Source organism: Silene latifolia, chromosome Y (genome assembly GCF_048544455.1).
Source record: "Silene latifolia isolate original U9 population chromosome Y, ASM4854445v1, whole genome shotgun sequence".
In the NCBI taxonomy this organism is placed as follows: domain Eukaryota; kingdom Viridiplantae; phylum Streptophyta; class Magnoliopsida; order Caryophyllales; family Caryophyllaceae; genus Silene; species Silene latifolia.
The window spans coordinates 10,252,966-10,325,054 of NC_133538.1; the positions used below are offsets into that span (position 1 = coordinate 10,252,966).

The 72,089-nt window shown below is 36.6% G+C and overlaps 4 protein-coding genes and 2 long non-coding RNA genes across 6 annotated transcripts; 5 read left to right on the forward strand and 1 right to left on the reverse strand.

Annotated features, from left to right (window-relative positions):
- Nucleotides 1–1,100: 1,100 nt before the first annotated feature.
- On the forward strand, nt 1,101–4,737 carry LOC141628125 (uncharacterized). Its single transcript, XM_074441305.1, has 3 exons — nt 1,101–1,255; nt 1,549–3,346; nt 3,439–4,737. The coding sequence occupies exon 2, from the start codon at nt 1,550–1,552 to the stop codon at nt 2,852–2,854; it is 1,305 nt and encodes a 434-aa protein (XP_074297406.1). The 5' UTR covers nt 1,101–1,255; nt 1,549; the 3' UTR covers nt 2,855–3,346; nt 3,439–4,737.
- On the forward strand, nt 3,607–4,170 carry LOC141627579 (uncharacterized). Its single transcript, XM_074440816.1, has one exon. The coding sequence runs from the start codon at nt 3,607–3,609 to the stop codon at nt 4,168–4,170; it is 564 nt and encodes a 187-aa protein (XP_074296917.1).
- On the forward strand, nt 4,216–20,905 carry LOC141627580 (protein FAR1-RELATED SEQUENCE 5-like). Its single transcript, XM_074440817.1, has 10 exons — nt 4,216–4,468; nt 7,663–8,135; nt 8,276–8,351; nt 8,549–8,582; nt 8,677–8,979; nt 9,148–9,276; nt 9,385–9,592; nt 18,755–18,785; nt 18,869–19,345; nt 20,865–20,905. Exons 1-10 carry the CDS (start codon nt 4,216–4,218, stop codon nt 20,903–20,905), a joined length of 2,025 nt encoding a protein of 674 aa, XP_074296918.1.
- Nucleotides 20,906–56,415: 35,510 nt separating this feature from the next.
- On the forward strand, nt 56,416–56,829 carry LOC141633667 (uncharacterized). The gene is made up of 3 exons (XR_012538436.1): nt 56,416–56,543; nt 56,632–56,670; nt 56,749–56,829. It is a non-coding gene; the product is annotated as an uncharacterized LOC141633667 (long non-coding RNA).
- Nucleotides 56,830–58,025: 1,196 nt separating this feature from the next.
- On the forward strand, nt 58,026–58,509 carry LOC141633885 (uncharacterized). Its single transcript, XR_012538640.1, has 3 exons — nt 58,026–58,071; nt 58,256–58,390; nt 58,494–58,509. It is a non-coding gene; the product is annotated as an uncharacterized LOC141633885 (long non-coding RNA).
- Nucleotides 58,510–60,688: 2,179 nt separating this feature from the next.
- Nucleotides 60,689–62,473, reverse strand: LOC141627581 (protein FAR1-RELATED SEQUENCE 5-like). The gene is made up of 2 exons (XM_074440818.1): nt 61,684–62,473; nt 60,689–61,344 (listed from the first exon to the last, which is right to left on the reverse strand). The coding sequence occupies exons 1-2, from the start codon at nt 62,471–62,473 to the stop codon at nt 60,689–60,691; spliced, it is 1,446 nt and encodes a 481-aa protein (XP_074296919.1).
- Nucleotides 62,474–72,089: the final 9,616 nt, after the last annotated feature.

Consider the following 72,089-nt stretch of genomic DNA (forward strand, 5'->3'; position numbering starts at 1 on the left):
CCAAGTAAATTGAAGGGCACATATTAAAGCAATTACAAAAGCGAGATCGAAGGGACGAATTACAGGAGCGACATCGAAGGGACGAAGAGAAATCATTAGAGGTTGCATACGTAATTTATAATTTCGATTATCAATTCAGGAATCAATTTTTGATTTCCAAAATGGTAAGAGAATCGATTTAGGGATATTTCTAAGACTTAGCTTGATCCATAATTGTTCTGTGTTGTTTAATTTGCAGAATTGTTAAAATTTTTGACTTGCAAATTTGGGGATTACTAGTTGAGGAGTGCGAGATTGAAAGTTAGAGAGAGAGAGTGTCTTGTGTTTATCTCGGGAGTGAAGTTATATAATACCGTGTTTAATATCGCAGGGAAGGTGAGATAAATCATTGATTTTGGTTTAATCTAATGGTTTAGATTTGTTATTCCGATGGTAGGTCTGCTTTTTTTCCTTTATTTTCAAATTGGGTTTTAGTTATTTCTATTTCGATTAAATTTCAATTAAGTTGATTCATTTCAATTCCATTCAATTTCAAATTTCTATTATTCAGATTCAATTTCATTAAGTTAAATTTCATTTCAAATTTTACTCATCTTAAATTTAATAGTTATTATTAATTTTGTTATCAATAATACTATTTTTTAATACTATTATTATTCTTTATTATTATTATTATTATTATTATTATTATTATTATTATTATTATTATTATATTGTTAATAATAATGTTAATAATAATTTATTTATTATAATTACTATTATTATTATGAATATTATTATTAAAATGAATAATAATGTTATTAATGTTATTAATGTTAATGTTGTTGTTGTTGTTGTTGTTGTTGTGAATAATAATGTTATTAATGTTAATATTATTATTAGTGTTTTTTGTCAGATAGCACCTAACATTTACACTTTCTGTAAAAATGGTACCTAAACTTTTTTTTTTGGTCCAATAACACCTAACATTATATTTTTTTTGTCTAATAACACCAAACTGGCTTTTCCGTCAAAAAAAAGTCAAGAAACCGTCTTGACTAACGGAGGAAAGCTATGTTGATTTTAACCCCTTATTTCTTTATGTTCTTCATTCATAGCATAGTTGCTGCTTTAACTTCACTTAAATATTTCTCTTTCTCACTCAAAATCTCACAACAATGTTCATCTTCAACAATTTCCATTATCATCTCATCAATTTGTAGAAAAAAGGAAGCAATAATTATTCACAAGGCACCAATTTAACTCAATAGAAAAGGTATGTGATTCTTTACTCCTTCTAACCCTAATTTTTTTGGTTGATTATCCATTATAATAATCAAATTAGTAGTCTTTACATTGATTCTTTCAAATCTTAATACTTTAATAATTGATGATTAATTTAATCATAACCCTAATTTTTAATTAATCTTCCCCTAATGCGGCTGTATTTCCTGAATAAATTGATTTATTTTAACCCTAATTTTATTGGATTACTCAATTTAAGCCTAGTTTGTTACTGTTTTATAATTTATTTTATTTGATGTTATTATTATTGATAATTTCATATAGGATGAGTACTCTCAACAGTAATCAAGGTATTGATCATAATTTTGGGGCAAATTTGAGAATTTACCATGGTGGGCATTTTGTGACAAAAAGATACAAAACTGAATATGTTAAGGGTAATTTGATGTTGAAATTTGATGAAAGTGAGATATGTTATTTTGATTTGATGCATATAGTGAAGAATGAATTAAAAATTGAGGATGGTGAGATATGGTTTGTGAGACAAGGACTTAGTTTATTTGCTGGTAGGAAGAAATCGAATGATGACAAGGATATCGAGTCATTGATGGCCACAAAGGATAAAGAAGGATTTATTGAGTTATATGTGGTCCATGGTCAAAAAGAAAAAGAAAAAGAGAAAGAGAGGCAGGAGGTAGTAAATGATGTTGGAAGGAATCAAATTATTGAGCCCACCCATTCTTTGACAATAAAAGAGCCTACTTTCACACCACAACCCAACATCCCTCTTAATAAATCCTTGAGATCTAAAATACCATTTGTGAGACCACATAAAACTTTACATCAAACCAAAACAAGACAAAAAGAAAAAGAAATAGTTGAGAGTGTGGGCAATCAAGTTGGAGAAGAAGATACTGAGGATGAGTCAGATGAGGATGTTGTGTTGAGTGAGGCTGATTTTGATGATGCAGAGGATGATGATCTTTTCTTTGAGAATGTGGATGAAGATGTTTTAGATGAGGGAAATTTGAATGGTAGGTTTAATTTAGAAGAAGATGAAGATGGTGGTAGGGAGAATAAAGATGATGGTATAGAAGATGAAGATGATGGTATTGAGTTTGGAGATAGTGGTAGTGAAGAAGCAGAGTTATTGTCTGATGAAGATGAGCTTGGAAGTGACAATGGATCTGATGGAGAGGTAGAGGTAAAATTTCAATATCCAACTTTTAATCCCCTAACTGATTTTCAAAGACCAATTCAGTTAACATTAGGTCTCAAGTTTCCCTCAAACACTGTCTTTAGAAAAGCTGTCAGACACCATGCCATTGAGAATGGCTATGACTACTTTTTTTGCCACAACAATAGGAAGAGAGTTTGTATTTATTGTAGGTATAGATGTAAGTGTCCGTGGTTGAAAGGAAGGGCAAGGTTGGGTAAGTGCAAGTGTGATAAGTCAGTGAAGAAGTGTAGGTACAGATTGAATGCCACAAAAGTTCCTGGTGAAGAGACTTTTCAAATAATGGGGCTAAGGTTGGACCATATATGTGGATGGAATGATATAAACCCTAAGTTGTCTGCTGAGTACTTAGCTGAAAGGTACTTAGACTATTTTAGAATTGATCCTGAGTGAAAGATTGATATTTTCCAAAAGAGGGTGTTGCAAGATATTGGGGTGGAGATTGGGTACTACAAAGCATATTATGCAAAACAGAGGGCCTTACATATGATATTTGGTGTTGACTCTGATGAGTATAAAAGAGTTTGGGACTATGCTGCCATAGTGATGAAGTATATAAGAGGTAGTTCAGTTTATGTAAGGTTAGGCAATATTGAGAGAACACCACCTGTGTTTGAGAGGATATACATGTGTTTGGACGCATGCAAAAAGGGTTTTGTTGAAGGTTGCAGGCCACTAATAGGGATTGATGGGTGTCATCTTAAAGGAAATCACCCAGGTCAGCTATTGACAGCAGTGGGAAAGGATGGTAACTGTAATATATTTCTTGTGGCTTGGGCTGTGGTTGAAGTAGAAAACACAGAAACTTGGGTATGGTTTCTAGAACTTCTGATGAAACACATAGACACAGGGGGTAATATGACTTTCATGTCAGATAGACAAAAGGTAACCCACCTTTTTATACATCAATATCTCTTTTAACTTTATTCCAAGTGTAATATGTTAGACTAATTCTTATTGTTAATTGACATTGGCAGGGACTATTGGAGGCACTGAATAGGGTGGTTCCTAATGCCGAGTCAAGATATTGTTGTAGACATATATGGGCCAATTTCAAGAAGTCATGGCCAGGTCAAGCATTCAAGCAATGTTTTTGGAGTGCTGCAAGAGCATATACCAAGGTATAGGAGGAACATGAGGTGCAAATGGGGATTATGAAGATCATGTTTGTTGAAGCTCATGCCTACCTCACCTCAATCCCTTCTGCCAGTTGGTGTAGGCATGCTTTTACAACAAACTATACCTCAGGTATGTTATTGAACAACTGTTGTGAAAGCTTCAATAATGTACTAAGAAAGTGTAAGGATAAACCAATATTAAGCCTAATGGAGTGGATGAAGAGATATTGTATGAAAAGGATATTCCAAAAGAAAGAGGGGGCTGATAAGCATAATAGAAATGTGATGCCTGCTATAAGGAAGCAATTAGATGTAACTAAAAAGCTTAGTCAACAGTGTACGCTTTATCAATCTATGCCCCATTACTTTGAGGTTGAGTACCATCAAGAAAGATATGTGGTTGATCTGGATGCTAAGACATGTGGTTGTAAGAAGTGGGACATAGCAGGTATCCCTTGTCCACATGTCTATGCATGTCTCACTAAGAAGAGACTTGAGCCAGAGGACTATTGTCACCAAGCATACACCAAGGAAACGTATTTGAAGGCATATGGCAATATGTTCAAGGCTCTCCCTGGACCAAAGCAATGAGAACACACTGAACATCCTCAGCCAGCACCCCCAGCATATAGAAAGATGCCAGGCAGACCCAGCAGCAAGAAAAGGAGGAAGGAAGTGGGAGAGCATGAGGAGAGGCAACTTGTCAAAAAAAGGAACACAAGGAAGAAATGTGGCAATTGTGGCCAATTAGGTCACAACAAAAAGAGTTGTAAGAACCCTACAGTTGCTCAACCTACAAAAAGGACACAACAAAGGAGGAATGTGGCAAGTTCAGTTGAAGAGGTGCATCTAACACAAGACCGTCCTCTTACAAGTCAATCTGAAATTGGTTCTTCATCAATGCCTTTGTAATCAAAAAGTTGACAAGGATTAGTAGCTTAGTAGTTGTTGTGATCAACTTTTGTTGTATTTAGTTTGTACTTTTCCTGATCAGTAGCTTAGTGCTATTATGATCAATAACTTAGTTGTTTGTGATCAGTGCATCGCTTTCTTTTTGTTGGAAATTTGAAGTGAAAACAATGGTTGATGGAGTTGGAACTTTGGATGTACTTTTGTAACCATGAATGAATGAAAATGAAACTTTTAATATTGAAAACAGATTTGATATTTCATACACACTTCGCTTCTTCCAGTTAACACAAGTCTCATTAAGCAACTACAATTAGAATACATCTCCTTACATATAACATAAGAATTACAACATAACTCCAAACAAATATTAACTAAATTAATCTACTATATAACATAAAGATTACAACAAATGCTAACCCTAGCATAACTTTGGTCTTCTTTGCCTCCTTCTTCACCAACTTCAACTCAGCCTCCATTTTACCAATCTTATTTTACGTCTCCTTTGTGTACTCAAACTCAGTCTCCATCTCACCAATCTTATTCTTAAGTGACTTATTTTCATTCAACAAGCTATTTATAACACTTCTTTGCCAATAAGTCATATCCTCATCAATCCACTTGAAGAAACAACACCCACGCAACCCCGTCTCTGCATTGTAGAACTTGCAGGCCATGAATCTCCTACCCGGATTTTGGTGTGTCCATGATGTTTTCTCAGCCGCTGGAATGCCACAATTGCATCTCATCCGCTTTGTTGAGTTTGAGGATGAACTTGAATAAGACATATTGGGTTAAAAGGATGATGAGAAAAAAGAAGAAAATTGATCAATAAAGCTAAAATTGGGATTTTAATTTGAGGATGGAGAAATAAAATTGGAGAGGTGGGTTAAATAAGGGTTTTAATTGGAGGGAATTTAGGTTTAATTGGAGGGAAAATTAGAATATGGGAAAAGGAAGCTGAAATTGGAGGGAAAACATAAGAAATAAGGTGTTAAAGCTAACATATCCTTTCCTCCGTTAGTCAAGACGGTTTCTTGACTTTTTTTGACGGAAAAGCCAGTTTGGTGTTATTAGACAAAAAAAAAATAATGTTAGGTGTTATTGGACAAAAAAAAAAAGTTTAGGTACCATTTTTACATAAAGTGTAAATGTTAGGTGCTATCTGACAAAAAACACTTATTATTATTATTAGGGTGTTGATTTTCGCAGTACATTTTTTACTCAACATAGTACACTTTTTTCCATTTTATCCCTCTCATTTCTTCTCTCTTTATTTTCCCTTTGTGTACTGCATCATAGCGAAAAAAAGAATAAGAAGAATGTTGTACTGCATTCACGTTTAACCACCATGGACAATCCCCATCAACACAACAATAGTCACAAATCTGGAAATCACAAACAATTATTATTCCTTTGCGATTGTACAACCATACAAGTTTTGTGAGTTTTCTAACAATGGTGGAAAACAAAAATTGTAAAGCCTTCAATTGCCCAACCACCCTCCTCCGCCACCCGCCCCCACCCCTTTACCGTCGCCGATCACCACCAGGCCAGCCAGTCGGTCGTCCTCTAAGCACACCGCCAACCCACCACCACACAACAACCAATCTCCCAAATCGATAATTTATGACTAACCACAAACCATAATCTAAATCTAAAAAATTCTAAAAAAAACATAAAGAACATTAATTTGATTCATAATCATATATCAATCAAGTTAAATACATGTTTTATATTCAAATTATCATCCATAATTGAAAAAATGTGATTAATTTAAGATGTATTATTATTACTAATTGAAAGAGTTAGGTTTAGAGAGATTTTGAAGAAGTGATGAAAAGGGTAGCAAATGGAAAATATTGTGCAAAAAGTACTGAAATGAGTAAAAAGCGTACTGTGAAAATAAATTACGTATTATTATTATTATTATTATTATTATTATTATTATTATTATTATTATTATTATTATTATTATTATTATTATTATTATTATTATTATTATTGTTGTTGTTGTTGTTGTTATTATAATTATTATTGGTATTATTATTAAAATTAATATTTATTATTAATATTATTGATGGGGCACGCTCAACCGACTTGACCCACTAGCCAATACGGGGTCATACAAGTCAACACGCTTGCAAACATGGTTACGGATTCGCTTGATACCCTACGAATCACGAATCGTTAAAAGCGAATTCTATCAAATTGATTACTAAAAATACATATAACACATTTTCTATAAGCGAATCGCGAATCGGTATGGCGTATTCATAGCGAATATGGTAACCATGCTTTCCAAGCCATCATTTGAGGTACACATAGAAACCTATAAATACCTCATTATTGACCAATCAATGGTAAAATACTTATTACCAACAACTTCCTATCTCTAGAAATAAGACTACTCGAGCTACTATGAGAGGGCACGGAAACCTTAGCTTCAAGCAAGGTCTCGACTATCCACCAGTACCGTAAGGCATCAGAGAAGGACCTATTGCGAACACTTCAAGGCCCTATTTGTTACGCGTAAAAGATCCATCCGGAGAGAACAAGCATAGGTTCGAGGTGCCATCGTCTGAGAGGAGCGCGTTGACCCGACCCTGATTCGAGCAACTCTTACTTGAGTGTTTTTATTCGAAACAACTATTTTTACTAATATCATTATTAATATTGACATTATTATTTATTATTGTTATTAAAAATATTATTAGTAAAAAATTACTATTTTTTCATTATTATAATTTATGATTATTCATATATAATATTATAATTTTTTTCTTAAAAATTTTAGTATTAGTATAAATAGTATTATACTATGAATATTAGTATTATTATAGTTGATAATAACAATAATATTAAATATTATTATTATTAATATTAATATTATTAATATTAATATGATTATTTGATTCGATTCACTTCAATTGACTTTATTCATTCGATTCAGATTCAAATTGAGCTCTATTCATTCATTGATCCAAATCAGCTCCATTCATTGATTGACTTCATTCGATTCATTCATTCGATTCACTCACTCCATTGATTCGATTCGATTCGGCTCTAAAAAGCCAGAAAGAACAGGGCCTACTCTTGTTTAGATTTGGAACTTTAAGCAATGAGTTTAACATGTTAATTAGTAATTTTATACTTGGTTTTGTTTTGTTAAAGGTGATGATTTACCAACAGCCCCAGTAACTGAGGAGGAATTGTGTCGTCAAGTGGAAGATATTTTTACACAGTATGTCGGTATGCAATTCAGGGACATGGAGGAGGCTATCACTTTTTATACGGTTTACGCGCTTGGTATTGGGTTTGATGTGCATATGTACACAACCAAGAAGTGGCGTGATGGCACTATAAAATTGAAGCTTTTGGTGTGTAACCGTGAAGGTTTTACTAAGACAAATAAGGAGAGCATGTGTATAGAGGATGATGGAGAAAAGCAGGAAAGAAAAGATGAGTTAAAGAGGGTGGGGTGCAAGGCTAGGATTAGGTTATTTTTGAAGAACGGCCTCTTAGTAGTAGATAGGTTTGACGCGGATCATAATCATGAGCTTGTATCTGTGAAAGATAGAGAATTTCAGAAGTTATCAAGAAATATTTCGAAGTATCATATGGGATTGATCGTCGCAAATTCAAGGGTGAGTGAACTGAAATTATTAAGTCGTGATAATTATTTGAGTTTGGAGCTTTTCTTTTTTCTAGATAAAGGTTTAGAATTCCTAGTTAAAGTGTTGTAACTTTTGAATTAAAGTTTGTAACTGTGGTGTGTAAGTTACAGGAAGTTACCAGTGAAAAGAAGTTTCAGAATATATGGTTAAGTTACTTAATTTATGTAAAAAGTGTGGCTATTAATGGTATAAGATAGAAAACTGAATATAAGAATTTTGTCTGGTGTCAAAGTGTTGAAACTAGTGAATTAAAGTTTCAGACAGAATGCTTGAAGTTATCAATTTGGAATAGGGCATAACAGAGTAAAGAATTGATCAGTTGTAGACTTGTAGTAACAGTTTTTTTTTTTTTTTGTTTTTTTTTTTGTTTTTTTTTGTGGCAGCTGAATATAAGACCAACGAGGACTTACGGAATGTGTAAGGAACTTGTTAAGGGGTTCTAGAATATTGGAGCTAGTTTGAACAACTTCAAGAATTTTAAGAGAGACATTAAGTGTTTTATTCATGAAAGGGACGGACAGTTTTTCAATGATCGTTTCAAGAGCTCGGCAGAAACTCAACCAGGTTTCTACTTCGACTATGATGTTGACGAAGACGACAGTCTGCGGAGGGCAATTTGGGTATATGGTATTGCTAGGAGGAAGTATGTTGCCTTTGGTGAAGCCGTTTCTTATGACCCGACTTACTCTACCAACAAGTACTCGATGGTTTTCACCCCATTCACTGGGGTTGACAACCGCAAACGATCAGTAGCCTTTTGTTGTGCAATTATTGCTAAGGAAAATCATGAATCATTTAAGTGGGTTTTTGAAAGGTTTCTCATTGCAATGGGGGGGGGGGGGGGGAGTAAGGAACCAGAATATATAATAACAAATCAGGACCCGAGAATTATTAAATCTTTCCCCCTTGTTTTTAAGACCGCGAGACATATGTTTTGTATGTGGCATATTATGAATAAGGTGCCTATTAAGTATGGAAGCAGGAGGAACGATTACCAAGATTTCTTGAAGAAATTAAATGCTATTATATGGGACGAGGATCTTGAACCGGATGAGTTTGATGGTAAATGGTTGGAAATAATGGCTCAACACGACGTTGGTGACGTTGAGTGGTTTACTGAATGCTACTCTAAAAGGAGGCAGTGGGTGATGGCCCATTTTAAAGACTTGAAAATGGGCGCTATAATGAGGACTACTTAGAGGTCGGAGAGTGAGAACAGGTTTTTTAAGAGGTTTGAGCACAAATCTGGTACTTTGGTTGAGTTTCTGATGCGCTTTGAAAGTGCTATGGAACAACAGAGGCACAATCAGAAGAGACTTGACAATGAAAACCGGCATTCAAACCCTAAGTTGTCTAGTAAGATGGCATTAGAGAGTGATGCAGCTAGGGTTTACACACACAACATGTTTGAGGAGTTTCAACAGGAGGTAAAGTGTTGGGGTTGGTGTCCTTAACAGTTAGTGCAAGGACTTATAAACCTCTAAAAGGATCAAAGGGCATACTTTTGGTATTATTATCAGTTGATCCACGTTTATCAATAACGGTTGGCTTGCTAGATAAGTTTGACGTTATTGTCATACAGATGGCGGTGATCAACTGGTCCCTAAAAGTCACACCTATAGGATACGTTTGAGAGACGTGACGGTATGAAAATACAGTCATGTAGATGCCAAATCTGACTAACCAGTTAGTCCGAGTTATTTGACTAGTAATTAGTCAAAATGTGATGTTGAGATATTATATTTAATACGGATTAGATATCATGGGCTAAGGCGAATTAACCAGTTAATTCGTAAAATTAAATATAAGCGTTTTATATTTAATTAATGTATATTGAATTAATTATACAATATCGTCTTTGTCGGACATGTATTAATACTTCAACTAACCCGTGTTATTAGTTGATGTTTTAATAGCCGATAACCGATGACGATTTATAATAAACCGCGTCATATACATTTAGCAATTTATGAGCCGGTCCACGAGGTAAAATTAAGAGGAAGTGGAAGCCCACTTCCCCATGCAAACCCACGGCTGGCCGAGGTTAACAAAAGGAGAGACTCCTCTCCTTTTGACCTAGAGAATTCCATTTTACGTAAAAACTAGGGTTTTGGAGACATTTTCTCTACGAAACATAGATCTCACATCTCGAAAACCTCACAACAAGTTCTCTCAATATTGCAAGGCAATCAGAGAACAACTTCTAGCACAAGGGCATATCTCGGACAAATCTTGGGTGCAACAATTAGGAGGAAATCGCTGTTGATTTCTGTTCTTTACGCCGCACTATAAAGGACCCGAGGTTAATTCTTGTTCCTTATCGTTTCTCTATTGTATTTATGTTTTATGACGATAATCGCATGTTAAATTTACGTTATAGTCCTTAATTTAAAGGGTCTTATACGGATATTACCCCTCAAGTGGTATCAGAGCGAGGCCACGTAAATTTTTCCATGTGTTTTTCATAAAACCGATTTTGAAACGTTTGTTTTGTCTCAAATCCGTGCCATGTATACACGGTTGATTCGGTTTTTGTTCTTGTTGAAACCGTGACATGTTTTACACGGTTTTATCATCTTGTTTTCGATTTGTTTTTATGCATATTGTTGTTTTATACGGAGATTACAAAGAACATGTCAAGTTTTGTCAATTGTTAAATTGTTTTTGATGCGTTTTTGATCAAAATTACAATTGATTTTGTTTTGTCAAACTGTTTTCACGAGGGTTTTATGTTTTCCGTGAAACTTTTTCCCTCGATCGAGCATGTTTTTAGTCGATCGAATGGTTTTTCTCGACATGTTTTTACTCGATCGAGTCCTTCAGACTCGATCGACCGCTTTTAAAACCCCACCGCTCGATCGAGAAGTCCTCGTACTTGATCGAAAGCAAGATTGTCGATATAAGTCCTCGATCGACTACCGTTTTGTCGATCGAGTACTTCCCGATTAGCACACCTCTCGATCGACTTGCGATTCGATCGATCGAGCCCTTTCGTTCCTCGATCGAGCACTGTGTCCCTGGATCGAGGGATTTCTTTTGATGACTTTGAAAATTTATTCTTTTTGCTTTAAATTTTCTTTTGGCTACAAAATGTACATTATACGGATATTGTACACTCGCTATGATTGTGAAACGGTTCACACACGTACCATAAAGTTATTTTAAAGCGTATTTAAAGTAATCGGATCGTATTAGATTAAAATTGAATTGATAGAAGCGGTTTTATCACATGAATTTTAATCATTAAAAGGTGGTTTGGATAAATTTCACATAATTACGGAATTATGTCACGAATGAATTTGTTTTAGTTGATGCATTTTCATTTATCGTTTTGTTGAATGCCTTGAATGCTTTTAATTACGTATTTATTTATTTTGCAAACAACAGTAACTTAGTGTGGCCTTAGTAGAACGTGTTACCGTAATGATGGAACACGGTCTTGGTTGTATTTTGAGATCTCGTATCTCCGTTTTGGATTTTTCACTTGTAATTACAGTTTTAATTAGAATGTAAATAGGTTTATATTTTGTAATTTTAATTGTAATTTTTGAGAAGACCAAAGACGGAGACCAGCTGCTCACTCCCGCTACCTGGATCAAGATGGAACAACAAGACAAGCTTCTTGGGTCCAACGGTGGATTCCAAAGTTGTATTTTGTTCTTTTTATTAGGATAGGCCACACTAGGAAATTTTATTTATGTATTGCGTTCAATTATTTATTTTATCGTAACGATAGTATGCATCATTTTCCGCCTAAAACCAAACCACCTAATAATTGCATGAAAACTGACACATATAGAGGTCACGAGTTAGTTTTCTTTGACATTCGTATGTCACACGTTTTTTAAGCCATCACCCAAATTAATTCATTCACGCAGACGCTAGTTATTCGTTCACTTAATATGAATTATAATTTAGTTGATGGGATCTTCCTCGTATAAACAAAAATTGAGAACGGTCTTTATAGGTCAAACTCCAATGAGTCCCTTCTTCGTCGGTAGGCATAATATGACCCCTTCTACGTCGGGTAAGTTGGAACCGATTGACCTATTTTATCTCAACACTATGGTCACTCGTACGATCCTGTGACTGTGGTGGACTATAGATAGGATTTACGGAAATCTATCGACCAAGAGTTCTTCCGGAAGAATTAGCTAAACAGTTGGCTTATCAATTTACAGAAATTGAGTCTTGGGATCACTTGTATCATTCTTGAGGGAGATCAATTATGCAAGTGCGAGAGTCTACATGTTTAAAATGAATTTTAAAATAGACTTAAATCACCTCGATGAGTTGCTTATTTCGTTTTGTTTTTCTTTCTTTTTTCAAGTAGATCACGTTTATTAAACTGCAAATAACAAATGGTGGTTCTCACCGATAACCCAATGCCAAGTGCCACATTGGACCGTGAGTCCTGGCTTCGGATCTTCATGAATCGGATGAATCACAACTCGATCAAGAATGATGGATCAAACTTCGCGACCGGGAGGCGATTACGGAATGTTGCAGCTGGCCGACGGGAAGCTCGGTTTCTGCTTGAGCCCATGCCGTCACACCCAGGCCCCACGGGCCGAGTTAACGAGATCGACAAGTATAACGATTTCGCCTTGGAAGCGGGTGCGATTAAAAACGTACTCATTTTTGCAATGGAACCCAATTTGCCGAAACGCTTCATAGCCCAAGGTGCAAACAAGATTTTCACCACGCTCACTAAGGAATTCTCGAAAGCACCGAGAATCGTGACCTATGAGCATACCACTCGCTTCTTTGATGCGAGACTCGAAAGGGCCAACCGGTTAGCCCACACATTCTCAGCATGATTGAGAATGTCGAGAAGTTGGAGACCTTTGATTGTAAGATCAGCGAGAACATTGTGATCGACCGCATACTTCACTCACTCCACGATGGTTATTCGCAATTTAGAGCGAATTACTATATGAATGATTTGAAGAAAACTCCCCATGAATCGCACTCCTCCTCGTACAGACCGAGAAGGACATGAAGTTCAGTGGGAGCATGAAACAAGATGTTCTCGTTGTGACAAACAAGGGAAAGGGTAAGGGCAAAGCTCAGGCAAACCTAGCGGTAGGTAAGGCGAAGTTCAAGAAGTCGGGTTCGGGTAAGAGTGGGCCTGGTGAGTCGAGCACCTCATCAAGCACGACAAAGAGCAAGAATGAAAACATGGAATGCCATCACCGCCACAAGATCGGGCATTGGAGACGCACATGTCCTGTTTATCATGAGGACATAAAAGCGGTCGCGTTAAACCCGTTGGTATGTCTTCTTCTTCTACTTTTATTCATATGATTGAGATTAACCACGCAAGTTACGGAACTTGGGTACTTGATACTGGTTGTGGTTCTCATCTGTGTAATCATGTGCGGGGCCTCCGAAATCTCGAACCTCTCGTAAAGGGTGAGGTTGACTGCGTGTCGGGAATGGAGCAAGAGTGGTCGCCGTCTCGGGGAACATATGTGATCCAGCTTCCTAGCGGATTTGAGTTATCATTATATGATTGCTATTATGTACCCGTCTTTTCGAAAAACATTATTTCAGTTTATGCACTTGATAAACTTGGTTTTTCATTTGTAATAGAGAATAATACTTGCATTTTCTCTTTACACGATATGATTTATGGCAAGGCAGTCTCCATGAATGGAATTTATGTTTTAGATCAGACCACCGAAATATTACACGTAATGAATAAAAAGTTAAAGGTTGGTGACAAAGATCAAACGTATCTATGGCACTGCCGTATGGGACACATTAATGAGAAACGCGTAAAAACAAACTCATCAAACATGGAGCTATCTCGGCCTTTGATTTTCAATCATTTGGCACGTGTGAATCATGTCTCATCGGTAAGATGACTCGTATTTCCTTCAAAGGTGTTGGAATGCGCTGCTGACCTATTAGGACTCATACACACGGATGTATGTGGACCTATGTCAATCACCGCACGAGAAGGCTATAGGTATTTCATCACTTTCACGGACGATTTAAGTAGATATGGCTATGTCTACTTAATGAAGCACAAAAGTGAATCCTTTGAGAAATTCAAAGAATACCAGAATAGGGTGCAGAACCTATTGGGTAGAAAGATTAAAACACTACGTTCAGATCGTGGTGGCGAGTATCTTTCTCACGAGTTTGATCAACACCTAAAGGACTCGTGGATTGCCCTACGCTTAACTCCACCTGGAACACCTCAATTGAATGGAGTGTCCGAACGGAGAAATCGAACACTACTTGATATGGTTCGATCCATGATGAGTCACACCGTGTTGCCGACTCATTATGGGGTTATGCTCTTATGTCGGCCGCTCTAATACTTAAATCAAGTCCGTCTAAAGATGTTGACAAGACTCCATATGAACTATGGAAGGGAACGGTCCCTAACTTGTCCTTTATACGGGTTTGGGGCTGCGAGGCTTATGTCAAGTGGAGACACGAGGATAAGCTCGGCCCGCGATCGATCAAGACATACTTTATAGGTTATCCTAAAGGAACACTTGGTCATTACTTCTATTCGCCAACCGAACAACGTGTTTTTTGTTGCGGCTAGTGCGACATTCTTAGAGAAGGATTTTCTTGAGAATGCAAAGAGTGATAGAACCTTCGACCTGTCGGAGATTCCAAACCAAACACCGAGCAACCATTGGAGGAACTGTTCCTTCAATCCCTACTGCGTGAATATTCCCGAGGAACCTAGGAGGTCGGGAAGAGTCTCTATTCCTCCACACAGATACATTGGTATGGTCGAGGAACATGACATAGATGACGTTCTACTCTTAACGAGTAGTGAACCCGCAACCTATAAAGGTGCCATGACTAGTTCTGACTCAAAGCTATGGCTTGAGGCCATGCAATCCGAGATGGACTCTATGTATGAGAACAACGTATGGGATCTTGTTGACTTACCTGCTAAGGTTCGTCCCCTTCAATGCAAATGGCTTTACAAGATAAAGCATTCTGTGGAAGGTCAACAAGATATCTATAAAGCACGACTAGTTGCTAAAGGTTTCACCCAAGTGCCAGGTTTGCACTACGATGAAATTTTCGCACCGTAGTCATGCTTTGCGTTCCATTCGGATTATCTTAGCGATCGCCGCTTTTCATGACTATGAAATTTGGCAAATGGACGTGAAAACCGCCTTCTTAAACGGCTTTTTGGAGGAAGAGTTGTACATGGTGCAACCCGAAGGTTTCATCGATCCACAACATCCTAAGAAAATATGCAAACTTAAGCGTTCCATTTATGGACTTAAGCAAGCATCTCGGAGTTGGAATCATCGCTTCGACCAAGTGATTAAAGAAAATGGATTTACTCGATCGGTCGAGGAACCATGTCTATATATCAAGTCGAGTGGGAGCAAGATTGTTTTCCTAATATTGTATGTTGACGACATACTCCTGATTGGGAATGACATACCTCTCTTAACTTCGGTGAAAGTATGGTTGAAAAACCATTTCCAGATGAAAGATCTGGGAGAGGCACAAAGAATTCTAGGCATTCGTATCTATCGAGATAGATCACGACGGATGTTATCTCTCAGTCAGGAGTCTTACATAGACAAAGTCCTAGAGAGATTCAGCATGACTAACTCCAAGAAGGGGTTCCTTCCTATGGCTCCAGGGGTGCATTTGAGCAAGTCTCGAGGCACCGAGAGACACCGGAAGAGAAAGAGCGCATGACACGAATTCCATATGCTTCGGCAATAGGATCAATCATGTATGCCATGATATGCACACGTCCGGACGTGGCATATGCATTGAGTATGACAAGTCGATTCCAACAGCATCCAGGTGAACCACATTGGATGGCTGTCAAGAACATTCTTAAGTACCTACGGAGGACTAAAGATTGGGCATTGACTTATGGAGGCGATCAAAAGCTATGCGCAACCGGTTACGCAGATGCTAGCTTCCAAACGGATCGAGATGACTCGAAATCTCAGTCTGGATTCGTTTTTACTCTTAATGGCGCTGCGATCAGAAAGAGTTTGAAACAAACTGTTCAAGAGATTCTACGACGAGTCCGAGTACTATGCCGCGTCTGAAGCTACAAAGGAAGCGATATGGATGCGTCAATTCTTACATGGGCTCTCTGTAGTGCCTAGTTCGAATGACCCGATCACCATCTATTGCGATAATAGTGGTGCCATCTTCCAAGCTAAAGAGCAAAAGTCTAGCAACAAGTCTAGACATGTACAACGGAAAGCTCATCTAATCCGGCATTACGTGGAGCAAAAGGAAGTAGTGATAGAAAAGATTGCTACAGATGATAACATAGCAGATCCTCTCACTAAAGCATTACGACAAGATAAGCATGAAGGGCATGTTAATTCCATGGGAATTAAACGTGTTCCTAAGTTGTAGTACTCTTTTATGGATCAGATTCATTCTCTCTTGTACTCTATACGACATCATCGTTTTGATATTTTATATATATATTTTGTTTGTCATGTGGATTTGTACGACAAATTTTGAACACCACAAAGTGAACTGAACGAACATTATATCTTTTCAGTCCTTAATTGCCCACATGAGCTGATAACTCTGGCAATTATTTTGTGACGTTGGTTGATGGTGGGTTCAACGAGCCATAAGTCAACCGGTTGACTGACCAATCACAGAGGCGATTTATACGGATATTTCGTAGGACACTTTTGTGACATCGACGTGGAGTCCTAAATGTTTTATAACATTCGTTGCCCGGTCGTGGATAGGACCTCCATGGTGATCCTAAGAGTCGATTCTTTTGACTATCGACTGTCTCTTGAGACTAAGGCAGATTTTGGGTGACTTTGGTTTCTTTCTCACGGTCATCCGTAACAGGGGGCCAAGTAGATTTTTTCTGGGTCATTTCATGCTGTGCTTAGATCGGAAGGAGTTCGAGTTGAAGGAAATATTCAGCCTTTATCAGGTACTCGATATTTCTCAGGGCCACTCGAGGAGTCAGAATCGAAATGCATGGCCATGCTCGGATACGGATTCGTTTTATCAGTTAAGTTACTCTCTAGTCGGGGAAACCACTCTAGATACAGATCGATTGTGAAATACGACCTTTGTGGATCCAGATCTGCAAATTGTTTTACATTGAGTGGGAGAAATTTTAAATGAATATGAGAATCGGTTATCGCACATACACTTGTACGGACAAGTGGGAGTTTGTTGGAGCTTGTGTCCTCCAGTTAGTGCGGATAACGTCATTGCACATGCACTTGTACGGACAAGTGGGAGCTTGTTGGGGTTGGTGTCCTTAACAGTTAGTGCAAGGACTTATAAACCTCTAAAAGGATCAAAGGGCATACTTTTGGTATTATTATCAGTTGATCCACGTTTATCAATAACGGTTGGCTTGCTAGATAAGTTTGACGTTATTGTCATACAGATGGCGGTGATCAACTGGTCCCTAAAAGTCACACCTATAGGATACGTTTGAGAGACGTGACGGTATGAAAATACGATCATGTAGATGCCAAATCGACTAACCATTTGTCCGAGTTATTTGACTAGTAATTAGTCAAAATGTGATGTTGAGATATTATATTTAATACGGATTAGATATCATGGGCTAAGGCGAATTAACCGATTAATTAAATAAAATTAAATATAAGCGTTTTATATTTAATTAATGTATATTGAATTAATTATACAATATCGTCTTTGTCGGACATGTATTAATACTTCAACTAACCCGTGTTATTAGTTGATGTTTTAATAGCCGATAACCGATGACGATTTATAATAAACCGCGTCATATACATTTAGCAATTTATGAGCCGGTCCACGAGGTAAAATTAAGAGGAAGTGGAAGCCCACTTCCCCATGCAAACCCACGGCTGGCCGAGGTTAACAAAAGGAGAGACTCCCTCTCCTTTTGACCTAGAGAATTCCATTTTACAGAAAACTAGGGTTTTGGAGACATTTTCTCTCTGAAACATAGATCTCACATCTCGAAAACCTCACAACAAGTTCTCTCAATATTGCAAGGCAATCAGAGAACAACTTCTAGCACAAGGGCATATCTCGGACAAATCTTGGGTGCAACAATTAGGAGGAAATCGCTGTTGATTTCTGTTCTTTACGCCGCACTATAAAGGACCCGAGGTTAATTCTTGTTCCTTATCGTTTCTCTATTGTATTTATGTTTTATGACGATAATCGCATGTTAAATTTACGTTATAGTCCTTAATTTAAAGGGTCTTATACGGATATTACCCCTCATAAAGTACTCCATTAATACATGTAGTTGCAAGGGTTTCGTTGTATTGGATAACATAGAGGTGAGTACCGTGCAGGACTCGGAGAGGAATCGTAATTTTGAAGTTAAGTTCAACCCAGTTATGAAACTCCCTGTTTTTTTTTATATTTGTTTTTTCCTGTAAATTATGTCTGAATGTCATAAAGTTTTGCTTTGTCTATTACAACGTTTCATATAATCATGTTAAAGTTACGAGATTTAGTAATGAATCATTACGTTTAAAAAGTTTCATGATGCCTGGTTAAAAGTTTAAGGTAATTCTATTAAAGTTACCAACCGTCAAGATAAAAGTTTAATTTCCAGTTTTTAATGGATGCCGCAGGTACATTGCAAGCGAGCTGTACTTGCAGACTGTTTGAGCGAAAGGGACTCCTATGTAGTCATATAATTTGAATCTACTGTGGTAATGGTGTTAAAAAATTGCCGGAATGTGGAGTTGCTAGAAGATGGACGAAGGATGCATATCGGGGAATTGAGTGCAGTTTTAATGGACTGGAATTTGTGGACGTGGATATCATAGACGAAAAACAACTTGAGATGACAAAATTGTGGTCGGAAGTTCACGAGACCATTGGAATTATTGGTGGGAGGGAGAAGGAGGATATTCAGAACCTTACAAATTTAATAAGAGAGTTCAAGGAAAAGCTATGTCCGTCAAGTGAGAAATTGAGTAAAGAAGAAGAATTGGAAAAGTTACTTGATTGTAAGGCAAGTAAGGAGATCACCATACTGCCACCTAAAATTTCGAAAAATAAGGGAAGTGGGAAAAGGATTGTATCTAGTAAGTCGAAAGCTATTGCAATTGTAAGTAAGCCGAAACGTATGTGCAAAAATTGCAAACAAATGGCACACCACGACGAGAGGAACTGTCCTAACCCGTTTGCAGAGCGTCCACCACCATTGGCAGAATCAAGTAAATAAGAAGAGGAGGAAGAGGAGGAAGAATAAGAAGAGGAGGATGAAGAATAGGTTGTGTCAGACGAACAGAATTTTAAATAGCAAGCTATTTCTTTGTATGTTTTGCATTTTTAAGTTTAATGTAGAAACAATTGGATGTTTTTTGTTTCAAAATTGGAGGCTTGAAGTTTCAAAATTGTAGAAACAATTGGATGTTTTTTGGTGTTAACTTTTGATAAGAGATGGCCAGAGTTATGAAATAGAACTTTGGAAGCTTTATTATTAATGTTACACTTATTTTGGAACTTTGGAAACATGTGAATTAAAGTTTCATAGTGAATGCTTAAAGTTTCTTAATTAGTGCTTAAAGTTTTTTAGTGCGACATGAAATTAAAGTTTTAAAATGGGGGCATAAAGTTTCAAAAATGAGGCTTCTTAATTAGTGCTTAAAGTTTTTTAGTGCGACATGAAATTAAAGTTTTAAAATGGGGGCATAAAGTTTCAAAAATGAGGCTTAAAGTTTTGAAATTAAAGTTTCAATAATGAGGCTTAAAGTTTCAATAATGAGTCTTAAAGTTCCAAAAATGTAAGCTTGAAGTTTTAATGAGTTTTAAAGTTTCAAAAATGAGGCTTAAAGTTTCAAAAATGAGCCTTAAAGTTTCAAAAATGTATGCTTGAAGTTTCAAGAATCAGTCTTAAAATTTCAAAAAAGAGGCTTAAAGTTTCAAAAATGAGGCTTAAAGTTTCAAAAATGAGTCTTAAAGTTTAAAAAATGTAAGCTTGAAGTTTCAAGAATCAGTCTTAAAATTTCAAAAAAGAGGCTTAAAGTTTCAAAAATGTAAGCTTAAAGTTTCAAAAATGAGGCTTAAAGTTTTAAAAATGTAAGCTTGAAGTTTCAAAAATGAGTTTTAAAGTTTCAAAAAAGACGCTTAAAGTTTCAAAAATGAGGCTTAAAGTTTCAAAAATGTAAGCTTGAAAAAGAGTCTTAAAGTTTCGGAAAAGAGTCTTAAAGTTTCAAGAATAAGGCTTAAAGTTTCAAACATAAGGCTTAAAGTTTCGAAATTAAAGTTTCGAAAATGAAAGCTTGAAGTTTTGAAAATGAGTCTTAAAGTTTCAAAAATGTAAGCTTGAAGTTTCAATTATGAGGCTTAAATATTCTAAAATAAGGCTAAAAGTTTCAAAAATAAGGTTTAAAGTTTCAGATTGACTGCTTAAAGTTTACAAATTAAAGTTTCAAAAGGAATGCTTAAAGTTTCAAAAATGAGGTTTAAAGTTTTAAAAGTTAAAGTTTCTAAAGTAAGGATGAAAGTTTCAAAAGTAATGCTTAATGTTTCAGAATGAATGCTTAAAGTTTCAAAATAAAAGTTTGAAAATTAACATTTAAAGTTATAAAATTAATGATTACAGTGAGTGAGTTAGTTTCAAACTACATAAAGTGCCGAAGTTAGTGAATTACAGTTTCAATATGGACGCTTAAAGTTAAAAATACAAAGTATTAAGTTTATTACTGAAACTTTGTATTTTTGACTTTAAAGTTTCTGAAGACATGATTAAAGTTGCAGGAGTAGTGAAGTAGAGTTTCATGTAACAGTAATAAAGATACAATCAAAATGATGCCACTGATCATGTGCCTTAGCATTCAAAATATTCAAAACCATCAAGTAACCAGTACTAATATTCAAAACCATCAAGTAACCAGTACTAATACATCATTCTAAACGTTTTACTTCTACTTAATTTTTAGGCAAAATCTTAGAGATTTTGCGCCTAACGTATACAACTTTCCATAAGTCTTCTTTCTGAGCCACAAATGATTTCACGTTGTCCAAAACTTCCTCTCGTATTTTGTTCATATCAGCTAGGACAAGGGTAGCTGCCAGTTGGATGACCAAGTAACGCCGATTAACCTTCCTCACAAGGTCTTCGTGCTCGAACGTTGCACCCTCGTAGAATAGCATATGCATCATGATGAATAAACCAGACTCTAGTAAATTTGGTTTTGAGGTCTGCCATGGAAATTTAATCTCTCGGTGGGGGGAAAGTAGCAACAGCATGTGCTCTATCAACGTTTCTTGATTCCAAAAAGTCGCTCAATGCACTAGACTACAAGTCAAAGAATGAAACTGATTGTCAAGCACAATTATACGAGACATAATTAAATTAATATGAGACGAAGTTGCATCAAATATGAGAAATAATGAGGCTTAAAGTTTCGAAAATAGAGTGTCAAAAGTAATGATAAAAGTTGCAAAAATTAGCCTTAAAGTTTCAAACTGAATGCTGAAAGTTTCGAGATTAAAGTTTCAAAAGTATTTCTTAAAGTTTCAAAGATGATGATTAAAGTTTCAAAAGTATTGGTTAAAATTTCAAAGATGATGATTAAAGTTTCAAAAGTATTGCGAAATTATGAAATTCAAACTTACAATTATACGAGATACTCTGAACATCTCAGACGTGTTACTATCAGTATGAAACTGATGATCAAGCACATTGACAGTCTTTGAGATGAAGTTTATACATATGCAAGCAATATAATCGTCAACATTAACCGGTATGAAAAGGTAGTCTGCATTCAAGTTAAACGTCCTCCCACAGCCCTTTATGAAAAGGTCCCAAATATGGAAAAGTGTATCATAGTGGGTATCATAGGGTGTGCCCTCATTTTGGATATCCATCAGTCTCATTATCACGTCCTACAAAAGAAGTTTATGATGAAGCCAGTAGAGATACACAGGAAAATGGTCATATTATCTCCAACATTGTACTTTTGTTTCAAAGGTAGATATTAGATGCATACCGTATGGCGTAATCCGAAGAAAGCCATCCTTGCGACCTTATTGTCCTCTGACTCTATCGGATTTAACAACTTAGACCAGCATTCAATCACTCTTGTGGACATTTTTTATTCCGGTAGCATTGACATTATATCATCCCTACAAAGCATGACATTGAGTCCGTAATCCGCTAGGTGTTCCCTGTAAGGCGAATATATTAGTTTACCTATGAACCTTATGAATTCAAGTAAATCATTTTGAGTAGACATAGAACATGAGCGTACCTAGGGTCCATGTTGTGGTCGTCAAGGAAGCAGTAGTCTGCAACGTTCTTCCTTAAATTTGGCACATCCTTGAGTAATAATTGGTTGTTCCTTAGAGTCTTGGAAATCACAAGCGTCCCTAAATCAGCAACATCGCAGTCAAGGGAGCAACCAAGGCCATCTCCCTTCCCACGAGGACGACTCTTAATAGCAGATAGTTGTTCACTAGAAGCTGAAAGAGCGATGGAGGACTTAGCTGCAGGGGTATTTGAATCAGATTTACTAAACCGCGGGCATTTAGCTGTTTCATTCACAATATGAGAATCAGAAATTCTTTTCGGGGGGTTTGTTTGAGGAGGTGTTTTGAAAGAATCCTCCCTTGTTGAACTTGAACACGCAAGAGCTTTGTACTCTTTGAAGGACTTCACCGCGTCTAACACGTTTTTGTCTTGAGCGGTTAATGTCACTTAAACTAGTGTCGCGGCAATTTCAGCTCTGCACAAGTTCATAGCATCCATGGTGCCTAACCCGCAATCAAATGTAACCCCAATATAAAGAAGCATGTGAATCATTGTATATGTACCGCAATCGTTAGCTGAGTAGCCTAAACCTTGCCATCTGAAGTTAATGGTCACGAACTTAAACTCGCTAACCTTAGAACCTTTGCTTAACCCTTTAGAAAGCATGTACTTGCCCATTTCATTAACTTGTAAGTGATTCTAATATGGTTCAAATCAGACAGTTGAATTGACAGTTCAACAAGGCATGCTTGAAGGTATTAAATACGAAAAGTTAATTGGATACTAATAAAGTTACACCATATGTGAAATAAAGTTTCAGATGATAGGCTTCTGGTCTCGAAAAAAAATTATGTTAATTGACCCAACATAATTTTTCAGAAAAGAGGCTTAAAGTTTCGAAAATGAGGCTTAAAGTTTCAAAAATTAGCCTTAAAGTTTCAAAAATGTAAGCTTGAAGTTTCAAGAATCAATCTTAAAATTTCAAAAAAGAGGCTTAAAGTTTCAAAAATGAGGCTTAAAATTTCAAAAATGAGTCTTAAAGTTTCAAAAATGTAAGTTTGAAGTTTCAAGAATCAGTCTTAAAAATTCAAAAAAGAGGCTTAAAGTTTCAAAAATGAGGCTTACAGTTTCAAAAATGAGACTTAAAGTTTCAAAAATGTAAGCTTGAAGTTTCAAGAATCAGTCTTAAAATTTCAAAAAAGAGGCTTAAAGTTTCAAAAATGGAAGCTTGAAGTTTCAAAATTGAGTCTTAAAGTTTCCAAAAAGACACTTAAAGTTTCAAAGAAGAGGCTTAAAGTTTCAAAAGTTATAAAAATACATGACAAGAAACGGTAATAAAGTTATAAAAATTGTGTATTGAAGTTTCAGGAGATAGATTTAAAGTTATAAAAATACATGACAACTGGAAAACAAATGTTGAGTATTAAAGTTACGAAAGTTACATTCTAATGTTTCAGAATACAACCTTAGAGTTTTGAAAATCAAGATGTAAAGTTAAAAAGGAAGATAGAGGATTGAAGTATCACAAACTGTGAACTAACGCATTAGTTAAGGGTAGTTTACTCACACAGATGCATGTAACGCCTGCATAAGGAAAAATGTCAAAATTTTCGCCATATGAACGATTGTCAAGGTATTCAATGTGCTCCGCTGGGAAATTTATACATACGCAGCTATAATGGTCACCGGCTAAAACAGGAATAAAGACCTGGAATCAATAAAATAGAGGCAGTCAAAATCTGTTCAATCAAGGCCTGAAAACAGATTATAATATGTACTCTAAGACATTGGAAATGAGCTAAAACCACATGAAAGATGCTATAAGGATACACATACCAAGTCAGAGTCAAGATGAAAGGGAGTTGGACAATCTTTCTCCCACATGTTCCACGCATTAAAAATCTCTTCACTAAGGTCCAACACTTCCCCTTTTTTTTTGGCATACCAAATTTAGACCACAGGACCCTGACCAAGCATAGCATAGGAAAGTCACAGTTACTGAAAGTTAGGTAAAAAATAAATAGCAGAAAAAATCACGGCACATACAGTGTGACTAAGACCAAACCAACAACGGGAAGTTGGGACTGGTGCAGTGTTCTCATTTCTGATGTAGTTGTGTAGTATACACCAAAAATCGATGACATTGTTCAGGATTTGAATCCCAGGTTCCAACGACACAATCTCCTCCCGTGGAATGCTGTATAAGTCGGTGAATGATAAAATTGATTCCCTAAGAAAGAAACGCAATAAGGATGTTAAAATGTTAAATGCATTATCTATAATGGATGAAGTAAATTTCCAATTAATAGAATTTCAACTAATTTCTAGATTTCCCAGTTTACTTACGTTTTGCTATAGTTGTCTGATTTATTAAAGATGTAATCCATTACATCCTTCCGCCAGCTAAAAACAGATGTGAACAGTCTCTTATTGCAGCGTAAGAAATCAGACACAATTAACTGCTCCATATCGGGTTCCCCACAATCAAAAGAGCACCCGAGGTTCTCAAGGGCAACAACCATGCACGACAGATTGGTCTTTGAATGAAATAAAAAGGGATGGTGTACACCCTCAGTATGTAGAACGTAAGTTGAACGAGGTTCTTTATTTCTCTCGTCAGACGCTTCCAAAGTACCCCCTCCCAACAGCGCCTCAAACTCAATCTCTGACTCTCGCACGTCTTGTAAAACGACATTAATTTCAGCAGTAGAATAAACCTGAGCGGACCCAATCATTTGGGTAATAGACATTTCCGATACCTTTGCTGGAACTTCATCAACTTCCACATGATCTACTTCCATAACAGCCTCTCCCACCCGCAGCTCACATACGCTCTGATTATTTACAACGGGTGTACAAATACCTATATCGTCCAAATATTGAGCGGAGCAGTCTACATGTACCTCGTCAGCAGATTCATGAACCTCCAAACCATCACCTTCTTTGATATCTTTATCACCAGCTAGATCACGTAAAACGCCAGTAATTTGCTGCAATCTCGAATGTAAGTTATCATCAGGACGAATTGGGGTACTTGTCTAAGCTTCATGAAAAACAGGTGCTTTATCCACATGATCTTTCATTCGCTGGGTTATATCAGTTACTTCAGCGACGTATCGATGAAGCACATCAGATTCAAAGAATGCTTGTGTAGACTGTGAAAAAACGAAATCAATTGGGTCAATATGCGGAGTTGTTAGAAGTTTGATCTTTGATGTTGCATCTGAGTACCACGCATGGAAGACAATTGCGTTCTGCTGCATCTTTAAGTAGAGCTCATGCAGACCTTATATTACAAAAAAAGCATCCCACTGTCAGTAAAACTTTAACTATCTTTTATGAAACTTTATTTCACTGTCAGTAAAACTTTAACTATGTTTTATGAAACTTTATTTCACAACCAACATAACTTCAACTATGTTTTAGGAGCTGAGTTTTAAAGTTACACAATATAAGCATAGAGTTACAATCTACACAATTACAACTAAAAATAATATGATTTATCCAATTGAAATTGAAATAGTTAGACAGAATGACAAATAGAAAAGCTCGACTTACATCCACAGCTCTAGCTTGCAACTCCTGGTCATCCTCAACACCTGGAGGTAGTTCTATGTGAATGAATTTCGTCTCAGGGGTTGAGTATGATGTAGAAACCAGAAGTAACTGAGGAGTTCCATTACCAGTGATATCATTTGACTTATAAGAAGGTTGAATGCAGCGGGGATAACACACTTCCGAGAATATCTGACGCCCCAAAGATCCACTAACGAGCTCTCCCTTTATCCTATTGGTAATACTCTTGTCATCCCAATGTTTTATAAGTGGGAGGTCATGACGTGAGACTTTACCGCGGATCAAATCTTTGGAAATATGTAATCATCAGGAAAGGAATACAACCCCTCAAGCAAGTCGGCGATTTCCTATATTCGAGACCAGCAGCGACCATCTGATCAAGCACATATGTACACCAGTCATATTGACTGATAAGACTTACGTCTTCAATTTCTGATAGAAGCTTCATGTCGACCCCGTTTGACGTGGGTGCTAATAATGTTGCCACACTAAACAGTACAAATAACCGACAAAATTGGTCGCCCTCTTTTATGTCTTCCTCAACGTCTTTTAATACCTTTCCTAGGGGAATTGGATCAGATGACTTTGACACGTTGTACTTCTTTCTCCACCGAGCCTTCAGTTCCTTAATCATAAGCTCGGTTGCCTCCTTCTTACGACCAGTAGGTACTAGTTCGAGTTGCTTAAGACCGCGTGATAGCAGGAAGCAATCATGAACATCATGCTTACTCAACATGAACTCTTTCAATTCGGAAGCCCTAAACACATACGTCCCATCATTAAAAGTTTCATAAAACAGGTCTACATGTTCAAGAGGGTACTTTACAAGCCTCAACTCAAGCAGTCCACCAAACCCGATACACTTCACTGCTGCTCGCTGCTTATCATTCAGCTCATTTATTAATTTCGAAAGCCTCTTACATCGACACTTTACCACTATCGAGGGCGTGGGATTATCAACAACAACTTCACCATCCGTCTGATCTTCAACTGTTATCACTGTCTGAACTTCACCAGCTATCTGATCTTCACCGACGATCTTATCTTCACCATCAATCTTATCTTCACCAGTCATCTGATCTTCAAACATCAGATATATAATATAAAGTGAAATTGCATAATATGGATGAATTGAACTTAAAAAATGCAATCACATCTACTTTGAATGATTAACTGAATTTATCAAAGGGCTAAGCAGATAAAAAAAAAAGCACAATTCTTTACCAAACATTTTCAACACAAAAAAAAAAAAAACAAATTAGCTAAAAGCACAAGGCACAAACAAATAATTGTAGCTCAACATTTACAGAGGATGACATGAACACATCACTTTAGGATTGCTTAGTTTGCAGCAAATTAACATAGACATTCAAACAACTCAAAATCAAAGACACCCCATGAACTAAAAGATGAATTATTCCAAACCCATTGCAGTATGAATCATAAAAAACACAATTTATGCAATTTAATCATAAAAAAAGATAAAATATTGAAGGGACTTACATAAATTCAGTGAATGACATAAAGTTGGGAAGTCACAAACCCTAATTCAGGTGAAATTGTTGTTGTCTTTGATTTGAGTGATAATTGGGGTTTATTAAACAATACAATCAGATCTAATTTGATGTTTTATCATCTAATTTGGTGTTTTATGCCAGAAACCTAATTGATTGATTAATTGAAGTTCCTAAATTTGAAACAGTTACAAAAATATAACATAGTAGTTTCATAATCAATAAATTAAAGTTTTCCAATTGAAGTTACGACTGGATTAACATATTAAAACTTAATCTTCTTAACACAATAATAAAACTTGTTCATCTTATTAAACTGGGTAACCAAAAAAACAAAAACGAAAACAAGAAAAAAAAGCTGAGATAAGTAATAAGGAGAAGGAGATAAATAACAATAACTCAAAAGCTAAAAAATAACATGCACTTTGATAAACAAGGAAGACGACAACAGTAATAGCAATAACTTCAGTTTTGCCGAATAATAATAATAATAATAATAATAATAATAATAATAATAATAATAATAATAATAATAATAATAATAATAATAATTATAATAATAATAATAATAATAATAATGAAGAAGAAGAAGAAGAAAGTATGGAGATTTTATACCTGAATTATGATAGTGTCAATTCCTAAATTGCAGAAAAATGACGAACTCAAATTTGCAGAATAATGGCGACAAAAGTGACGACTTCAAGTTTGCTGAAAAATGGCGACAATAAGTGAATGATGGGGAAGTTGAAAGGTGTTGGCGGTGAACAGGAAAATAAGAGAGAAGAGAGGAGAAATCATAAAAATGTGTTTTGAATTTTGTTTTAGAAAAGTGTGAAGTGGGTAAACGTGGGGAAATTAAATTGCATGATTAATGTCATGCATGGGGAATTGGATGTGTGTTTTTTCTTGTTAAAATCTCAACCATCCAATTTTTATGATCCAAGGGCTTAGGATTGGACTTAAGGACTTATCTAATAGAAGGGGACTTAAATGAACCCATTAATATTATATATATATATATATATAGATTTAGGATCAGGTGAGAACGATCATTCGGTAAGAACGAAGAGAACGGATATCTAAGTCACACCTAACTGACTAAACTCTCACGCCAACTATACAACATATCAAATACTCCGTATAACTTACAAACCCCTCTTTCTACCTAATGAAACCCACGTGCCCCCATCAAATTCTCACACTACCCTTCATTTTTACGTTCACCAGCCACCCACCTCCGGTAGTGAACATCTGATGTCGGCGAATTGCCGGCGTCGATCACCTCCAATGTCGGCCTCCACTATGCAGGTACATTTTTGACACCTCAATCACCACCTTATGTGACGCCAACAGCCACAAAATCGCCGTCATCATCGACCTATCTCCGATTACCCAAATCCTATCTCCATCATCATCGACCTATCTCCGGCGACGACGAAGAAGAAGAAGAAGAAGAAGAAGAAGAAGAAGAAGAAGAAGAAGAAGAAGAAGAAGAAGAAGAAGAAGAAGAAAGTATGGAGATTTTATACCTGAATTATGATAGTGTCAATTCCTAAATTGCAGAAAAATGGCGAACTCAAATTTGCAGAATAATGGCGACAAAAGTGACGACTTCAAGTTTGCTGAAAAATGGCGACAATAAGTGAATGATGGGGAAGTTGAAAGGTGTTGGCGGTGAACAGGAAAATAAGAGAGAAGAGAGGAGAAATCATAAAAATGTGTTTTGAATTTTGTTTTAGAAAAGTGTGAAGTGGGTAAACGTGGGGAAATTAAATTGCATGATTAATGTCATGCATGGGGAATTGGATGTGTGTTTTTTCTTGTTAAAATCTCAACCATCCAATTTTTATGATCTAAGGGCTTAGGATTGGACTTAGGGACTTATCTAATAGAAGGGGACTTAAATGAACCCATTAATATTATATATATATACATATATATATATATATATATATATATACATATATATATATATATATACATATATATATATATATATAGATTTAGGATCAGGTGAGAACGATCATTCGGTAAGAACGAAGAGAACGGATATCTAAGTCACACCTAACTGACTAAACTCTCACGCCAACTATACAGCATATCAAATACTCCGTATAACTTACAAACCCCTCTTTCTACCTAATTAAACCCACGTGCCCCCATCAAATTCTCACACTACCCTTCACTTTTACGTTCACCAGCCACCCACCTCCGGTAGTGAACATCTGATGTCGGCGAATTGCCGGCGTCAACCACCTCCAATGTCGGCCTCTACTATGCAGGTGCATTTATGACACCTCAATCACCACCTTATGTGACGCCAACAGCCACAAAATCGCCGTCATCATCGACCTATCTCCGGTAACCCAAATACCTATCTCCATCATCATCGACCTATCTCCGGCGACCCAAAAACCTATCATCTATTATTTTAATGTATCTACACTAGATTTTGACGTATCTCACCACTATTTTAATGAATCTTCGCATTTATACACAAAATTAGTTAGTAGGTACATTTAAATTGGATTGAGATACATTAATATAGAAAACAGATGCACTCAATTTCTTTTGAATCAAATTGAGTTGTAGTGAAGTTGTAATGAGTGTTTGGCTGCGAATTCTCCGACCACGACGCTGCCATAGCCCGAATGAACAACGGTGACTTCGGTTGTTGTGCATCCACATAATTCAGAACACTCCCCAACACACGAATTTAATTACTTTTTGAATCTCATGAGTTCCTGCCGCCGTCGACTGGTGGTTCTGGGTTGAGCTGCTGTTGTTGGAGGTCGTGGTAGTAATTGGTGTGTGACTTCAGGAATTGGAAAAATAGGCATGGCTGATTGTGAATAGGCGTGTGACGATGGTTGTCGGCTCATCGCCGGTGTTGTGACGGTGATTGTGTATGTTGCCGGCGTGATTTGGTGATCGACGGTGATGAGTGGTGATTAGGAGGTCATGGGTGAAGTTAATTGGGAATGACGAATCTGTTGGATAAATGACCCCTTGCATCAATATTTTGTTTTAATACAGACGCTTGATTTTCTTAATCCAATGATCAAGAATCGTTCTCACCGCTTGATCGTTCTCACCGGATCTTGTCTCTCTCTCTCTCTCTCTCTCTCTCTCTCTCTCTCTCTATATATATATATATATATATATATATATATATATATATATATATATATATATAGGGTTAGGATCCGGTGAGAACCACCAATATAATGAGAACCATGAGAACCTCTAAGGACCACTAGATGCGTCATGATTCAATGACAAAGATCAATCCTATGTTTGTATAATCAACATCTTACAAAACAATCCTATCATTTAATAAAATATCAAACGCTCACAAGTCACACTTCTTTTCTCTCTTGCCTCTCTCCCTGCTTCCCTCGATCACTACGCGTCTTTAGCTTCTTCACTACCGACCATCGTAATTTTCCTCCTTCACCATCATTAATAAAGGTAAATTTCTTCTTTAAATCTCTTCAATTTTGTAACCTAGATGATATTATTTTTGTATTTTTGTAGTTGAGCGAGGAGTTTATGCCAAATTTTTGTAATTGAAGAACAAGCTTCAATATTTTGTTGGTTCCTTCATCAATGGAGACGCAAATCGAACCATCCTTCACCGTTCGTCAAATTTCGATGAGGTTTGTTTGATTTCTCAATTAATTTCCTTGAATTTCGACTTTATGTTTTCGAAATTGTTAATTCGTCAACGAATTAGGGTTCACGAAATGTTGATTCATGGTTATATACATATAATTGGAGTACATAATTGAAATTGAACGGTGATGTATGTTCGTTCGCTAGCAACTGGACACACAATTGAAATTCGAGTTTGAAATCACGACATCATGAAATTGGGAACTCAATTGGTTGAAATCATGAAATTAGTAGTTCAATTTCGTGAATTCGGTAGTCTAGATCTATTTTTAACGTTGAATAAGTTCATTAGTTTAGTTAGATACATGGATGTTGCTAATGAAATCTGTGTTTTTGGTAAAGTGCCTATAATGGGTTGATCGTTTTTGTGTTTGTTAATCGGCTTCTCCTGATACATTTTGCAATGCCTGACAATATAAAATTGCTAGTATCTTTCATTTACACTTCAAAATTTACCCCTCCGCCCTAGCCAGGAGACGTTTTAAACAAATTGAACAAATAATTTGGACATGGATTTACATTATTAAGAGAACTTAGTAATCCCTCTCCCTTTGTCCCATTATATCTAGTAATTCGATTCGAATTTCGAACTCATGTGGACTCATATGACATAACATTGCATTGAACATTATTGTATTTAGAGTTATTGTCAGAGTTGTGGAGACATATAATACCCACTTGTAGTGTATGTAGGCAGAACTATGAAAACATACATTGGACAAAAATTTTGTATCACACAGAAATGGTGTTTTTTTTTTACGCTCCTTAGTCTGATAGTTGTTGAAGATGTACATACATGCATCTTGCTTATTTTTTTTTCTTCTTATAATTTCATAACTTGTTCTTCTAAATAACATGATAATGGATGGCCTTGTTTATGTTGGAGTCCTAATGTCGGTCAATAAGTATAGGAAATTGTAGAGGAAGGTGCCCAAACTAGGACTACTTCTCTAAATTATCCATGATTGCAGCCTTGCAGGTACATCTCAAGTATCTTTATACCCTTTATATGTAGAAATGTATAAGATTTCTACATAGAAACCTATAGGCAGCCAGTCTCCCGCTAGTATTGTGAATCCCAAAACCTCCATATAAGCATTTGGACAATTTAGCTTATTATAAAGTAATAACAAGATTTTACATATTTTATGCATGTACAAGGTTGTTTAAAGCACATATATTGCTTTTTTATGCATATGCAAGGCTACTTCATGCACAGATAAGGCGATTGCACCCAAACTCTTGCCATTTTTTTAGGGCCGAAAAGGGTTTAAGATTGGATTAGGCAGGACTACTACGTGGTCCACCTAATCCAAACCTAAATCACCTTTATTTTAATGTAACAACGAGATTTTGCATATTTCATGCATGTACAAGATTGCTTAGTGCATGATAAGGCTAAAGTCGTATCACCTTAATCACACTACTACAAACCTTGTGATGGACATCGGACTTTTCGCTATATGGACATCGGATACACAACCGATGTAGAGTTTGGTCATGTCCATTGTGGATTAATGGACATCGGATTTTAAACCGATGTCCATTAAAATTTGCACATCGGATTTTTAGGAAAACCGATGTCTATTTGATCAATGGACATTGGATTTTTAAAAAAACCGATGTCTATTTGATCAATGGACATCAAATTTTTAGGAAAACTGATGTCTATTTGATCAATGGACATCAGTTTTTTGCAAAAATCCGATGTCAATAATTATTATTTTTTATAAAAAAAAATATTACGCTGTTGCCCATATTAGTCGTACACATGATGACAATGCAAAATGATTCCATAATCAACAAAAAATATCTGTATACAATCAATCGGTTATCCAAAGCCAATTACAAAAAAATTTCATCTACATAATGTGTCAAATTTACTTAGACGACTAACCTATACAAAAATATAAACCGATATGTAAAATGACTAATTGTTTTTAAAAAAAAAGCCGAGAGACGAGACTACTTGGCAAAATCGTTTTGCTCATCTCCCATTGGGCATATTACCAAGAGAATCTGTTCAACACAACAAAGTTAACGAGAAAACAAAATATCAACATAGAAATCCTATATAACTAACGAGACACATAGATTACTGTATTTTAAGTATCACAACTACTAGCAATACACTCACACCGAATGTGAGGAGCTTGGAACATTTCCTGTATGGCCGCTTCAACTTCTGCCATACCGACAAGGGTTTTTCTTGAAGGTTCATAAACAGATGCATTTTCCCAGGTAAAAAAACACGAGGAATTAAATATGCCATTGTAAGCGATAAGGTAGGGGATCCGAATGGATCAATGGGTAACACCATCTCTATTGGGAAAAGATGTTGGAATAATACTTCAAATATCTATTGAAAATGATTTCGACCAAAATGTACTAACCTTTTCAAAAGCTTGAACAATAAAAGAATTGTTCAATTGAAAACAATCTGGGTAGAGACACGACCATACTCAAGCCTGTGAAGAGTCAAATGTATATCCATCATAAGTTTCAGCAAGTAGAACAACAAACATAGTCCAAACCTTGGAGAAAACTAATACAAGAAGCCAAATGATGTATCTTTATCCAATCTATATTAGCATCTATTACCTTAAACTTGGAAAAAGTAACTTTACGTCACACATAATCCTTTGAAGAAGGCACAAATAACACAATCGTATAAGATTTAAATAAGGGCTAATACAAGAAGTCAAAGACTTTTTATGAGCCGAATGCCCTTCACCGTAGTATTCAATTTCGGTTTGAAATTTCATCTCACAATAGTTCGTTGCGATGCTTAAATGTCATTGCGCCATAAATGTGGCCAATACCACCTTAGAAAATGTCATAGAAAAAGGAAAAAAAAAAAACTAATTCCAGGGGCACTTAATAAGAATATCCTTACCATCCCGATCGATGGCTTGTTTGAATAAAAAAGTATCCTAAGTGGTGCATATCCCGAGAAGACATACGAAATACCTTTGGGACTCGTAAAACCGATAGATAAAAAGCATTGATCAGATCGATAATAATGCATTAAATGCTGATAAAACACGAAAAAAAAAAAGCGCCGCAAAAAGCAATATCGGTGCATATGAAAGACACCAAATGAACATCAATGAGACTACTCCATGATTTACGATTACTCGTTAATCAAGGTTATACAACCTCTAGAAGTAAGGAGATCAAAGCAAAAGTAGATAATGTGGAAGTGTGCTTCTATGGCTAGATTTAGGTGCCTTTGGTTTGAAAGGAATTCTCACGTGATGATAGGAGTATATTACCTAATTACAATTAAAGCTTAAAAAAGTAATGCAACAAATTAACAATTAAGTATGACCTATTTCCTAAACAATCCAGCCTTTTCCAAATTATTAAGTGTTGCCACATGCTCAAATCCATAGCTATGCAAAGCTCTCTCCTACATCGAATAAGAAATCAATGATATTCCGTGAACAAAGGGACGAAAGAAAAAAAAAACAGCGGAGAGGCATAACCAAACTCAGAACCAAGAATGCACACATAAATCAAATGAGTGTGTAAAACCACCTCAAATTATCATATTGCTTCTTAGGCAATCCTGAATTTGTAACAGAAATAAATAAGATGAGAAGCCGACGGACATTAACAAGAGATTCCTGCTTGTGGATCATTTCTTCAATATGTTCAAAGCATTTGCGTCAAAACAAGCAACAGTTGCAACTCATAAATGACATACTCAACCAGCTAATTGGCGACGAAACATCAATGTAGACTCAACCTAACCAACAAAACAAAGGCGGCACAAGGCATAAGAGGTATCATACTCATGGATACACAAATTCATGCATTCCACTCATTACTGTAGAGCAAGGCATATACATCGTCGACGGGAAAGGATCCTAAATCAATCAACGATAATAATAATTATTACGACTTGAGTACAAAACCCTAGATCTTAAAAACAGAGGGAAATAATTAAACCTATGGAGTGTTACTTCCAATCACCATAGTCACAATAAACAACTTCGAATACTTTGTAAAGTCAAGCTCACTACTCACACAACCGATTATACATTTTTCAATCAGCTCACAAATTGCTTGATTCGAATAATCGATTCTGATGAAAAATCTCATTTAAGAACTTGTAGAATACACAAACAACAATCATAACTTCATAGTCATAAAACCATTATACCAATACCAATAGCAACATCATAAAGGTAACCTTAAATTTCAAATAAACGCAACCCTAATCAAATTAAGCAAAAATATTGAAGATTGAAGTAATTAGTGTTTGATTATACCGTGGTTGACTTTGGTGGAGGAACTGGCGGTAGACAAGTTGCGGTGTAAAGCCGAGATCGAATTGAAGGTGAGCGACGGTGGTTTGGTCGTCATCTCCGGAGAACGATGGTCCGCGACCAATGGCGGCGATGGCAAGAACCAGGCAAAATTGGTGGTCGACGGCGGCTGTGGTGAGTTGTCCATAGTGTTAGAATTGACAGGGAGAAAACGATGGAAAAGTTGGGGAAATTAGAAAGAGATAGGGTTAAGAGTATGATAATGAGGTCTTTGGGAGATTGGTTGGGGGGATTTTAAACTCGGTTCTGTGAAGTAAAGAGACATCGAGTGTTATAATGTCCGATGTATATTAAAGTTAAAGTTAAAAAGACATCGGTGTTTTTGAAAGTGACTATTATATAGATATGGGTTTTATTAGCGTCCCATGTCCATTAAAATCATAAATAATGAACATATGTTTTCTAACACAGCTGATGTACATATAAATATAAACACATCAGTTTTTTGCAAACAACTGATGTGCATAATTTGTACATCAGTTTTCTAAATAATCAGATGTCCATCAACTGATGTCCATAACGAGTTTTGTAGTAGTGTCAAAGTAAACCTAAACTACTACTAACAAAATAGCTAGCGGTAAGTCAGGGTCGAATCCACAGGGAGGCGGTGATTATCTAGTTTGTTTTTATTTAAATCTGTCTTAAAGTAACCAATTGTGGGGGTTTGTTTTGTTTGTATGCTAACCAACTAATTGCAAGTAATTTAAAGGGCAAATAACAATAATATTAAAGGTCTAGGATTTCCAGTTCACTAGGTCAATTATATGGGGTCTATTAATCAATTGCTAGATCTGTCAAGCTGTCTAAGGTCATAAGATTGGTCGACTCTATTATGCCCTTTAGATCGATTCTAACATGCGGTCGCTATAATTAGATACAATCTATTTGATTATCGCAGCCTATATTAATTCTAACCCGGTCGGTGAAAGGATTAATTCGCTACACTAATTAACAACTCAGGCCTAAGTTAATTAACTATAATAAGAACAATAATCAAACGACAACTTATATGATTTCCCTAGCAATTAATCAATTTTCCCCTTTTAATTAACCTAGATCCCCTTCATCCTAGATGAGAAAATTAGCTACGCATAATAGAAAGAATAACAATAATAGTAATGGAAAACATGATGAACAATAATAAAGATAAACAAGTAATTGAAATAATAATTGAAGAAAGATTAGAACAATACCGTAATTAAAGGCAATAGATCCGAACAATAATTAAACTAAACTAAGTATTTGAGAGAGTTTTCTAAGGTAGCTATATTAAACCTACTGAAAATAAAGCATAAATAACCTAGGGTACGAGTTTTGGTATTTATAGCAATACATAACCGACTTAAGGAAAGTTGCGGGAATTATAAAACTGGAAGGTTCCTCGATCGAGCCTAAGTGGACTCGATCGAGGAACCACTTCCTCGATCGAGCCAGGCCTGGCTCGATCGAGGCACCAAAGTTCAAGAACACCCAACTCTCGACATTGCAAAGTTTATTGATTAGGTTGGTTCCTCGATCGAGTCGATAGTGACTCGATCGAGCATGAAGTTCCTCGATCGAGCCAAGGTTGACTCGATCGAGGCACCAATTTCCTGCTTCGCGCACTAAACTTCAAACGGCCGCCATTTCTTCGTTACTTGTCAGAATCAAGCGATTTTTGTGGCGTTGGAAAGCTAAGAAGATAAGCAAATACAATTGGAATCACTTGAAAATCTGTTGTAGAACTCGAGATATGGCTCTTCAAAGTAGGCACTTGTAATAAGAAGCTCTTTTCTTCGTGTTTTCTTCTTAACTTCTTTTCTTCATTCTTATGGATTCTCGTGCCATGCTTCGTGTATCCCTTCATGCCCACTCCGCGATGCTCATTTCATTCATTTGCTCCTTAAATGCATCATTCCTGCATCAAACATCAAAAGGCGGAAGTATCGACATTCTAACATAAAAGGCATGTAAATGATATAAAATAGCACGAAAACCGTATCAAAAGTAATTAAGGGGAGGCATAAATATGTATATAATTATGACTCATCAAACTCCCCCAAACCATCTCTTTGCTTGTCCCCAAGCAAAGCAACACACAATACAAAAGGCAATCATACAAATGGCGAATAAACGACTCAGAGCTAATGTTTAATGCACATACAAATCCCAAGCTATCCATATTTGTAACAAAGTAATGACTAAAGTGTACCAATAAAACAAATTCAAAGGTACGGGAAATAGAAAACGTAGCTCAAGTCACCATACTAGATGCAAATGCCAAATACCTTTCGATCTTGCAAGACAAATTAGTCGGATTCTCGCGGATTCACTCATGCACTCATAAGTATATAGGGTGAGTTATATGTGAAGATATAAAGAAGTAGAAACACTCACTCAACTTATGAAACATGCATGCAATCTAATGTGATAGAGATTTCCCCAACTAATATGCAATCACATATGTAGACAAAAGTACATGTATCAAGGACAATAAGGGTGGCAAATGGGTTAAAGGAATAGAAGTAGTTTGTGCCAAAGCACGTTATGGATATGTGGAGCTAAGACGGCAGTCGCAGCGCTAACCCAAACCAAATCTAAATCTTAAAATAACAAATGAACCCAACTTAGAGAAATGATCTCAACTTTACAACATATGAGAGCTAATAAATTACTCTCCAACTATGCATTAGACTCTAACAACCATCCTTTTGATCCTTGACAAAACCAAATGAAGCAATCTCTTTTCTTTTCTTTTCTCTTTTTCTATTTTTCGATTTTTCTCTCTCTTTTTTTTTTTTTTTTTTTCTATTTTTCTTTATTTTTCTTTTGATTCATATTTTTCCTTTTCCAACACAAGGATACAACACAATTACTAAATAAATACTTTGCTATACCCATATGACAACAATAAGTCCCAACCCAACCATAATAGCAAAATAAACGTGATAAACAAGCAACTGCGACTATCCCGAAAAGGTAGGCAAATTCTTGGATTGTAGCTCATAGGATGTACTTTAAGATTGGCTACAAGGGTTCAAATGGGCTAACAAAAGGTAATGTAAGGCTTATTTGAACGGTAAGAACCGCATTTCCACATGTACTTAGTCAAATGAAAGCAATAAAAGTATCAAGAAATCAATGTCACACTTATGCAATTTGATATTACACATTCCACAAGGAGAAACCACACTCAAGCCTAATTGACAATGAGACCAGTTTATTGATGTTCCTGGCCTAGGAAGCTCCATAGACCTCAGAATTTTAAGTAGTTTACCAACATAATTTTGTCAACTCTAATCAATATAAGGCATGTCAAATACGGCTAAGACTTGAATTATGAGCTTTGTTTTCATGGCTAATGAGTCAAAACAATGTACATGAACAACTATATGGGATTCTAATGCAAAAATAATGCAATTTAACATCATTGTTATCTAATTCACCAAGACTCGACTCGAAATAAAGGAAAAGACATGTTTTTGTATTTTGAAATTTTAAAATTTTTATGGATTTTTGATAAATGCACACAACATAAAGTAAATCACACAACATAATTAAACTCCTCCCCCAAACCTAAATGTCACAGTGTCCTCATTGTGACGCCTACAGCATATCAATCACACACAAATCCAGCAACCTAAAGGACACAACTAATAAAAGGAATGGAAAAGAAATAGATAATACAATAAAAGAAGCTACAAGGGAAGATAATACCGGGTAAGAGCTGAGGAATTCCCCCAAACCAGCTGCAAAAATAGGGGAAATATCAACCGCGCAATTCCTATCATCGTCTGGCCATGAATTAAACCCAAAACCTTGGTGACTCGATCGAGCCCCATGCCACTCGATCGAGGCACCATTGTCCCTTTTCCTTTCTTTATTTATCAATTACCCGCAATTGGGAACAATCAAAGCAGCTCAAAGCTCTTAAGAGTCGATCATAAATCTGTGCATGTGCTACACAAAAGCATAAGTAGCACCAAGATATAACAGGAGCATATAAAATCAATGTTAAAGACCGTCTCAGCATATCAAATATTTGATGACAATTATAGCAAAACCGCATCAAATTGTTAGTCCAACCAAAAGAGTATGGAGTATGAAAACACAAAGTAGAGGTCATACGAGGTAATTTATCACTCTCTACACCAGTAATGCTCATGAAACTATCGTCAACAATTACCTCTTGGTCAGGAGGTCTACCACTCCTAATATCAGAATCGGTGGCAAAAGAATATACTACCTCTACCAGGCTAGAAGTATTCATTGACTCATATGCCTTCTCATTCCCTTTGTTGATAAGCTTTATCCCATATACTTCAGCCTCTAAAGCATCCAACTCGGCTTTCCATATGGGAGATTCACCTGCACATGTCTCAAAAGATATCAAAGCATCTAAAGGGTCCATAGTAGGGGGCCCTTGTGCAGAGTATTCATCAATATCATCTTCAACATCAGAAACATCAAAATATGCATTATGCACAGGTGTAATAAAATGAACCTCACTGGACTCAAAATTAGAATCAAATTCAACAAGTGAAGGGGAAGTATCCAAAGAAAGAGTCAACATATCGTCACATGAGTCCCATTTAACCTCAAGATCTTCGAATCGTGCATAATCACTCTCCTTATCCCAAGACTCATCACAAAAGGGGTAATCTAAGGGGTCTGTCAAGTCTTCCTCATGTGACTCACTATCTGTAAAATCGTCTGAGCATATGGTCTCATCCTCTATGTTTCCCTCAATATCCTTTTCATTCCTTAAAACGGGTTCTATGGTCTCACCCATACCCTCATCCATGTATGGCTGAAATGAAAAAGTGGGTTTAATATATTCAATAGCAAGCCATTCAAAGAAAGAAAGGACATCTTCAATATTCTTACCACCAAAATCTCCCATACCTATGGAGTCAATGTAGGCTTGGGTTTGTCTGTTCATACCTTTTATAATGGTAAGACACATAGTAAGCCGTGAAATTTTGGCTTCGTAATTATGGGAACGAATCCAATCATTCCATCTATGCATGTAATCATGGAAGTTCTCATCTTCACCCTGTAGAAACTCGATGGAAAACATTAGAACGGTCTCAAGAAACTGATGTTCCCTGAGACAAAAGACAAACTAAACAAAAACAAACAGAAAAATTGTTGCCTCCCCGGCAACGGCGCCAAATTTTATAAGGCTAAAGTAGTATCACCTTAATCAAAGTAAACCTAAACTACTACTAACAAAATAGCTAGCGGTAAGTCAGGGTCGAATCCACAGGGAGGCGGTGATTATCTAGTTTATTTATATTTAAATCTGTCTTAAAGTAACCAATTGTGGGGGTTTGTTTTGTTTGTATGCTAACCAACTAATTGCAAGTAATTTAAAGGGCAAATAACAATAATATTAAAGGTCTAGGATTTCCGGTTCACTAGGTCAATTATATGGGGTCTATTAATCAATTGCTAGATCTGTCAAGCTGTCTAAGGTCATAAGATCGGTCAACTCTATTATGCCCTTTAGATCGATTCTAACATGCGGTCGCTATAATTAGATACAATCTATTTGATTATCGCAGCCTATATTAATTCTAACCCGGTCGGTGAAAGGATTAATTCGCTACACTAATTAACAACTCAGGCCTAAGTTAATTAACTATAATAAGAACAATAATCAAACGACAACTTATATGATTTCCCTAGCAATTAATCAATTTTCCCCTTTTAATTAACCTAGATCCCCTTCATCCTAGATGAGGAAATTAGCTACGCATAATAGAAAGAATAACAATAATAGTAATGGAAAACATGATGAACAATAATAAAGATAAACAAGTAATTGAAATAATAATTGAAGAAAGATTAGAACAATACCGTAATTAAAGGCAATAGATCCGAACAATAATTAAACTAAACTAAGTATTTGAGAGAGTTTTCTAAGGTAGCTATATTAAACCTACTGAAAATAAAGCATAAATAACCCAGGGTACGAGTTTTGGTATTTATAGCAATACATAACCGACTTAAGGAAATTTGCGGGAATTATAAAAATGGAAGGTTCCTCGATCGAGCCTAAGTGGACTCGATCGAGGAACCACTTCCTCGATCGAGCCTAAGTGGACTCGATCGAGGAACCACTTCCTCGATCGAGCCAGGCCTGGCTCGATCGAGGCACCAAAGTTCAAGAACACCCAACTCTCGACATTGCAAAGTTTATTGATTAGGTTGGTTCCTCGATCGAGTCGAGAGTGACTCGATCGAGCATGATGTTCCTCGATCGAGCCAAGGTTGACTCGATCGAGGCACCAATTTCCTGCTTCGCGCACTGAACTTCAAACGGCCGCCATTTCTTCGTTACTTGTCAGAATCAAGCGATTTTTGCGGCGTTGGAAAGCTAAGAAGATAAGCTTTCAACTCCAATTAGAATCACTTGAAAATCTGTTGTAGAACTCGAGATATGGCTCTTCAAAGTAGGCACTTGTAATAAGAAGCTCTTTTCTTCGTGTTTTCTTCTTAACTTCTCTTCCTTCATTTTTATGGATTCTCGTGCCATGCTTCGTGTATCCCTTCATGCCCACTCTGCGATGCTCATTTCATTCATTTGCTCCTTAAATGCATCATTCCTGCTTCAAACATCAAAAGGCGGAAGTATCGACATTCTAACATAAAAGGCATGTAAATGATATAAAATAGCACGAAAACCGTATCAAAAGTAATTAAGGGGATGTAATACCCCGTATTTTATTATCGTTTGGGCGAGTTTTATTATTTAATGGTAGCGTAAAGGTAATGGTAAAAGCGTAAAAATAATTGATTAATTCATATCGCAAGATGAGTCGGGTTTATAGTTGAGTGGCATTTTTGGGTCAAGGTGTCATAGCCCATTTACCCACTTACCCATTTACCATTTTACCTCACCAAAACCCTAAATCAAACCCTAATACAACTTTAAAATCCTATTCCCCCTCCCTACCGTCATTTTCACATCACCAACATCAACCCCTTTTCCTTTCACGTTTCAAGCCTTCTACACGGCCAACGAGCGCACGCCGGTGAGTGTGGAGGGAGTAGGGTCTGCCGTGAGTCCAGGGGAGTCGTTGCTAGTGGTCGAGGGTGGTTGTACTGGTCGGAAAAGCTTAGGTCGACGGCCGTCACAGGTAAGGTTCCCTGTTTTCATTTACATCACGCTGTTTTGAATTGAGTTATCGTCTTTTAGGGACCGTTGTTGTGGCAGTCGTGGGGTTGTGGGATGTGTTGTTGGTGTTGAGTCGAGTCGGGTGGTGGTGGGTAGAGTGGTGGTCATCGCTGGTGGTGGTTGCAGTGGTGGTGTTTAGGTGTCGGGGTTGGTTGGGTGTTTTGGTTGCATTTCAGACATAGGGTAAAAGGGTGGCACCACCGTGGACTCGGGGGAGGTCGAATCGGTGGTGCCACGTGTGTCGAGGTCACCTTTCTACGGTGGTGTCGGGGTGGTGGTTGGTAAGCGGGAGGGGTTGTGTCGTGGTGGCGGGCGGGTTAAAAAGGGGGCAATGTTTGTGGCGTTTGGTGGCGGGGGTGTAAACGGGGGTGTTGGTGGTGGTGGTTCTGACCACCGGCGTGGGTCGACCACGTTGGTGGTGGTGGTGGGAGGTGACCAGGCCGGACACAGTGTCGGGCCCGGTGGTCGGCGGTGAGGATTGGTGGTTGAGGGGTGAGTTGTGACGGGTTGAAAAGGGGGGTGCGCGTGTGTCGGGTTGTGTGTTGTTTTTGGGTTAATTTTGTTACGGGTTTTATTTTAATAAGTCGGGAATAGGTATACTTCTATTATTTACATTATTGGTTTTGATTATTAAGTTAATATTAAGTAGCGGTGACGGAATAATGTATTTAAGTTTTGAGTCGGGATTTTATTTCGGGAAGGTTACTATTTTTAGTAACCTGCTATTTTTGGTAATTGCTATTTTGGGAACTTCCCATTTTAGGAAACTTTCTATTTTGGGTAACTTATATTTTTAGTAATTTCTAAATTGGGAAAGTTTCTACTTATAGTAACTTTTGATTATGGGAACGGGAATAGTAAGAGAATTAATTATGTTATATATATGTTTAGGTGGCGAGTTTCGGGTGGAGTACTTCGATCTGCAGCTTAGCTTATCACCGCTATTTGAGGTAGGGGAATACACTGGACTTGATATAGTACTATGTGACTGGATTGACTAAATCGGTGATTTACATGTTATAATATGATTGCCTGATTTCATTTCGTTAAGTACTATTGTTGAACTGTTTTATTATATTATTACATTGGAGTTGGTGGAGGTGGTGATGATGACATTGTGATAAGGCCCGGGCGGGTTCTGCAGACTTGCCCTGGTGTCCTCAACCGCGGTGCCGCGCAGATCGGCTACGGTCGATATTTATAGTCTACCGGGATCGGTATGGTGGGTTGTCCGGTTATGAGTTGTGATGGCGGTGGTGGTGATGGAGGAGCATGTGTTTTATGTTCTTTTTATTGTATTACCTACTCGGCCTTCGTGGTGACCCCGTGTATTCGTGTACGCTGTGATGATCCAATTATTGGGAGAGCGATTGACAGTATTCGAGAGACGATGGGAGCTGGCCGGGAAGAAAGCTTGGATGACTGACTTAGTGCCTAGCCCACCTTAGTCTTTTTAGTAGTTTTATCAGACTTATCTTTTGGTCGTATTTGGAGACTTTGTTTTAATTTCAGTTGTAATTTCACTCTAAACATTATAATAAAGTACTGTGTTTCTTTCCTTTGTTATCTACTGCCTCGGGTTTCCGAGATGGTAACACCATCATTTATCTGAGGAGTCCTAGTTCAGGCCCTTAAATAAATGGGGGTGTTACAGGGGAGGCATAAATATGTATATAATTATGACTCATCAGTGCACATATATTATTTTTTCATGCATTTACGAAGTTACTTCGTGCACTGATAACTTACGGATTTGTGATACAAATGTATGGGCATGCTCAATTAAAAGCAGAAGCTATAGTGATGAAGTTACTTGTTATATTTTTGGATGTCCTCTTATACTTTTTATTTGATGCCCCAGAGTCGTGATAAGAATGACTAAGGTCTATTGAGAAAATCAATAGTAGTTCTCTCAAACTTGTTCCTTCGTATAGAGGTGAACGAATTTATCAGCTTATAAATCTTTGATATAGTCAGTACCGTTTCTACATTATGAATATAGAATATTTACATTTTACTTGTTTTGGAAAGCCAATTAGCTCAAATGGCAGAGCATTGTGCAATGCACAAGATGTGGGTTCAACTCCCATATTGGCTATAAATACTAATGTTTCTTTTACATTTAGATTGCTGAAAACTGTACCGTGTAAATTGTAATCATATTTCAAGTAAGGCATGCCACATGCATGTATGGTCATAGTTTCTATATATAAGCTCTCGCCTTTGAACTTATGATCACTATAAACCTATTATATTGTCCAGGCGTTCTTATTGCATGCACGGATCTAATTATGGCCTGCTCAATGATTTATTTTCATGCTATTCTCGTCCATCTACCTCCCAACAATTGTAAGGGCATAAGCGCAATATGAAGTAGCAAAAGCTCTCATTATAGTGCGTTGCAGGTTTGTTTAATTGTTTGGGAGAACATGGTGGGGTGTTTTGGTGATGATGGTGGAGTGAATCGACTAGGAATAACCAGACAATATCAATATTGTTCACTAATGGATCTACTATCTTTTTTTATACCTGTTAGTTCAGTTTGTGTACGCAACTCTTACTTTTGTATGATTAGTGGTTGTTTTTTATACCCTTATACAGTTGAATTATTACTAGTTTTTAACACCTAATGTAGACACATCTTAGATTTGAATTGTACTAATATAGTTTTGAAGTTCCGACAATTACTGTGGATAATGTACAAATTGGATGTTTTGTGCATCGTCTATTAGTTATCATTGGGCACATAGAATGTATTTATGTGCATCTTTTTGGAGGGAGTATTAGTATTTCACAACCGATATGGGAGTCGAACCCATACCTTGTGCAGTGCACAATGCTCTACCATTTGAGCTAACCGGCTTTCAAAACATCATTACCCACATTATTAGAAGCTTTAATATAACACACTTTAGTCATTACCATAATGGTCATAAAGATTCATATAGAAAGCTAAAATAATGTATTACATTTAGCCATACCAGTACCTTAACATTCATAAGGCTAACTGCAGCAGAAGCTAAGGAGTAAGGATCCCTCTTGTTCTCATCTAGAGGGCAACTCAAAATGCTGCTCAAGAATCCATCACAAGATGATGCAATTAAGGAGCAAATTCATTTATAGCATTCTGAAGTTTCAGAACAGTAAGCCTATCTTCCGAGCTTCATATCTTGAGTTTTAGCTGGTTAAAAATTGAGTTCTTTATATTTATAAACTCTTGAGAATGTCATATTTCTAATGGACTTATAAGGGTCTAGTTTCACCGAGTAGATTTTGCCCAAGAAGCCTTCAAAGACTGATACGATTTCATGTCTTAGTTGCGAGAAACCAGACCTGTCATCACTAAACTGTTCATAGCTCCCAAACCAGACACCACATTGTGGTAATGTTTTTTGGAGGTGGTAGATAACTCAATTAGCTTTCATTTGGTATATGTCTCATACATTGGTTCAATATGAGTAGAGAGATATGAACCCTCGAATCCCTGCTGAAACATAGCATGCTGCTGAACTTTCAGTTCTGACCTGCTGTCACTCAAAGCTCCATATCTCGAGTTATAGATCATTATTGTGGAATATTATTGTTGTATGTGAAAACTAACATCCGTAGCTTTAAAATGGTATAGGTTGGGCAAGATAAATCAAAGGGGTCAGGAAGTTATGAGGCCTGCAAAATGACGGTAGTTGCTGAAATGCTACATCACAATGGGAACCTGAAACTTATACAACTGCAGGGATCTTATTGTCTTTACCATGGACCCATACTCTTCAAATTGATGTCCAATTTTCCCATGTGGATCCTCAAGCCATGAAAAGTAAAATTAATTACCTGCAACTAAGAAATGCCAAGGCAAATGTCTGATTTCAAGTGAGAGCATATGTAGAAGTAATCCTATTTTGTCCTCATCCTTCACCTAACTGGCAGCAGCTACAAACCTGACTTGGGGACCATTTAAGCACGTCCAAGCGCTGCAAGTTTTGCAAGGAAGTCACCTAACACATTGTCCTGCACATAAGGCTAAATGAAGCGCTGACAACAAATAATTACCTTATACCATGATCTCCAAGCTTTGATTTCCAGCTCTAGCTCTATTAAGGCATTTTACTCGTTTACCTCAACCATTAGATGGGTTATTTAGAACTATTAGTTGGCAATTATCTAGCCATAGGTTTTATGCTTTGCGTGCCTATATTAAGGCTTCCTTCCCATTGTAATACGCAGGCTTTTGATATATGAAAAACACTTTGATTTTGTGCAAAAACCCATCTTTCCTTTGTGGATTGTTACTACCTCCGTGGAGTCCTTTAATTTCAACCTATGTGGCGTGATTAAGCAGATGAGTTAAGCTTACCTTAGTGGATGCTTAAGCTTGTTACTATCTTTACATTTTCTACCTTTCATTTTGTTCAATTAAACTAGAAAATCGTCTCACAAAAACAACACATTCTCTTTGATTTCCTTCTGTTTTACTGTTGAAAGTTTTCAGTTTCTTTGTTAATCTATTCTTGGTTTCAAACTACTCAAATTCAGTCATAAACTTGCAAATTGTATGCTCAACTAACCTATGCACATGTAAAATCAAAGGACAACCTTGCACAAACAATTTCAAAATACAAAAATATAGATTGTGTAACAAAAGAACATAATAAAACTATGGTTTCATATTGCACTAACCGGACCACGATTATAAAATTGGATAATTTCAATAGTTGATTAATGCAATAAACAAAAAGAGGTTTTCCTGTAGACTGATGCATATAAAGCACATCTTGCATTTGAAGTCCCAAAAACAACTAAAAAGATGAAATGCCCAACTGCCTACTACTTCTTAACATTGTTGTGCGAAAAGAGTATTCGGCCTACTTAGAATGTTAGCTCTCCATTCAAACAGAAATAATTTGGATTAATAGGTGAGCTTATCATGTGCCTGCCATTACTTGGGGATATGGATGCGACATAATGTCCTCCAAACAATAAGACGACCTAAAGACAACAAAGTGAAGCTAGAAATAACCGATGCAACTAAAGAACTTTTTAATGCACATACAACTTTTAATCATACACTTGCACATAATAAGCACGCACATACAAACAAAATAGAAGAAAAATACTTTTAAGAGGATAATCTTGGACACATACTTAAATACCTAATTTTCATGCACTAAGAACACCATTATCTGTTAGACTTCAACATCATTAAGCTAATCTGTAAAGGTCGATTTTACATAGTTCATGCATGTACAAGGTTGTTTAATGCATATATATCGCTTTTTCATGCACCCTACCATTAGTTTGGGAAAGGGATCAAAGACGAAAAAAAAAGACAAAATTATGCAGATTTTCTTACTCGAATTACTTGGCTCAACATCGTCATTCTTACTTGCAGTTGTTGACTTTGGTGGAAAATAATCTTTGACTAACCCACCTTCTTTTCCTGGTGGTTTTCTCTTGGCTGCAACCGTCTTTCACCCCATATCTGTCAATGATTTGAGTGATATTTTAAGACAGCTAAAATACAAAGGCAAATTGTTGTACACATCACATGTTGAATAGCTCAAAACACAGCGCCTATGTATACTACTAAATCTTCATTGTTTACATTTCGTGTGTAAAAAATTTCAACAGCAAGTCAATAAAATACAAGTTAATTAACAACTCGAACTATAAACAGTTTCAGCAGTAAGTCGACAAAATCCAACTAAATAGCGACAAAACATCGATTCCTACACAATAAGCAACAATTTGAATAAGCAAAAAAAGAACTTGCTAAAATAATCGAATTTCCAAACTATTATAAATTGTACTAAATCTACATTGTTAACACTCGAAAAGTAAGCAATTTCAGCAGTAAGTCGATAAAATCCAGCTTAATTAATAACTCGAAATGTAAACAATTTCAGCAGCAAGTCGACAAAATACAGCTTAATTAACGACAAAACATCGATTCGAACGCAAAAAACACAATAAGCGACAATTTGAATAAGCAAATAAGAACTTGCTGATTAATAATCGAATTTTCAAACTATTATAAACAGTAAAAAGATAGGTAATCAAAACTTTAAAAATTTCACATAGGTTGAACAATAAGACTACGAATCTAAAAATTTGCCATATAAGAACAATGAATTAGCTTAATTAGGAAAATTTCTTGAAACTGGTGTTAATTGCAAGACACAAATAATTGATGAATCTCAGAAAAAATTACATGAATGAATAAATTAGGGAAAGTATGTAGTAGTTACCTGAATCCGCATAAAGGTGTGGTGGAAGGAGCGAAATGGTGTTGATTCATGAATTCAACACTAATTTGAGAAGCGGTTTGAGAAGAGTAGAAAACATGGTGATCGCAGAGTGATATGATCAAAGAGGGTGATTGGAGAGGATGATCGAAGAGAGATGAGAAAGAAAGACGAATTGTGAAAATGAGTGAGTTTGGAGGGTTTGGGGGCATCTGATGGTTTTGGAAATTTCAGGAAATTATTAAGACCAACAATCTCAAATTTCAGTATGTAAGGGTTATAAGTAAGTGGTTCTCGTGGTTCTCGTTATCTTATATATATATATATATATATATATATATATATATATATATATATATATATATATATATATATATATATATATATATATATATATAGATTTGGGATCCTATGAGAACCAACAAGATAATGAGAACCATGAGAACCACTTATAATTGAACCAAACTTTGTAATTAACGCGGCCATCACCCAAACCTGTCCATCATTTTCATTTTACAACTTCCCCTTTTCACTCATCTCCCTTTCTCTCTCTTCGAAAACATCGTTCTAGATCCTTCCTCCATTTTCAAGCATCACAAATCTTCCGATCAACTTCCTCGTCCATCAAAATCTTTGACGCTTTTTCCAGCAACAGATCTTGGTAATTCAACGAGGTAAACTTCCGATATTCATGATTAATTTGTTGCGAAATTAGGGTTTCTGTGTTTCTGTCTTTGCAATTTTTATGTCGCCTAAATTAGTTGAACTTAAGCCTTCATTAATATTTTATAGTCGGAATTATGAATTATGTTTGTCAAATTAGGTACATTAGTTGAAATCATGAAATTAGGAACTGATTTTGCGAAATTAGGGTTTCAGTGTTTCTGTGTTTGTAATTTTTACATTTGTCGACCATATTAGTTAAATTTACGCCTTCATTAATGTGTTACAGTCGGAATAATGAATTATGTTTGTTAAATTAGGGTTTTGGTGAATTCGATTGGGGAAACTTGGAAATGACAACGACTAGAGACTAATAATTCAATTGATAAACCATACCCGAAATTAGGGTTTCAGTGTTTCTATGTTTGTAATTTTTACATTTGTCGACCATATTAGTTGAATTTATGCCTTCATTAATGTGTTACAGTCGGAATAATGAATTATGTTTGTTAAATTAGGGTTTTGGTGAATTCGATTGGGGAAACTTGGAAATGAGGGTTGGCAGATTCTTAGTTGAAATCATGAAATTAGGGACTGAACTTCCAAAATTTTTGCTAATTACGCTAATTCATTGTCCTTATATGGCAGATTTTTAGATTTGTAGTCTTGTTGTTCACATTTTCGCTAATTAACCTAATTACGCAATAATCAAACCCTGATTCCCCATGTTGTTGATGTTTGTTACTGATTTTCTACTGAAATTGTTTAAATCTCAAGCTCAAACAATGCATACTAAGTAAAGCTACTAACGTTAGTAACTATTCCACTGAGTCAAGTAAATTTTTACATATTTTCTCCATTTACAAGTATTCCTTCTTTTCAATTCGCATACGAAACATTAAAAAATGGAAAATTGGTGCAAAGGTTGGGTAGTCAATCGCGAGGAAGTAGAACAAGAACTTTTTATCCAACATTATGTCAAAGAGAAAACTGAGTCTCTGCCTTACCTTGGTTAAGTTACCAAAGTGGAGTTCACTGATCGTCGCAATCAGTCAGGAAATGATGTCTTAACTGATCCAAATCTTGTGTTAGAAATCTTCAATCACCTTGATAAATGCTCTAATAGGGCAAGCATGGCCAATGTCTGCTTATTGTGGGCTAAACTCTTTCTTTTCTTCCCGTATTCACCTGGTGTGCTGATAGCTTACCTGCAAACTTTGCAATTTAATGACATTAATGGCGTAAGGATAGTGCGTAGTCGTGGTAGACTAATTTCCAAAAGATGCAAGTGTTTTATGACGGGTAATATGGCAGCCAAATTCATCATGCATGTTCACCAACGAAGAAATGTTTTTCAGAACACACATCTCAATCCACTTAATGACAGTCAAATTAAGCAAGTTGATGAGATGTTACGGGATATGCCACCTTTGTTACATGAAGAAGCGAAATCAATAGCGACACCTTTACTAGCTCGTCGAAGGTTGTCTTATGTTGAAGTCATTGATTTGACGTAGGTCTATCATAAGTTTGTACAACTTTCTGGCCAACGAACTGTATTTGTACTTAGGCCACTTAGGGTATTGAACGTTAAGGTTTAACTGTTCCTTTTTGTCAGGCTTTACTAATAATTATGTAATTAGTTTTGGCATTTTGGATTGTAGAAGTTGTTATGAATGTTGGTTTGATATATATATATATATATATATATATATATATATATATATATATATATATATATATATATATATATATATATATATATATATATATATATATATATATATTTTATATTTTTGGTTTGACTTTCACAGCTTATGTTCTTTCATTTCCCAATTTTACTTAGTTTACATCTGTATTCATCAAGTAGTATTATGCTTTTCCCCATTGTTTTGCAACATAATTAACTGTGAAATGCTGCAATCTACCTTCATTATAAACATGTGATTTGTACAACAGTTTGTCTTTCAACTGTCTTTACAATATCCCTCAAATGATTGATAGATATGGGGCGAAAGAGTGTTGCATCGAAGAAAAAAGTTCTACTAAAAGGAGGACGGTCAGTCAAAGATTATTTTCCAAAGAAAATCGAAAGTCTGCGACAACTAATTCTGTTGACCCAAGCAATTTGAGTAAGAAATTTAGTTCACTCTTGCACATTCATGAAAACAAAATTCCTTATCGAATGACATGACGTAACGTTGCACACGCATGAAAGAAAAATATATGTACATTAAACAACCCTACACATGCATGAACTAATCAACATTAACTTTGACAGCCTCACAAAATGCAACCTCACCTTACAATGAGGAATAAGGGAAAGGGTTGAGGGTTGGATAAGGCGGATCCGCGGTAGCGGTCCGCCTAATCCAACCCTCAACCCTTTCCCGTCCCGTTTTAGGATACCCGACAACATATGTTTATTAAACAACCGTGTATGTGCATGACAATGTAGAGTATGTGCATTAAATAGTCTTCTACATGTATAAAAAATAAGGGAAAGGGTTGAGGGTTGGATTAGGCGGATCCGCGGTAGCGGTCCGCCTAATCCAACCCTCAACCCTTTCCCGTCCCGTTTTAGGATACCCGGCCCCCTACTTTAAATCCCGTCCCCAAAAAAGGGTTCACTCATCCCCTCTAGGGTGTATTTTGGTCTCGCGGCCGATAATGTGAGAAGGGAAAGGGTTGAGGGTTGGATTAGGCGGATCCGCGGTAGCGGTCCGCCTAATCCAACCCTCAACCCTTTCCCGTCCCGTTTTAGGATACCCGACCCCCTACTTTAAATCCCGTCCCCAAAAAAGGGTTCACTCATCCCCTCTAAGGTGTCTTTTGGTCTCGCGGCTGTTAATGTGAGAAGGGAAAGGGTTCAGGGTTGGATTAGGCGGATCCGCGGTAGCGGTCCGCCTAATCCAACCCTCAACCCTTTCCCGTCCCGTTTTAGGATACCCGACCCCCTACTTTAAATCCCGTCCCCAAAAAAGGGTTCACTCATCCCCTCTAGGGTGTGTTTTGGTCTCGCGGCCGATAATGTGAGAAGGAAAAGGGTTGAGGGTTGGATTAGGCGGATCCGCGGTAGCGGTCCGCCTAATCCAACCCTCAACCCTTTCCTGTCCCGGTTTAGGATACCCGCCCCTCTACTTTAAATCCCGTCCCCAAAAAAGGGTTCACTCATCCCCTCTAAGGTGTCTTTTGGTCTCGCGGCCGATAACGTGAGAAGGGAAAGGGTTGAGGGTTGGATTAGGCGGATCCACGGTAGCGGTCCGCCTAATCCAACCCTCAACCCTTTCCCGTCCCGTTTTAGGATACCCGACCCCCTACTTTAAATCTCGTCCCCAAAAAAGGGTTCACTCATCCCCTCTAGGGTGTCTTTTGGTCTCGCGGCCGATAATGTGAGACCGCGGATCTGCCTAATCCAACTCTCAACCCTTTCCCGTCCCGTTTTAAGATACCCGGCCCCTACTTTAAATCCCGTCCCCAAAAAAGGGTTCACTCATCCCCTCTAGGGTGTGTTTTGGTCTCGCGGCCGATAATGTGAGAAGGGAAAGGGTTGAGGGTTGGATTAGGCGGATCCGCGGTAGCGGTCCGCCTAATACAACCCTCAACCCTTTCCCGTCCCGTTTTAGGATACCCGGCAACATATGTTTATTAAACAATTGTGTATGTGCATGACAATGTAGAGTATGTGCATTAAATAGTTTTCTACATGTATTAAAAACAAGGGAAAGGGTTGAGGGTTGGATTAGGCGGATCTGCGGTAGCGGTCCGCCCTAATCCAACCCTCAACCCTTTCCCGTCCCGTTTTAGGATACCCGGCCCCCTACTTTAAATCCCGTCCCCAAAAAAGGGTTCACTCATCCCCTCTAGGGTGTCTTTTGGTCTCGCGGCCGATAATGTGAGAAGGGAAAGGGTTGAGGGTTGGATTAGGTGGATCCGCGGTAGCGGATCCGCGCGGACCCACCTAATCCAACCCTCAACCCTTTCCCGTCCCGTTTTAGGATACCCGGCAACATATGTTTATTATACAATTGTGTATGTGCATGACAATGTAGAGTATGTGCATTAAATAGTTTTCTACATGTATTAAAAAAAAGGGAATGAGTTGAGGGTTGGATTAGGTGGACCGCGGATCCGCCTAATCCAACCCTCAACCCTTTCCCGTCCCGTTTTAGGATACCTAGCCTTCTACATTTAATCCCGTCCCCAAACAAGTGTTCACTCGACCCCTCTACGGTGTCTTTATTAAAACAACCTTGTACATGAATGAAAAAACATAGTATGTGCATTAAATAGTCTTCTACATGTATGACAAAGCACTATATGTGCATTAAAATTTAACATCTGTTGCTTTGCTATTTGATGCATTAATGCTAAAATTTGTCATTTTATGTGAAATGCTGAAACATTACTTCACTAAAAACTTCTGTACATCACCTAATTAATGTTGTTTAACATTTGACAGATGATGGGGATGTCTTCTCAGAAACAGTTGACAACGAAGCTACTACAACAGAAACAGTTGACAAGGAAGCTTCTAAACCAGAAACAGCTGACAAGGAAGCTACTAAAATGCAAACCAAATGCCCAGCGTCGAGTGAGTCCTCGTACTAAAAGACCAGTTGATGAGGATGTCTTACCAAAAGATGTTGAAGAACCATCTACCAAGAAAAGGAGAGTGTCCACTCACATCGATAAGAAAGATGCTAGCAAAGATTGCTAGTAGGAAAGGAAGTCCACATAGGAAGTGTGGTAAAGATTATGATACGTTGGTAACTAGGATGAGTCCTTCTTTGATAATTAATTTTATCAAGTCGAACCTGTCCGAGAAGCAAATTGAAGCTATTCGAGAGCATGGGTTTTGGAGAGTCGTTAAAACTTCGATCGGAAGAAATCCATGGCCATTTGGCTAGATGGATTGTGGAGTCTTTCAATCCATTCAGTTGTTCGTTGATGAATGGGGATTTGACTATCACGGATGAGGATGTCTACCTTGTCACGGGAATTCCTATGGGGCCATTAGATATTAATCCAGTTGGGAGGTACTGTAAAGAAGAGGGTTATTTAGAGGCTGTCCGGAGATTTAATAAGGACCAATTTAGTACCACAGATATTATCAAGAAGGTTTTACTAGAGAAGATGATTGAGCAGCGGGATGCTGGAGATGATTTTAAGAGGAATTTTCTTGTATATATTACTTATGTTCTGTTGATGGGGGTAGCTAGTGATTATCCCAGCACTCGTATATTAAGTCGCTGTCCGATCCGTCTGATGTACCTAAATTTAATTGGTGCAAGTTTGCACGAGTCAACATGATTGAAAATGTCATTTCTGGAAAAAGGCAAGACTAAAGACCCCGGTACGTCCTTTAAGGGACCAATTCTCATTTTCTGTCTTATCTACTTGGATAGAGTCGTTTTCAAGACAAGAACGGTCGTTCCATCTTTCCCTTTGTTAGCCAATTGGTCTGACGAACGTATCAGAGAGAGGGTGAAGATGGAAAAACATGACACAAATGGTTTTGGAGAGGGGCGTGTAGAAGACAGATTTGTTTATAAACCACCCATGTCCGAAATCGACAAACGGGTTGATGATGCAAAGGTGACGACACGGGGAAAGGAAAATGTTGAGGGTGCTGGAGTGACGACAAAGGAAAGGGAAAGGTTGAGGATATCAAGAAGGAGGTCCCGTTGATAAGAAAACAACAGATTGTATCAAGTTTTTAGCGGGACTGCTTTGTTACTCTTTTGCAGATCACATGGTGCATTCTCAAAGGCAATCATACAAGCAAAGTTTGTGGTTCCTCGTATGGAAGCTGTTACCAAAATGTCGACTTTGGCAGATTCGTTATTTGAAGGGTTTTCACTTTCGCAGCAAAGTAAAGAAGAATCTGAGATGGAAGAAGAGGAGAGAAAGGACGAGGAGAAAGATGACCATGAATTGGAGGAAGATGAGAGAAATGATGAGGGTAAAGTAGAGGATAAATTTGAGAAGGTCAAGGAGAAAGATGACCATGAAATGGAGAAAGAGGAGAGAAAGGATGAGAGTAAAGTGGAGGAGGGGAAGAAGTATGTGGATTATATGGACTCTGATGAGTTTTACAACGATCCCAACATCTTGGCTGATTTAGAGGGGATTCTGAATAGTGCATATAACCGTGTTGGTGAGGCATTTAAAGAACACCAAGTTACGAAGGAAAAGATGGACAAGGAACTAATGGAGGGACCATCTTTCAGTCTCTTTCACGGTGAGGATGCGTTATATACATCTCAAGAGTTCCGTGAAGCACAGAGGTCTGGTGATATGTGTGATGTTCCCCTTGCGAGCACGTCAACTGCACCTGTTATTCCATCCCCTCCCCGTGCAACAATGTCAGCTACACCTTCAATCCCATCCCCTCCCCGTGGAAGCACTCCCGCTGCACCTTCTATTCATTCCCCTCCCCGTGCAAGCACATCAGCTGTACCTTCCAATCCATCCCCTGCATCACCAATACTTATCTCGTCACAACTGTCATTGATTGAATCTCCAATTATGCCTTCTTCTCCGCTTGTAGAACTGTCCCTAACCGTCCCCTCCCAGACTCGGAAGTGTAAGAGGAAAGTTGAGTTACCTGACGTTTTTCGTTCACCTTTCTTCATACGAAATGTGACCGTGATGGATGCCTTGAGTCAGTCTGAAAAACTGATGGGTGACTATGCATTTGCCGCTGACTTAGATGAAGGGTATGTATTAGTCTATTAATTTTGCTTTTATTTTTTTCTTATTCGTTATATGTATTATATTTTCTTTCTATAACACTAAGGTTTTATTTTTGTAGCGAGGTTCTGTTCAGCCGTGGCGGAAAGATTCTTACACGATAGATATGAAGACCTTGCTATTTGGTGGTAGCGTTAACATCGACGTGATCAATGTGTGGTGTGATTATCTGAATAATGGAAACAGGTTAAGAGATCGTAGATCAATTTCCCGTCTCTTTCTCACTGAAACAACTGATGTAAGTTTGATATTTAAATTTTGTTGGTCTAAGTTATCAACTTGTACCTTTTTATTCTCTAATACGGGTCACCTAATTAAAACAACAGATAGCCTCATTGGATATCAACTATAGAGACGTGAAATTGGTAAGTTGTTCATATTTTAAAAGTTTTAAAAGTACATAATTAAATAATATACAAATCCAACTAACCATTGTTTGACAGGTTTTATTCCCTGTTGTTGCACCCAGCCCACTTCTTCATTGTTTTGATATTGATCATAACTTGTATGAAGTTATACACCCTTGTGATCCAGGGTGTGTATATTTTCATGTCAGTGTTCAATATGTGGTATGTTTTCACACCGTTTGGCAATAAGTATGTTAAATGTCTGATTTAATTCTTATATAACGAACTTATTTGCTTGGCATTGTCTTCCGTCTAACAAAGAAATGATTAAGTGCAAAGCTTTCTTCCATGATTCCAAAGCTGCATGCTACATATTTTGTAGTAGCCAAAGAGTATGTTCCGAATAAAAGTTTCTCTGTCGAGCGTGATACTGGAATTTACATGATGCGACATATGGAGACGTACAATGGGAATAAGTGTCGGTATACTTTAAAGCTGCTCAAGGACGTAAGTCTCCATTATTTAAGTCAAATTTTTAGTTGGTGTTTCTATATTTCCTGACGCCAGAAGCCATCAACATGCATGTATTAGCTTTGTTCTTTCATGAATCAGCCTTGTATGTGTATTAGATATGTAGGTATGTGTATTAGATGTGTAGGTTCTGCGGTTGATTTCACTTTATATCATTGTTCAGAGAACTGATGTGAAGCGTTACATTGTGAGGGTTTGCAATGAAATTTTGACTTGGCAAGACAACATCGTGAAAGATCAAGTGACGTCTAAAGCAAAGGCTTACAAGAATGGTCAGTGTGATTCGGTAATCAGAAATCTATTACCAACAATGCTTCTCATTACTATATGATGACTCCTGGTTTATTAAAAGTGTGCTATGGTTATGTAATTGTTCTGTGTTTTCCCTTTTTCTCCCCAGGAATGAAGTTCCACGAGACTTGCCCTATACAGATGAACACTTGATGAATTTTATTAGGACAAATGTGGCAAATAAGGAGTAAGTTATCACTGACCATATAGCATCTTTTTGAGTTGTTTTTGTCCACTTTGCTGTTGTGTGTGCATCTAATTACAATATGTGCATTATTAGTGACATTGTTGTAGACACTCCATGGCTGCAAGTAACCCAAGAAGGAATGTCGATTTTGTTTGGAGGAAAATGGATCATGGATATGGTAATTGACCTTGTTGGTCTTCGTTTAACATTTGAAAGACCAAATCTTGTGTACTTTCCGACAATAATCAAGGTATTCATATTCATCCTTAGTAACCGCTAATGTTTCTACTTGGAATTACCAACATTTTTCACAAATTTTCTCAACTTTCGGGATGTTGTCGCTAAAAACAGTTTTCAAAGTCGACATTAAGCTTCAGTACTTGCCCAAAAGTCTAACCAAAGCTAAACTGGTAATTATCCCGTCACTTTTTAATTTTATTATATCGACGGAATTTACTACTTTGAAAGAACTTAATTAAGTTCTTGCCCAAGAAAGAACTTTATTAAATATCTTGTCTAACCTGTTTGTATATTATCCCGTCGAACTGGTAATTATCCCCTCACTTTTTCATTTCCCTATGGGCGTTTTTGTAGGCTTTCTTCCCTTACTGTGTTGACCGTGAACATTGGTTTGCTTGCGTGTCTGACTTTGTTAAAAAGACCAACTTTATACTTGACTCAAACTTGCCTAGGCGTCCTGACACAAGATGTAAATTTTTAGTTGAAACGGTATGATTATATCCGTATGCCTTAGGGGTTTGTTACCTCAATTTTGTGTTGGTTTTCCTTCGCTTTTATATTATTGTGTTTTTATTTTTTTGGTTTTTTGTAGTTATTTCCTGCTTTGGGGATTATTGCAAGAGACTTTCCAGGATACAAAAAGCTGTTATAAATAAACAATTTTCCGTTTGTGACTGTGGATGTGCCTCGACAAAAGAATGGGTACCTTACTTGTTTAAACTATACTCTACTCGTTTTAAATATTTTTGATGGGATACACACCATTTTAAAGCGTTTAACAAATTTCCTTATTTCAAAAGGTATTCTTGCGAGTCTATTTGTTTGAGTTTCTAGAAAACTTGAGTTGTCAATCATTATGGTCCGATCAGACTTGTTACGAGGTAATGATGTCTAAACCAAGTTATATTAGTCAAATATTATTCGGCATATTTTATTGCAACACTTTCAATATTGTTGTCAAATATATATGCAGAATTTGGATGAATATGGTGAGAGTATGATTGTAGATCTTATCAGATGGGAGGAAAACAAGAGAACGGTAATAACAATATCTTCCGAATGCTTTATCTAATTTTGTTTCTATTATTTTCCAATCTTTTAACTGCAAGACTTTCAATATTGATGTCAAGTGACTTTAAATGTAACAATATTTCCCTACCTTTTTTTTGTAGGATTATACCTAGGTGTTATTTTTGCAAGAATATGGTGAGAGTTTGCGTGCTTAGCAAATGGTAGTGGCAGAGAACCTTCTCATTGTCTTTTGTTGATTATTTGATTTGGGCAGACATTAGTTTGTAGGTGGACTAAATTTGTAGGTTGCAGATGTGTAGGTATTCCAAGTAAATTTTGCGTGTATGGAAGACCCTCCTACGTGCATGAGAAGGCGTTGTATGTGTATGCAATACCTTTCTACGTGCATGTAATTTGTCGACTTTCGGGTCTGTTTAACGAGACTTGAGCGTGCCTGAGGAGGCGTTATATGTGAATGGAACCGCTTTTTAACCGTGTGGGGCACAATTATGTCACTAGATTATGGCCTTTTTTAATGAGACTTGTAATGAGAATTACCCCATTTGTCAGGGTGTTGTTTTAAAATCCCAAAGTAACTTGCATATTTACATGCATGAGAAGGCGTTATATGTGTATGGAACAGCCTTCTACATGCATGAAAATTTTCAAAACAAAATTACTTGCATTATTTAGAGTTACCAATGTACTTTGAGCGTGCCGTGCTGGGCCGTGCCTAAAGTGCTGATAGGATTGGCCCGACTTCTTCAATAATCACTCACATTTAAGTTTCGAGACTTGAAATGAGAATTAAAACCCACATTTAAGTCTTGAGACTTGAAATGATCCTAAAAACAAGTGATGTAATGAGAATTAACCCATCTTATGGGGATTATCCCATTTAGGTTATCTGTGCATAAAATGGCCTTCTATATGCATGGAATAACCTTTTAGTTGCATGATATTAAATGACTTGTTGTACACGATGATGATTCAACTAATCACATTTTATTGCTGGCATAAAATGATCACATGTTTCAGCTTTTTAATTACCAAATTTGGAGAAACAATTATCACATGTGCATAAAATGACCTCGTACGTGCATAAAATGATCTCGTATGAACATGCCATGTTTGCTAAGGGAAACACATGTATCACAGATGAAATCCATGTGCATGGAATAACCTTTTAGTTGCATGATATTTAACGACTTGTCATACACGATGATGATTCAACTAATCACATTTTATTGCTGGCATAAATTGATCACATGTTTCAGCTTTCTAATTACCAAATTTGGAGAAACAATTATTACATGTGCATAAAATGACCTCATAGTGCATAAAATGAGCTTGTATGTGCATGCCATAATTGCTCAGAGAAACACATTTTTTCTATTCTTAAATCGAATCACAATTTCATCTTCTCAAATATACAATTTAAGAATCCGGAAGCCTCCCGTTACATTTATTACAAAACAGTTGTTGACTTCTCAAATGATGCTCAAAAATAATCCCAAAAACTTCAATGATGCTCAAAAATAATCCTAAAAACTTCAATGATGCTCAAAAATAATCCTAAAAACTTCAATGATGCTCAAAAACAAGTGTTGACTTCTCAAATGATGCTCAAAAATTCCGCCGCACCATTCCTCGCAAAAAACTTCAATCTCACACATAAGAAAGCAAATGTCAACAAAGATAAAAATTAGAGGGAAACAAAAAGGGTAAAAGTAGAAAACTTGCGCTAATAAGAGACATCACTTACTCGACTATTTGTCAGTGATCCTTTGGTCGGTCACAATTCCTGCTATCGTGGTTCGCCATCTGCCCATAAGCCTTGCATCTTCTTAGTGGTTTCTTATTGACTTCCCCTGCTCTTTCTCTTTGTGAAATCATTCTTTTCCCCGAGCCTTTGTTTTTGCATTGTCTTGGCGGCAAAATTGTAATTTTGCTAGGCACACTTGTACCCAAGAGCATTCCAATTTCCGCATTTTTGTCCCTTTTCTTTCCAATACTACTATTACCACCATCATCAGCGACACTACTTGTTTCTGCAAGTACCCTTTCCTTGAACTCGCGTAAAATGGTTAGTAACTCATCACAATTAACAGGACTCTGTTCAACTAGTGACACACAAGTGAACATTTCTGACCATAATTCAGTCGGTTTGTTCTTTTGTGCATCGACGATCTCGAATCGCAAGCAACAACGCCCATCGAAATTGAATATTGGGTGGCGGGTTGCTAGTTTGCTCCACCTATTAAGTAGGTATTCGCTTGGAATTTTCTCAAAACCATAATCTTTAAGGACACAGAGAATATGTCGACAAAGTATTCCACGTCGTTCAAGTTTCTTGCAATTGCATACTAGTTTCACTTCAGCTGTCTTATAACCCACCTTATAGTCTTTCTTTCTCTCACGATCCTTGACATCTATGTAGAGAATTGCATGATTCTTATCTTTTTGTTTGTCCCCAATGGCACATGTAAAGCATGCTGCTTTTATTTCCACTTTGAACTCCTCGAAAATTCTCGGAGTGTAGGTTTCTCACGCATGCTTTTCCAGGTTTAGAGGAGTAGCCAAGTCAGGAAACGAGTACTTAGATTGTGCAATCAGTTTTGATTGAGCCCATCGTTGTGTATCCATTGCACTCTCAAAGCGCATCCAAAATTCAACAAGGGTCAAATTTGGATTAGTGAAATTGCTAAAAAAATGATTTTCTGACTCGGACCTCGAGGTGGTTCTCATCAACCCTCCTAATAACAAGTCACGAAAGTAAGCTGGAATCCAAAAATGTCTAATGCCATACTTTTCCTGAAGCCACTCATTATCCGACAACCCATGAGCTTCCACAATGGATGTCCATCTTTCCTCAAATTCAGCAGGCTCCACATCTTCGCCCCAAACACATGAGTTTATCTCTTTCAAAAACTCAGTTTCTCTACATATAACAGGCCCTACCTTCTCTGGCAACTTATTCAATATGTGCCACATGCAATATCTATGTTGCACTTTATCTTTAAAGACTTTCTTAAGTCCTCCTTCTATCCCCAAATCTTCGTCAGTTATTATACACAAAGGATAACGACCCCCCATAGCTTCTAGGAATTTCGTAAATAACCAAGCAAATGACTCCTTGCTCTCATTAATAAGAAGCCCAGCCCCAAAGGTCACACATCTCTTATGATGATCCACCCCTGTGAAAGGGCCGAATATCATTCTATACTTATTTTTCCTAAAGGTAGTGTCAAAGGATGTCATATCCCCAAATAGCAAATAATTTTTTATACTAATAGGGTCAGCCCAGAAAACATGTGACAATCTACCTTTCTCATCTACCTCAAAGTCAAAGTAAAAGGATGGACACATTCTTTTTATTTTCATAAAATGCTTAATAAGCATTTGAGCATCCCCATCTGACAAGAACTTTTTGATATCCCTTGAAAAGTTTTTAAAGTCTTCCAATGAAGCACCCACATTCTGATAACCTCTGACATACTCCTTAAACATCCTATAGGTCATAACTGGACCTTTGTTAACCTTTGAGTTGTCAACTATCATTTTTTTATGAACTATATTCAATTCTCTCGTTTGCGTCAGATGTACCATTGTTAATGGTGTAGCTGGCATATGATTATGCCCTTCAACAAAACCATAAATTTGGTATTTACCGTTAGCAATTCGTTTAAAGTTAATCCTAGCAAGGCAACCTACCTGAGTCCTTTGCCTACGGTGTTTTTTGCCTTTCGCTTCACATTCTCAAGCCTTATTACACAAACAAGATTTATGTGTAGTGACACCCTGTTTATTTTTTTGTGAGCCTTTTCTAGTCACAAACCCACATTCTTTTCCATATGCTTCATAAAAGGCAATACCGAGTTCAAGTGTATCAAAGACCATACCAATAACAGGCTTGAGATGGGTAGGACAACCAAAAATCCGATTCATGTTGCTTGAACCGGACGCTTCCTCCTCCTCCTCCTCCTCAGCATCCTCTATTACCTCTGCCTCCTCTATTACCTCTGCCTCGTCTACTACGTTATTTGCAAATGTGATGAAATTAAAGTAGAGTTAGGATTTAGATTTACTGGATAACTCAAGTATACAACAGCACGGTTATATAGAATAGTATCTGATCATTCAACAGCTTTAAATTGTACCTTGTACGATTTCAGAACATCAATGTTAAGGGCGGATATTTTCGATATGGATTGAGATGCAATAACTTCAACCATCTGTCCTTCATTTGTAATGTCATTGGTAATGACATTAGAAGAACTACGCGACCCCATTGAACTAAGAATGTCATTGCTGCAATAATGACGACTTAAAATTAAGTAACTGACAATAAAATCATATCAGGGAATTATTACTAAAACTAAATTTAGAATTTTTGATGCACATATCAATAATTTCATGCACGTAGCTAATAGTTTGACGATTGCAAAACCTGTCTAATTCATAAAACTGAGCCAACAATATCACGATTTCAACCAATTTAAGAAATTTCTAATTTTAAAGAACCCTAATTTCTCAAATTATGAAACCCTAATTGCTCAAATTCAACAACTTTAATCGATTAATTGAAAAATTACAAACAGATCAAACTGTAAACCGTAATTTTAATCGATTAATTGAAAAATTACAAACAGATCAAACTATAAACCCTAATTTTAATCGATTAATTGAAAAATTACAAACAGATCAAACTATAAACCCTAATTTGACGCACATAGCAACAATTTGATGCACGTAGCTAATAATTTGACGATTGTAAAACCTGTCTAATTCATAAAACTGAGCCAACAATATCACGATTTCAACCAATTTAAACAATTTCTCAAATTACCGAACCCTAATTTTCAAATTCAACAAATTAATCAGCAATTTCGAAATATTACCTTGAATTAAAAGGTTCCATTCATGAAGGACGCGTCGAATAGGCAGATCGTTGAAGAGATTGATGGATCAGTAGTTGAGGATCAATGGTGTTGTGAAGATGGTGATATTCGAGGAGAGAGAAAGAATGATGAGAGGGAAACGAAAATTGGAAAACGACGGAGTTTAGAATGTTTAGGGGTAGGTGGTTGCTTTGCGCGCGCGTTAGTATTGTATTAGATTAGATTAAGGTGGTTCTCACGGTTCTTATTATATGGGTGGTTCTCACTGGATCCCGACCCTATATATATATATATATATATATATATATATATATATATATATATATATATATATATATATATATATATATATATATATATATATATATATATATATATATATGAATTAGGATCACATGAGTCCACCCTATCTTTTTGAGTCCGTGAGTCCATGATACAATATCACACGTTATATTAAACAATATCACAAATATACTAAAAAAAAAAATCGTAATATTGTGTTGTAATATAATATCACCCGTTATGCTACACAATATCACAGCTTACAGTATCACACGTTATACTAAACAATATCACAGCTGAAAAAAAAAAGTCGTGATATTGTTTTGTAGTACAATATCACAACTTAAAAAAAAAAAAAAAAAAAATTTTTCGAGAAAAAAAAATTTCAAAAAAAATATTTTCGAAAAAAGAAATTGCAAAAAAAAAAATTCGAAAAAAAAAAAAATTGAAAAAAAAAATTTCGAAAAAAAAAATTTTGAAAAAAAAAAATTGAAAAAAAATATTCGTGATATTATTTTGTATAGTGCGTGATATTGTTTTATGGACTCATGGAATCAAATATATAGGTGGACTCACCGGATCTTGCCTATATATATATATATATATATATATATATATATATATATATATATATATATATATATATATATATATATATATATATATATATATATATAAATAGAAATAGATCTCAGTACAAACCAAAAGTTCGGTGCGAACTTACGAACTGTCTATCTCAGCCCTTAAATAAAATTGTATCAAGTTAAATCAAAGGTTTAAATAAACCCCTTATCCCTTTACCTTACCACCAAATCCAATCCTTCTACTCTCGACCTTCCTCACCCTTATCCACCACCACCTTTAAATGTCCGCCAACGTACGGTCGCCGGAGCTCCATTAAGAACCTCGCCGTCGATCAGGCGCAACTCCACCATCACCAGCCCTACTTTGTCCTTTTTATTTCTCCGCTTCACCTTAATTAACCTCGTCCGCCACCTTCTTGCCGCACCACCAGCACCACGGCGGTTATAGTTATCTTTGATCGAAATGGGATCTATTTGTCCAAAATCTTGCAGCAATGTCATTAGTGTGGTTAGTGTTTTGAATTTCTTCATTTTTCATAAATTTATTGTTTGAATCACAATTTTTTAAAGATGAGATCTACATTGGTTGTGGTGGCGCGTTGGCATCGTCTGATTTGATGGTTGATGGAGTTATGGGTTATGGTGGAGAGAGGAGGGCGCTCGGCATGACGGTTTCGTGGTAGTCATGCGACGACGGTTGGCGCGGTATGGTTGCGAAATAGGGGCGAGGGTCCGTATGTTGATTGTTGGGTGAGTAGTGTCCGTGCGGGGAGAGAGTGGTAAGGGGAATAGTCATCGGTCGGTGGATGGTTGTCGATGGTGATATGTAAAGGCATGGGTGGTAGGGATCGATGACGTCAAAGATCTGGTGAGTTAGGATAGTTGGAATGGCTGAAAATGATACTGGCACAGTCTAATGATCGGCAACGTTATGGTGGTTGATGGGTCGTTGATGATGAGGCCAGTGGGACCACTGGTGTTGGCGGTTGGTAATTAGGTGTGGTGTCAGTGAAGGGTGGTTAGGCGGTGCTATGTGGATACATTTAATATCAATTCCAGATTCATTATTAAATTGCTCTAGATACACAAATTAGCTTGTGTTTCTCGGGGTACTAGTATGTGTATCCGTTTGTACTAGTATGTGATACTTGCGAACTTATGGTGGTGTGCTGTGGTAGCTAAAATTGATGTATCTAAGAAATGTGTCTACTGTATGTTTCAATGTATTCACTATCTTTTTTTATATGCATTAAACTAGTTATTGTTTCATAAAATTAATCATGTTAGACTAATTATATTATGAAGACGATAGTTTGAACATTTGTGTTGTTCAAGTGCTGTCATAATAATTTGATTAAATTTTGGTAGTTTTGAAAGCCTTGGTGCTTTATAATGTGCGAAAGGGTGAGCATATAACATAAACTTTGTTGCAAACTATTTTCATAAACACGTTTTATTCTATATATATTAGCTTCTTGTAATTAAATTGTGAATACTAATAAAATTAATGTCCGTTCGTAGATACAAACGAACCAACCTTAAACCCTTCTTAAATTCAGGATATCCGTCCCCCACATTTGATTCCATTAAATTGCTAGATACAAACTAGTAACATGCAAGATACACCCGTTTAAGTTGCTAGATACATATCTCTAGTTAGCTAGATATACTCCTTTTAAGTTTCTAGATTACATACTTTTAACTAGCTAGATACACTCATTTACGTTGCTAGATACATATCTCTAGTTAGCTAGATACACTCCTTTAAATTGTTAGATACATACTTCTACGTTAGGATACCCGTCCCCCTCGTTTGATCTCATTCCCCGGAAAAGGATTTACCCTATATTTTTAGCGTTTAGTTTGCACTCCCATTTCGAAAATTAGGGAGAGGGCTTCGGGTTAGATTAGGTGGCCTCGCGTTCTAAATTTAGGATACTTGTTCCCCTCCTTTGATCACATTAATTTTCTAGATACACTTGTTTAAGTTACTAGATACGTACCTATAGTTTGCTAGATACACTCTTTTAAGTTACTAGATACATACCTTTAGCTTAGCTAGATACACTTCTTTAAGTTACTAGATACATTTTTCGGGCTACCTAGATACACTCGTTTAAGTTACTAGTTACTAGATACATACATATAGCTTGCTAGATACACTTCTTTAAGTTACTAGATACATACCTTTAACTAGTTAGATACACTTCTCTAAGTTACCAGATACATTTCTTTAGTTACCTAGATACACTTGTTAAATTATTAGATACACTTGTTAAATTATTAAATACATATCTTTAGCTAACGTGATACACTTTTTTAAGTTACTAAATACACATTTGTCGCATACTAGATACACTCCTATGATACTTGCAAATTGGCCATGACTTGGTAAATCAACCATAAGCAGTGGAATTGATAAATCCTTATGTTTCAACTTCGTATCAACTTTATTTAATCATTATAAATCCTTATCTTTCTTGAAAATGCTTGACTTGGTAAATCAACCATAAGCAAATCACTAGTAACAAACAGATTTGAAGAACGTGCTTGATTTGATGTCTTTTAAGCTATAGCTTCTACTAGTAGACTGTTTATACATTATTATAATTACGCGCGTTTTGAGACCACCCGCCAAACAAACATACATGAAGATCAGCTCAGAGAGACCAAAGACACCTCGTCACAGGAAAAGACTGAGTGGCTATTCTTGTCATGCTATGAGGGTATCATAAGTCAAGTACGGTCTCATCTGAAATGGCTAAACCACCTGGTGATATAGGGAGCAAACCACTAAGTTATAAAGTAGTCTCCTCGCTCCTATTTTTATCATTGTAAAACAATGTTCTTCATACACTTGGGAAAACCTCAACATATATCTCAGGAGTCATGACATGTGGGAAGCTGCATACACAATAGCTCAACACTCAGAAATCTCCAGGAAAACAAGTGTCACCATACTCACCAAAGCCAAGTTAGCCCGAGAGGCAAAAGATTGACTAGCAAATCAAATTAATCAAACCTATGATGCTAGTTGACATAATATATTACTGCGTATCGTAAAGAGCTCTTAGCACACTGACAAAAGTGTTGCCCTACCCCCTTAACAAATTTTATGATGGAATTGCAGAGGTAAACTGGCTATATCTTTCAATTTAGACAGGGCGTGTTTGAAGAGCATAGAAATGACAATGTAGTGACTGCGAAAATATTCCGTGACAATGAAAAAAAAAACAATTTGAGTCATATTTCAGCCTTAGTAAACTAAAATGTACAAAAGGATATCTTTTCAGACATCTTCAAGTGTCATTAAAGTGCCACTCAAGTTGGCTCTCCTCTCATTCCACCATGCAACCAGTTGAAAGACTAAAGACCCCAACTTCTAGACTTTAGCTAGGAAAAACTAAGGGAATGATTTGCCAAATCCGTAGTTTTTCATGTCAAACTGCAGAAATATAACTTGTATGACAACATAATCCTAGTGACTCAGAGGGTTCAACCGCGGTAAGCAGCTGTAATCCAGAGTTTGCTTCTAGATGATCCTTAAACCACATTTTCACAAGGTAAATTATCAATTGCAAAGTAAAGGAACCAGTAGTGAGTCCTACATTGAACAAGTTGTTTATATTTTGCTTGAAAATGATTTACTTGTCCAGTAAAAATGGGAGACAGTTGAGACTTCATAAGAAAATAAAATAATTTGACCATAACTGGCACAATTCTCCACCAAACAATAATCACTTAAGACGCCAAAATCACCACATTTTCATCCAATATTTATGCCACCCCTCCAAAGTCGGCTACAGTCACTCCACTAACACCAAGCTAAATCACCGGCCACTAGACCATGCCGGCAATATCACTGACAACCTCTGTGCCGGCGTCAATATCACTAGGATCACCGACAACCTTACGACCCCACACGTCCTTTCTAAACAATTGCAATTGAACGAAGAAGAGAAGAAAGAAATGAAGATAAATGACCGATAAAAATGACCGGTGAAAATAATCTGGTACATCGCAGCTTCATCAACGTCGACGCCTCGCCGGAATCAATCGTGGTTCACTTTTGTTATTTCAAAATTCGATCTAACTACTAGATATACACAAAAGGAAGCAATATTAATGGTTTTGTCGAGGCGAGTGGAAGCCACAAATAAAGGTAAGCGGTTGGACGACGGAAGGGAGGACGGTCATGGTGACCAGAACAAGGATGCGCGTCGGAAAAGGGATAAAATGGAAAGGCCAAAGTTGGTAGTGTGACAAATGTTGGGAAGTGGCAACCGGAGCTCCGGTAGAGCGCCGACAAGCTCCGGCCAGTGTGCCGAGATCAATGGTGCCTTGACGGTCTCAGCTGCAAAAGCTGTTGGTAGCGATGGTTGTGTGGTGAAAAAGAATGAGAGAAGAAAAGTAGGGATAAGAGTTAGTAGTGTCGTGTTTGACTTTGAAGATGGTGGTGTTAGGTTAGTTCGTACGGTTCGCACCATACTTTAGTTCGCACCTGACCCCGCCCCTATATATATATATATATATATATATATATATATATATATATATATATATATATATATATATATATATACTCCCTCCATTCAACAATTATCACCCCATTTCAATATAATACCTCTCACATATAATGGAGAAATGGGGTGATAATTGTTGAATGGAGGGAGTATATATATATATATATATAATCCGGTGAGAACGAACACTCGGTGAGAACGACCCTCCTCCCTTGAACTAAAAGTGAATTATACGGCTGATATTTGCGGTTATAATAAATTCACTAATTAAATAATCTTTCAAGCCCACCTGATTCCTTATTTTTGTGCAACTTCGATTCAATTGCAATTTTCTTTTTAGTTCACCATTTTTAACCAAAGTTAGCAATCAGCTTCTTCCATCATTTAAAAACTACCTGATACTTACTCACCAAACATTTTAACAATAAATTAAAGACTACCTGACACTTACTCACCAAATGTTTTATTGAAATTCAATTAAAACCCACATCCCTCGAACCACCCAACAACTCTCCTCCCTCTCTTGTCAACAACTCATTCTTTAACCATCTGACACCGGCGTCGGAGATCCGGCAGCGGCCACGAGCATACACTCTAACAGCCCATCGCCGCTCTTCCCACAATAATATTTCCCTTGTCCATATACACTACATCACCGCCTTGTCTAAGACGAATAATCACCATCGTCGATGCCGACGACATGTATTATGTCGGTTGGATTCATAATCTCATGTAATAGATACATCCATCAACGCTGCCGACAATGTATTTATCACTAATGTTCTCTGACTCGTCAATTTCTTTACACCGCCGCATTTTCATCTTTGTCCGCCCGGCATCTTTAGTATGTCTGCCGCCACATCAACCGACGAAATTATAGCGGCATTTCAATTTTGATTTATTTAATAACTATTCATAGTGGCTGAACAAAATTTGTGTATTTAGTTTATAAATTGATGTATCTAAGATCAATTTTAAGGTACCTAATCACATAATTTCGTGTATATAATTTTAATATAGGTACGTTGAAATAGATGGGAACAAACAAGGGGCGGCAGTGAGGTAATTAGATCTGGATAGTGTACGGCAAAGATGAGGGCAGTGAGAGACTGAGAATGAAGACAAATGTTTAGCCATGTTATTTCGTGTGGCATAAATTGCGGTCGGGGATGTTTATAAGTGATCGGCGGCGACGACAGTAGGTGATGGGTTGATAGAGCTTAAGGAGGAGGGGAAAGTTGGGGTAGGATAAGATAGGATGGCCGTGATTTTTTTCATCCTGGTGGTGTCATGATAGTGCGACGGCGTCTGGGTGGTGGTGGTGTTTGTCGGCGTCATCTAGCGGTGGTGGTGACTAGTCGTGACTCGTGGTGGTCGCCGGTTTTAGTTGTAGATCAGGATGAGGGAGAGAGAGTTTATAAAACTACTAGGTAGTATCCCGCGCTTCGCGCGGCCTGTTTTAATATTTTATGATTATAATTGAAAAAAAAAATTATATAATTCATATATGACCTTTAATATTTTCTCTTATAAATAATTTTTTCTCAAATTTAATATTTTTAGGTTTAATTTCAATGTTTTAAAATAAAATCCATAACAGTTTTAATTAAATCTAATAAGTGATAATTAATTATGCATGATCAACATTTTATAAATAAATTTATGACTGGTGAAATATCTTACTAATCAAAATAAAATTTATTCGAATAATACAACAATCAACAGTAAGTTCTCAAATTATATCATTTCACGATACGTTATGTCTCAAATCAATTAATATTTATTCAAAATGATGTGAACATAATTTTCTGTAATTAATTTTTTATGTATAAAATGTGACATTTATCTATCAAACATATAGAGTTCAAATTCAACTTATTCAAATGTTTTGATAGTGTTGCATGTGATATGTGTCAAACATATCAATGAGAAATTTGCACTTTTTGTTTTTTTTAAAAATTATAAATAATGATATTTTAGAGTTTATTACCTGTAAATATAATAGGTTGAACTTTCTCAAATATTATTTTTTGATGTTTATTTTCAAAGTATTTAAAAGATAACATATAAAATATTTAACTAAAAGTAATACGGAGTATTTGGATAGTCATAATCAATATTTTATATTTGACTTATACATATTTAATTAAAGATAATAAAGAAAAATGTTAGGTGTTTTTACTTTTTCGTGTCGCTTATAATACTATATTACTTAATAATTATTACTTTTGTTTTGATTATTCAAATGCACTCGCGATCACTATGTACATACACACTTGTACACATACTCGTTATCACACTATTGAAACCTATCAAAATCCCATATGTATTCAATTTCTCCAATATAATTTTTTTCGTTCCCATACTATAAAAACTTATCTCTTAGGGCTTGCTTGGGTTGAGAGTAATTATTTATGAAGTAATAGAGCTAAAATGAACTAAAAAATGGAGGGAATGGATGGGAGTTGGAGATAGAAATGGATAGAAATGGGGAAATATGGTGTAATAATCCCTCCATTAGGGGATTAATTGTTACCCACCTCCCCCTCCAAGTAATTATTACCTCTATAAAGAGGTAATAGGTCCTCCCTCACCTCCTCTTTGCACCCTCTACAACCACCACAAAGAACCAATCTCCTCCCATTTCTTCATATTTTAGCTCTCATTACTCCCTTAATAATTACTCTCATCCCAAGCAAGCCCTTAGTAGTTTTTTTAAAGTTGTGTTTTTAATATATACAATGACTCTTCCAAATATATTTTTTCTTAATGGATTTAATAGAGTAAGTTTTATAAATTTCTCAAAATGGTTTTTTACGTAAATGTAAAACATTGTGAGACACTCATTTTAATCATCTCTACATATCAAAATAAATATTTAAATAAA

Bases quoted from the DNA above. Each gene is read 5' to 3' on its own strand.
- LOC141627580 (XM_074440817.1), top strand. From the start codon at position 4,216: ATGCCAGGCAGACCCAGCAGCAAGAAAAGGAGGAAGGAAGTGGGAGAG. The intron at 8,136-8,275 runs GTGAGTGAACTG...TGTAAGTTACAG, and splicing joins TGATCGTCGCAAATTCAAGG to GAAGTTACCAGTGAAAAGAA. The intron at 19,346-20,864 runs GTAAATAAGAAG...TTGACTTTAAAG, and splicing joins ACCACCATTGGCAGAATCAA to TTTCTGAAGACATGATTAAA.
- LOC141627579 (XM_074440816.1), top strand. From the start codon at position 3,607: ATGGGGATTATGAAGATCATGTTTGTTGAAGCTCATGCCTACCTCACC.
- LOC141627581 (XM_074440818.1), bottom strand. From the start codon at position 62,473: ATGATAGTTGACAACTCAAAGGTTAACAAAGGTCCAGTTATGACCTAT. The intron at 61,345-61,683 runs GTGACTTGTTAT...TTCTCTACATAG, and splicing joins TTGGATTCCAGCTTACTTTC to ATGTCAAGGATCGTGAGAGA.
- LOC141628125 (XM_074441305.1), top strand. From the start codon at position 1,550: ATGAGTACTCTCAACAGTAATCAAGGTATTGATCATAATTTTGGGGCA.